Source organism: Carcharhinus amblyrhynchos, chromosome 11, assembly GCF_965287045.1.
Source record: "Carcharhinus amblyrhynchos chromosome 11, sCarAmb.v2.hapA, whole genome shotgun sequence".
Taxonomy (NCBI): Eukaryota; Metazoa; Chordata; class Chondrichthyes; order Carcharhiniformes; family Carcharhinidae; genus Carcharhinus; species Carcharhinus amblyrhynchos.
In genome coordinates, this window is record NC_137334.1 from 94492150 (window position 1) to 94564238 (window position 72089).

Sequence of the window (72089 nt, forward strand, 5' to 3'; positions counted from 1 at the left end):
CATTAAAATTTCTGACACCGTCACCAAACCAGCTGAGAAGAATGGGAGTGAAAAATCCTGGCCACAGGTTTATTGTTAATGGGGCCCGGTGCTCACCTTTGTTCCTGGGTCCCACCCAGCAACGTCAGCCCCCTTCCTACCCACGCTCAGCCCTAAGGCGAAAAATAAGGATGAATGCACACTGTTCCATACTTCAAAATTTTAAAAGTAAAAATGTCAAACTGTCTTTTTGCCTAGCTGTGCTTGAGACTGCCAGATTAATAAAGTCACTTCATATTACACAGTCAATTCCACATTTTTAACACCTTTGATTCAAGCTCTGCAAAAATTGAATTCATCTTTTAATCATGATGCTGTGGTTCTGGATATGAAACAGCACTCTACTCTTCTGCCCAATCCCATCTAACACTGAATTTATCCAACCATTCATCATAGCTAATACAATCCACACCAGACAACATCCTAGTAAACTTCTTCTGCACCCTCTCCAAAGCATCCACATCCTTCTGGTAGTGTGGCGACCAGGATTGTACACATCTGCATTTGCTGATAGGCTCATTTTGCAGAGCGAAATCAGACTCTAATTGGTGAGTCTGAAAGAACGAGGAAGCACTGCTCTGAATTATATGAGAGGTTAACTTGAGGCAAGCATTCGCATGGAATGAAGAGAGGCGACTAATCGGGGAGGAAGAGGCAGAGACTCAACCTCATCACAAACTCTCCCTCCCTCCAAAATGCAACTCTTCCTTTACACAGTCTCTTCCTCCAGCACCCTTACATTCTCCCCACCAAACCCATCCTCTCACATTCTCCCACTCTCACCTCGCTCACTTGGGGTCTTCAAGGCAGTTTACTGCCTCACTCATCGTCTCCTTGTGGTTATGACTTGATTTGGGGTGCCGCACCTCGTATCCCACTTTTGCTAGCCTGCCCTGGGATGAGTCACGAACCTGTTCACCTTTTGCAAAATCAGTAAAACCTCAGTAGCCTCTGCCTCTTCCTCCCTGACCTCTCTTCATTCCATGCAAATGCTGGCATCTAGTTAACTTTTCATACAATTCAGACCAGTGCTTCCTCGTTCTTTCAGACTCACCAATCAGAGTCTGATTTTGCTCTGCAAAATGAGCCTATCAGCAAATGCAGATGTGTCCAATTCTGGTTGCCACACTACCAGAAGGATGTGGATGCTTTGGAGAGGGTACAGAAGAAGTTTACTAGGATGTTGCCTGGTGTGGAGGGGATTAGCTATGAGGAGAGGTTGGATAAATTCAATTTGTTCTCACTGGAATGACGGAGGTTGAGGGGTGGCCTGATAGAGGTTTACAAGATTATGAGAGGCATGGACAGAGTGGATAGTCAGATGCACTTTCCTAGGGTAGAAAAGTCAAGTGCTAGGTAACAGGTTTAAGGTGTGTGGGGAAAAGTTTAGAGGAGATGTGCGAGGCAAGTTTTTTACACGGAGGGTGGTGAATGTCTGGAACTCGCTGCCCGGGAAGGTGGTGGGAGCAGGTACGATAGCGGCATTTAGGGAGCAACTAGACAAATACATGAATAGGATGGGAATGGGAGGATGTGGACTCTGTAAGTGCATATGGTTTTAGTTTAGACAGGCATCATAATCAGTGCAGACTTGGAGGACTGAAGGGCCTGTTCCTGTGCTGTCCTGCTCTTTGTTGAGTAAAGAGAAAGTGAGGGAGATGCACCACTTTAACTGAAGAGCCTGAGGGAAGTCAATTTGTTCAAATAGGAAAGGTAATTTCTGGCGATGATCTTTGTGTCGTCAACGGAGACGGGAGAGGTTCCAGAAGATTGGAGGATTGCGAATGTAGTTCCTATTTTCAAGAAAGGGAACAGAGATAGCCCGGGAAATTACTGACCGGTGAGTCTGACCTCAGTGGTTGGTAAGCTGATGGAGAGGCTTCTGAGGGACAAGATTTACGAGCATTTGGAGAGGTTTGACATGATCAGAAATAGTCAACATGGTTTTGTCAAGGGCAGGTCGTGCCTTACGAGCCTAGTTGAGTTCTTCGAAAATGTGACTGAACACATTGACGAAGGAAGTGCTGTGGACGTGGTGTACATGGACTTCAGCAAGGCGTTTGATAAGGTCCCCCATGCAAGACTTCTTGACAAGGTGAGAGGGCATGGGATCCAAGGGCCTTTGGCCTTGTGGATCCAGAACTGGCTTGCCTGCAGAAGGCAGAGAGTGGTTGTGGATGGGTCTTTTTCGGCATGGAGGTCAGTCACCAGTGGAGTGCCCCAGGGATCTGTTCTAGGACCCTTGCTGTTTGTCATTTTCATAAATGACCTAGATGAGGAAGTGGAGGGGTGGGTAAGTAAGTTCGCTGATGACACGAAGGTCGGTGCTGTTGTGGATGGTCTGGAAGGATGTCAAAAGTTGCAGCAGGACATAAATAGGATGCAGGACTGGGTGGAGAAGTGGCAGATGGACTTCAGCGCGGATAAATGTGTAGTTGTCCATTTTGGCAGAACCAATGGGATGAACGAGTACACTATCAAGGGCAGGAGTCTTAGTAGTGTTGAAGAGCAGAAGGATCTTGGGGTCCGGGTCCACAGGACTCTTAAATCGGCCTCGCAGGTGGAGGATGTGGTCAAGAAGGCGTATGGTGTACTGGCCTCAATCGAGGGATTGAGTTTAGGAATCGGGAGGTAATGCTGCAACTTTATAAGACCCTTGTCAGGCCTCATTTGGAGTATTGTGCGCAGTTCTGGTCGCCTCACTATAGGAAGGACGTAGAAGCACTGAGGCTCATCAGGGGGAGAGAGGGTGCCATTGTCAATGGGGTGCAAGTGACATCCACCCCTGCTAGACTGGCTAAATCTAAGGGTCAGGGACAAAAGGGGGCTGCTGGGAGGAGGAAGGGGGGTGAGGAACGGAGGCCTCAGCCTCTTAATCTGCATAACAGGTTTGAGGTTCTTGCTTCCAGCCTGGAAGAGGACGAGGCAGGTGAGGTTGGTGAGCAAACTGCACACGGTACAGTGAGGCAGCAGGACATAGGCAAAGAGAAGGGGAAAAGGAATGTAGTAGTGATTGGGGATAGTGGGGTGAAGGGTATTGACACTGTCCTTTGTCACAATGACAAAGTGCACAGAAGGGTGTGTTGTCTGCCTGGTGCTCGGGTACAGGATGTCACAGCTGGGCTGCAGAGGAACCTGGAGTGGGAGGGTGAGAACCCGGTCGTTGTAGTACATGTGGGTGCCGGCGACGTAGGCAAAGTGCGGACTGAGGATCTGGGGAGGGAGTATGAAAAGCTGGGAATGGAATTAAAAAGTAGAACCAACAAGGTGGTCATCTCTGGGCTACTGCCTGAACCGAGTGCAGACGGGCGTAGGGTTGACAGGATAAAGGAAGTGAATGGGTGGCTCAGGGATTGGTGTGGGAGGAATGGGTTCGAATTTATGGGGCATTGGCACCAGTATTGGGGTAGGTGGGACTTGTTCGGGCGGGATGGGGTGGGTCTGAACCGTGCTGGGACCAGAGTGTTGGCGAATCGAGTAAAGAGGACTGTAGACAGGGCTTTAAACTAATTAGGGGGGGGAGGGTGCGAGGGTAGGTGACGCTACGAGGTCTAAAGTTAAGGATAGGGTACAGGTAAGGGAAGAGGCCGAGGATGTCCCAATTGGTGGCGTTACGGCAAATAGGGTCCAGGTGAAGGCTGGGATGAAAGCGCTTTATCTGAATGCACGAAGCATTCGGAATAAAGTGGATGAGCTGGTGGCGCAGATCAACACAAATGGATACGATCTGGTGGCCATTACAGAGACGTGGCTGCAAGGTGACAGGGACTGGGAGATGAATGTACAGGGCTATCAAGTGTTTAGGAAGGATAGGCAGGAGGAAAGAGGGGGTGGCGTAGCTCTGCTGATTAAGGATAGTATCAAGGTGGTAGCAAGGGATGATATCGGAGCCAAAGAGCAGAAAGTGGAATCGTTGTGGGTGGAGATTAGGAACAGCAAAGGGAGGAAGACGCTGGTGGGTGTTGTCTATAGGCCCCCGAATAATGATCTGGAGGTGGGGCGGGCTGTTAACGCGCAAATAAGTGCGACGTGCAGGAATGGGACGGCAGTAGTTATGGGAGATTTCAATCTGCATATTGATTGGTCGACCCATGTTGGACGAGGTGGGCTCGAGGAGGAGTTCTTGGAATGCTGCCGGGATAATTTCCTTGAACAGTGTGTGTTGGAGCCGACGAGGGAGCGAGCTATCTTGGATCTGGTGCTATGTAATGAGGCGGGTAGAATTAGGGACCTTGCGGTGAAGGATCCTCTTGGAGAGAGTGATCATTGCATGGTGGAGTTTCTGTTGCAGATGGAGGAGGAGAAAGTGGGTTCCCGGACACGCGTCCTTTGTTTGAATAGAGGGGAGTATGGTAGGATGAGAGAAGAATTGGCGAATGTGGACTGGGGGAGCGCGTTGGAAGGTAGGTCTGCTGAGGAGCAGTGGAGGATCTTTAAGGAGATCTTTCTTGGTGCTCAGCAGAAATTTATTCCGATGGTCAAAAAGGACAGTAGGAGGAGAGGTAATAAGCCGTGGATAACAAAGGAGGTGAAGGAAAGTGTTAAATTAAAAGCGGAGGAATTTAGAGTAGCTAAGAGCAGTGGGCGAGAAGAGGATTGGGAAAGGTTTAAATGTCAACAAAGATTGACAAAGAAGTTGATAAAGGAGGGTAGGAGAAGCTATGAAGCTGGGCTAGCGCTTAATATAAAAAAGGATAGCAAGAGTTTTTATAAATATATAAAAAGGAAGAGGCTGGCTAGGGTGAACGTTGGTCCTTTAGAGGATGAGAAAGGGGAGCTAGTGGTAGGGGATGGGGATATGGCTAAGGTATTGAATAACTTTTTTGTTTCTGTCTTCACGGAGGAGGACGTGAATAATTTGCCGGGTGTTAGCGATGGAAAGGTGGTAGGACTGGAGGGTCTTAATGACATTACTGTTACTAGAGAGGTGGTGCTCAACAGACTGGAGGGGCTGATTGTGGACAAGTCCCCAGGACCGGATGGAATGCATCCGAGGGTTCTGAAAGAAATGGCGGAGGTTATAGTGGATGCCTTGGTGGTTATTTTCCAGACGTCGCTGGATTCCGGGGAAGTGCCGGAAGATTGGAAAACGGCTAATGTTACGCCGTTGTTTAAGAAGGGTGCCAGGCAAAAGGCGGGGAATTATAGGCCGGTTAGTTTAACGTCTGTGGTAGGTAAAATGTTGGAATCCGTCATTAAGGAGGAAATTGCGAGGCATCTTGAAGGGAATTGCTTGATAGGGCAGACGCAACACGGTTTCATTAAAGGGAAGTCGTGTCTGACAAATTTACTGGAGTTCTATGAGGATGTGTCTAGGGCAGTGGATAGAGGAGAGCCGGTGGATGTGGTCTTTCTGGATTTTCAGAAGGCGTTTGACAAGGTACCTCACAAGAGGTTATTGCAGAAGGTCAGGGGACATGGAGTTGGGGGTAGGGTGTTAGCGTGGATAGAGGATTGGTTGTCAAATAGGAGGCAGAGAGTGGGGGTCAATGGGTGCTATTCGGATTGGCGGTTGGTGACTAGTGGGGTGCCCCAGGGGTCGGTGCTGGGGCCTCAGCTATTTACCATTTATATAGATGATCTGGAGGAGGGAACCGAGTGCAGGGTGTCGAAATTTGCTGATGACACCAAGATTGGGGGAAAGGCAAATTGTGCGGAGGGTGTGGAGAGTCTGCAGAAGGATCTAGATAGGCTGGGCGAATGGGCCAGGAAATGGCAAATGGAATTTAATGTTGGCAAGTGTGAGGTGGTCCACTTTGGTAGGAAGAATGGTAGGAAGGACTATTACTTACGTGGCGAAAAACTGCAGCAGGCGACAGTGCAGAGGGACCTCGGGGTCCTTGTGCATGAGTCGCAAAAACCCAGCTTGCAGGTGCAGCAGGTGGTCAGGAAGGCGAATGGGATGCTGGCCTTCATAGCGAGGGGGATTGAATATAAAAGTAGGGAGGTCTTGCTGCAGCTGTATAGGGCATTGGTGAGGCCGCAGCTGGAGTACTGTGTGCAGTTTTGGGCGCCGCACCTGCGCAAGGATATTTTGGCCCTGGAGGGAGTGCAGAGGAGGTTTACTAGGCTGATACCGGAGTTGAGGGGATTGAGCTATGAGGAGAGGCTGAATAAACTAGGCTTGTACTCGTTAGAGTTTAGAAGAATGAGGGGAGATCTCATTGAGACGTATAAGATGATGAATGGGATGGATAGGATAGAGGTGGAGAGACTCTTCCCGCTCAAAAAAGACAGTAGGACTAGGGGGCACAGCCTCAAGATAAAGGGGAGGCGGTTTAGAACGGAGTTGAGGAGGAACTTCTTCACTCAAAGGGTGGTGAATCTCTGGAATTCTCTGCCCGTTGAAGTGGTGGAGGCTGCCTCGCTAAATATTTTTAAGAAGCAGGTTGATGGGTTCTTGATAAGAGAGGGGATTAAGGGTTATGGGGAGAGGGCGGGAAAGTGGAACTGAGCCACGACAGATCAGCCATGATCTTATTGAATGGCGGGGCAGGCTTGAAGGGCTAGATGGCCTACTCCTGCTCCTATTTCTTATGTTCTTATGTTCTTAAGCTATTGAAAGGGTACAGAGGAGATTTACAAGGATGTTGCCTGGACAGGGAGGCATGCCTTATGAAGTTAGGTTGAGGGAGCTGGGACTCTTTTCCCTGGAGAGACGAAGGTTGAGAGGCGACCTGATAGAAGTTTATAAAATGTTGAGAGGAATAGATAGGATGGATTCTCAGAGGCTATTTCCCCGGGTTGAAATGGTTGCTACGAGAGGACACAGATTTAAGGTGTGGGGAGGCAAGTACAGAAGTGATGTTAGGGGTAAGTTTTTCACTCAGAGGGTGGTGAGTGAATGGAATCGGCTGCTGTCAGTGGTGGTGGAGGCGAATTCGCTGGGGTCTTTTAAAAGACTTCTGGATGAGTATATGGAATTTAATGGGATTGGGGGTTATAGATAGGTCTATAGATTGGTAGGTGTTGATGTGACCGGTGCAACTCATGGGCCGAAGGGCCTGTTTGTGCTGTAGTGTTCTATGTTCTATGTAACATTTGATTTATTGCCTGAAGTGTGGCTTATTGAAGCTTTAGTTCCATGTATAGAAGAGGGCAAGGAAAGTTCCCAAACAGACAAAGCATTGGTGAGGGAAACACCTCAATCAGTTGAAGAGACACAGAGTAGAGCAGCCACCTGTGAACAGTGGTGTCCCAAAAGACAAGAAGCCGTCTGGGGACCAATAACACATCCCCACAGTAGACAAACTGGAGAGATCTTTGCCCCTTAGTTACAGCCCAAAAGGAAGTTCAAGTACAGGTGACAGCTCCCAGGGGTCCTGAACAAACATACCCCACACCATAAATAAAGAAATCCAAATCAGTGAGTTGTCACCTGGATTTTGAATTTGGCCAAGCAATGGTTAATAGTTTTACAACAACTTTCCCCAAGCGGTATATTATAAACCTTCTTGTCATGGACAACTGAGTGAAATTTGACCTGCCTCTGGGAACCAGTATGGAAATTTCCTCAAACAGCTTTAAGAATTCGATAGCTGGCATTGTCATCAATCATGACATTCATGTTCTAACAGTGAAAGATATTCACCAGGTCAAAGGTAATTAAAAAATATTAAGATAAAAAGAATGCAATATGACATTGTATTAATGAACTAACTGTGCGCCAACAATTCCATAATGTATACATTTCTTTTATCTTTACCTTCACAAAGAAATCTTGCTAAAAAAATGGAATTTCATCATTTCCTTGATGGGATAGAGATTGTTCATGGCATAGTTATGATGTTGTAGATTTTGTGAAAAAACTGCACTCATTTTTAGAAATGGACAGTGTGGGCCTTAAAATGGCTGCCAAGAGTCACCTGACTTTACAACTGCAATGATGGTTTCACAAAGTTCTGAGTGGAGTAAAACATATTTCCAAACATGAAAGGACATTTGAAATTCAATGAGGCCTCAGACAAACAATACCTTTTCCTCGGGCGTGAACAGCTTCATGGAAGAATTGGGACATTCAAGACAGTTAAAATTAATTGTGGCACAGCGGTTAACACTGTTGCCTCACAGCGCCAGCGACCCAGATTCAATTCCCAGCTTGGGCCACTGTTGTGTGGAGTCTGCATGTTCTCCCTGTGTCTGCATGGGTTTCTCCAGTTTCCTCCCACAGTCCGAAAGACATGCAGGTTAGGTGCATTGGCCATGCTAAATTCTCCATCAGTTTACCTGAACAGGCACTGGAGTGTGGCAACTGGGAGATTTTCACACTAACTTAATTGCAGGGTTAATGTAAGCTGAGTTGTGACTAATAAATAACTAAATTATCTTGGCTAAAAAGCCAATTGGCTTAAGTAAGCCCCAGACATGAGCTAACCAGTTTCTTGGAACACAATTCAGCATTTTATTTCAACATTGTTTGCCTGCCAAAAGTATCAAAAAAGCAGAGCGAGCTGCCTACAGAGACAATCGTCTTGAAACATCTTCTGAGAAATTGAAAATGCTTCTCAACATGGAGTGACAGAGAGGCGCATCCAGAAAACAAACTAGGGCTCTGTTGTAAATAACTGGGCAGTTTGAAGGTGCCAGGTCTACAAAACCTAAGAAAAAAACCTTCTCTCTTCCCTATATCATATTCCCTCTACCAAGCTTCCCTGTGAAAACACCTTCCAGCCATTCAACTGTGGAAGTCATTGCAGCTGTAGAGAAAATCCTACAATCTTCAAAACCTTCACTTCAGGTAACATAACATCTTGACTTCAAAAATACCAGGCCTGAACCAAACAATAGAGGCTAAACTGATTTAATTTTTATAGGCATCATTTTTATCTTAATTAACTGTAACTAACATTTGTGTATGTATGTGTCAGTGACTATCTTTTCTAGAGTAACTTTAAGAGTAAAAGTGTGAAGTAAATTAACCTTTTCGTTATAAGTGAAAAAAGTTAGCTGCCAGGTTAAACTGACTCACTCACTCCAAGGGTGAAATATACACACTTACATACAAATGGGTTCATGGGTGACTTTGGGAGGCTTAAAAGTTGAGCTAGCAGGTCAAAACAGAGACCAGTTAAACCATGAACTGTGCCTATTCTCCTTTCAAACAGGTATATTACTTTGGATACTGTTGATGGGGATAGCCTGTCAAGGGGAGATATCAGCAGCAGCCAGGCTTGTGACACCACAGCTGGTTCTGCTGTGGGACAGGGTCAGGCAAAGAGCAAGCAAGCAGTCGTAATAGGGGATTCGCTAGTTAGAGGCAAAGACAAGCATTTCTGTGGTCGCAATTGAGACTCCAGGATGGTGTGTTGCCTCCCTGGTGCCAGGTTCAAGGATGTCTCTGAGCAATTGCAGAACATTCTTAAGGGGGATGGTGAGCAGCCAGAGGTTGTTGTACATATTGGTACCAACGACATAGATAGGAAAAGGGATGAGGTCCTGAAGTGTGAATATAGAGAGTTAGACAGAAGTCTAAAGTGAAGGACCTCGTAGGTAGTAATTTCAGCACTACAACCGCTGCCACATGCTTGTCAGAATATGAATAGGAGGATTAGACAGATGAATGGGTTGCTTGAGAGGTGGTGCAGGGGGCAGGGATTTAGATTTTTGGACCATTGGGATCTTTTCTGGGGAAGGGCTGACCTGTTCAAGAGGGACAGGTTATACCTGAACTGGAGGGGGACTAACATCCTGGCGGGGAGATTTGCTAGAGCCACTCAGGAGGGTTTAAACTAGTTTGGCCGGGGGGGGGTGGGGGGGGGGTGGTGTGGTGGTGTGGATCCAAAGCAGTAGGGAGACAGAAGAGAAGGTTGAGGACAGCACAGAAGTTAAAGAGAGCATATCAAGTAGTGAAGGCAGTGTCAGTAATCCTAGTACCAGACAGATCCAGCAAAAGCAGAACAGAGAGCAAGGGAAGTCCAGATTAAATTGCATTTATTTCAATGCAAGAGGCCCGATGGGCAAGGCAGATGAACTCAGAGCATGGATGGATGTGTGGGACTGGGATATTATAGCAATTACTGAAACATGGCTAAAGGAGGGACAGGACTGACAGCTCAATGTTCCAGGGTACAGGTACTCTAGGAAAGTTAGAACAGGAGGAAAGAGAGGAGTGAGATTGCACATTTGATTAGGGAAAGCATCATGGCCCTACTGAGAGGGGATACATCCGAGGGTTCAGCCACTGAGTCTGTATGGGTAGAACTAAGAAATAAGATGGGGGAAATCAGTTTGATAGGGTTGTACTATTGGCCCCCAAATAGTCGGCGGGAAATTGAAGAGCAAATGTGTAAGGAGATTACAGATAGCTCCAAGAAAAATAGGGTAGTAACAGTCGAAGATTTTAACTTTCCCAACATTGACTGGAGCAGCCATTGTATTAGAGGGTTGAATGGAGAGAAATTTGTTGAGTGTATTCAGGAGGAATTTCTCATTCAGTATGTAAATGGCTCGGATAGAGAGAGGCAAAACTTGACCTCCTCTTGGGTGGCACAGTAGCACAGTGGTTAGCACTGCTGCTTCATAGCTCCAGGGACCTAGGTTCGATTCCCAGCTCAAGTCACTGTCTGTGTGGAGTTTGCACATTCTCCTTGTGTCTGCGGGGGTTTCCTCCCACAGTCCAAAGATGTGCGGATTAGGTCAATTGGCCATGCCATAAAATTGCTCCTTAGTGTCCTGAGATGTGTAGGTTAGAGGGATTAGTGCGTAAAATATGTAGGGATATGGGGGTAGGGCCTGGGTGGGATTGTGTTCAGTGCAGACTCAATGGGCCGAAGGGCCTCTTTCCGCACTGTAGGGTTCTATGATAAGGAAGGCCAGGTGACAGAAGTGTTAGTGAGGGATCACTTTAGGACCAGTGACCATAATTCTACTGGTTTTAAGATAGCTATGGAGAATGATAGGTTTGGCCCAAAAGCTAAAATTCTAAACTGGGGCAGGCCAATTTTGATGGTATCAGGCAGGAACTTTTAAAAGTTAATTGGGGGAGTCTGTGGGAAGACAAAGGGACGTCTGGTAAGTGGGAGGCTTTCAAAAGTGTGTTAACCTGGGTTCAGGGTAAACACATTCCTCTTAGAGTGAAGGGCAATGTTGGCAGAAGTAGGCAACTCTGGATGACTCGGGATATTGAGGCCCTGCTCAAGAAGAAGAAGGAGGCACCTGATATGCATAGGCAGCTGAGATCAAGTGAATCTCTTGAAGAGTATAGGGGGTGTAGGAGTAGAGTTAAGAGAGAAATCAGGTTGGGCAAAAAGGGGATATGAGATTGTTTTGGCAGATAAAGCAAAGGAGAATCCAAAGAGCTTATACAAAGAGCACTGGGGGCAAAAGAGTAACAAGGGAGAGAGTAGGGCCTCTTAAGGATCAACAAGGTCACCTATGTGTGGATCCACAAGTTTTGGGTGAGATCCTAAATGGATATTTCTCATCAGTATTTACTGTTGAGAAAAGCATGGATCTTAGGGAACTTGGGGAAATAAATAGTGACGTCTTGAGGAGTGTACATATTACAGAAAAGGAGGTGCTGGAAGTCTTAAAGCGCATCAAGGTAGGTAAATCCCCAGGACCTGATGAAGTGTATCGCAGGACCTTGTGGGAGGCTAGGAAGGAAATTGTGGGTCGCCTAGCCGAGATATTTGAATCTGCCTAAAGACTGGAGAGTGTCAAATAGGACGTGAATAGTTTGCCGGATATTAAAGATAGAAGGATGGTAGGAGTTGAGGGCCCGAATGCGATTACTGTCACTAGAAAGGTAGTGCTTGATAGACTAATGGGACTGATGGTGGACAAGTCCCCAGGACCGGATGGAATGCATCCCAGGGTTCTGAAGGAAGTGGCAGAGGTGATAGTAGATGCCTTAGTGATTATTTACCAAACTTCACTGGATTCCGGGGAAGTGCCGGAAGATTGGAAAACGGCTAATGTTACACCATGGTGATGGCTAACACAAGGGGACATCGCTTTAAATTAAGGGCTGGTAATTATAGGACGGATGTCAGAGGTAGGTTCTTTACTCAGAGGGTAGTAAGGTCGTGGAATGCCCTGCCTGCAGCAGTTGTGGACTTGCCAACTTTAAGGGCATTCAAATGGTCAGTGGATAAGTATATGGATAACATTGGAATAGTTTAGGTTAGAGGGTCATTAGATTGGTTCCACTGGTCGGCGCAACATCGAGGGCTGAACGGCCTGTACAGCACTGTTGTGTTCTATGTTCAATAAGCCTGTTCCACCATTCAATAAAATCATGGCTGATCTTTTTGTGGACTCAGCTCCACTTATCCGCCTGCTCACTATACCCTTAATTCCTTTACTGTTCAAAAATGTATCTATTCTTACCTTAAAAACATTCAATGAGGTAACATCAACTGCTTTACTGGGCAGGGAATTCCACAGATTCACAACCCTTTGTGTGAAGAAGTTCCTCCTCAACTCAGTCCCAAATCTGCTCCCCCTTATTTTCAGGCCATGCCCCCTAGTTCTTGTTTCACCAGTGGAAACAACTTCCCTGCTTCTATCTTATCTATTCCCTTCATAATCTTATATGTTTCTTTAAGATCTCCCCTCATTCTTCTGAATTTCAATGAGTATAGCCCCAGTCTACTCAGTCTCTCATCATAAGCCAACCCTCTCAACTCCAGAATCAACCTAGTGAATCTCCTCTGCACCCCCTCCAGTGCCAGTATATCCTTTCTCAAGTAAGGAGACCAATCTGTACACAGTACTCCAGGTGTGGCCTCACCAGCACCTTATACAGCTGTAACATAACCTCGTTGTTTTTAAACTCCAACCCCCTATCAATAAAGGACAAATTCCATTTGCCTTCTTAATTACCTGCTGCACCTGCAGACCAACTCCTTGAGATTCCTGCACAAAGACACCCAGGTGATTTTGAATGATTACCGTGCTGTTGGACTGCCTTTCTTGCCATCAGATTGGGAGGATCTTGTGAAGTCACCACGAGTGGCCCTGCTCCAGTAATTTTGGATGCCTGAAACAGGTTGTCCAAGATTCTGAAGCATATTGAGGTTGGAAGGGTAGGGGGAGAGAGTAGGGGGGTGAAGAGTGGAAGTATTTCTAACACAGGGGAATAATACAGTCAGGAAGTCAGCTAATTATATTATCAGAGCCTAATAATTTACATCCCAGTGCACTTACATACATGGCCCTTGAAATAATGGATGCATTGGTGGTAATCTTCTATAGACTTTGAACAGTTCTTACAGATTGTTGGGTAGCTAATAAGACCATAAGAAATATGGATGTAGGTAGCTAATAAGACCATAAAAAAAGGAGTAGGCCATTCAGCCCTTTGAGCCTGTGCCACCATTCAATGAGATCATAGCTGATCCAGCATGCCTCACGTCCACTTTCCTGACCTTTTCCAGTAACTCTTGACTCCCCAGGCAGCGCGTTCCAGACATTCACCACCCTCTGTGTGAAGGGCCTGCCCCACACCTTAGTTAGGCCACACTTGTAATACAGTGTTCAATTCTGGTCACCACACTACCAGAAGGATGTGGAGGCTTTGGAGAGGGTACAGAAAAGATTTACCAGGATGTTGCCTGGTATGGGGGGCATTGGCTGTGAGGAGAGGTAGGAGGGATTTGGTTTGTTCTCACTGGAGCGACAGGGGTTGGGGGGGGCAGCCTAGTGGAGGTCTGTAGGATTGTGAGAGGCATGGACAGAGTGGATAGTCAGAGGCTTTTTCCTAGGGTGGAAGAGTCAACTACTAGGGGGCACAGGTTGTGAGGGGCAAGATTTAAAGGAGACGTACGAGGCAGATTTTTTACACAGAGAGTGGTGGGTGCCTGGAACTCATTGCCAGGGGAGGTAGTGGAACGGTAGTGACATTTAAGGGGCGTCTTGATAAGTACATGAATAGGATGGGAATAAAGGATATGGTCCCCGGAAGGGAGGCGGTTTTAGTTCAGTCGGGCAGCGTGGTCAGTGCAGGCTTGGAGGGCCGAAGGGCCTGTTCCTGTGCTGTAATTTTCTTTGTTCTTTGTTCCTTACCGATCAAAAATCTCTCTCAGCCTTAAATATACTCAAAGACTCTGGAACTCCTTGCCACAGAGAGCTGTGGGGACAAAGACTCACAACCCTCTGAGAGAAGAAATTCTTCCTCATTTCAGTCTTAAATTGCTGCCTCTTTATCCTGAGACTCTGCCCTCTGGTCCTAGACTCTCCCATGAGGGGAAATACCTTTTCAGCATTTACCTTGTCAATAAACTTAAGAATCCTATATGTTCTACTAAATTCCAATAAATAGAGTTCTGTTTAACATTTCCTCATAAGAAAATCTGTCCATGAGACAGAGGATCAACCACGATCATTTCGGATGGTGGAGCAGGCTTGTAGGTCCGAAGGGCCTACTTCTGTTCCTGCTCCTAATTTCTACATTACGCTGCTATCCCTTAAAAACATATTACGACACTCACCTTCGGCTAAAATGTGGCTACCAGTTTGGAATTATGCTGTTCTTATGGGCAGACTAACAATCTTCCTCCTACTTGCAGGAGGAGGAACAACAAGGAGAGGTCTCAGACCAAGGCCTCCCAGACCTGCCTTTCCTGACCCAGACAAAGGAGGAAGTCTGGAACCGATTTACTCTCAGGGCTGCCGAACAATAGCTGCTGACAAATCAGAAGTGTCATTGCAGGAGGTTGAGTGAACAAAAGCAGGGGCACAAGTGTGCTCCTGACTCAAAAATGAGGCACAGTGTTCATAAGTCCACCACTGGACATATGGAGTTCCACATTAGGCATGACTGGGATGAGGAATGTGAACTCCTTAAATTTTAGATTGTTGTGTTGTCTCATGCTGGTCTTGGTAATCACGAAGCATATACAGCTGGAAAGAACAGATACCAGTTGTTCCTCTCTAAGAAAGATGAGGGATCTTTACAGGATATTTTGTCAGAACATTCACCTGCACCTACCACCAGTGCAGATGTTCTTGGTTAAGTTCTCACTGATATATTCAGGGTCACAAACTGATGAGCACACTTGTGATGACATTGTGTCTTTAAGAAACGTATTTGAGTCAGGTTTCTAAACAGGATATTTTTTAAACAGTCTGTTTTAACATCGATGCCACTTGGTCTGGAACCGTTGCAGCATAATTAGTCCTAATTGCCAAAATGTTTGTTTTAATCTGGAGTAATGTTATTCTGTTATTTTGGTGTTTTCCCCTGGGGTTTTGTAGAGTAGGGATTGACTAAGCGGATTGACAGTAAAATCATGTAACTGGGTAGGGCTAGCTTACACAGAGAAATCAAGCTAAGTTTGCTGCTTGGGATCCTTAGAGAGAGGTTGCTTCCTCTATGTCTCTTTTTCCCTCTGGATTTTGAGACTGGGATATGTCAGGAAATGAGTCTCTTTCCTGAGATTCTGCTGTTTGTTGGGGGGGGGGGGTAAGGGAGCAGGGAAGGTGGATCATCCTCTGGAAGTTGTTGTGTGAGAGTCAGAAGCCAGGATCTGTTCAGTGGGGTTAAAAGGCTGAAAATGAAGTATCCGCATGAGCTTATCTGTTTTGTGCTGATTCTGAAGAGGGATTTCTGCTTATGAGGATACTGCGTATATTGGAACGATAGAGATAGCTAGTGGTCTGTGAGTTAGGAATGAGCAAACCCAAAACATTGCCTCTATTCTCACGCCACAGATGCTGTGAGAGCTGCTGAGATTCTCCAGCATTTTATGTTTGTTTCAGATTCCAGCTTCTGCAGTATTTTGCTTTTATTCGTGCATCTTTTACTTCATTGGTGAATTAGTCTCTGAGCTGCTGTGCCATTATAGTGATGAAGTCATTGTCAATTCTATGCGTTAAAAGGTTGATCTTCTCTGAGCTACAACTTTGATAGCTTTTCAAATGCTCCTTGAGAATCTCATCAAATTCACTGAGATATTCAAGGCAGGTTAAAAAAAAATTACCTCTTTAACTTGACACTGATGACTCATCATGTGCTCTTACAGGAGGCCCCAAGGAAGAGAGCAGTTTGACTTGGCAGCAACATGTCTAAGCATCTTCCTACACTCCTTTAGAGACTGCTGTGTGCTTTGTTTCACGGAGACATGACTCACTCCTGATTCACCGGATTGTGCCCTACAACTGGACGGCTTCTCAGTCCATCGCATGCATCATACAGCAGCCTCGGGCAAGGCCAGGGGAGATAGGGTCTGCTTTCTAATGTAAACATAGCAACATAGAAAATAGGTGCCGGAGTAGGCCATTTGGCCCTTCAAGTCTGCATCACCATTCGATATGATCGTGGTCAATCATGCACTTTCAGTATTCCACTCCTGCTTTTTCTCCATACCCCTTGATCTCCTTAGCCAAGAGGCCATTTCCAGCTCCCTCTTAAACATATCTAATGAACTGGCCCCAACAGCTTTCTGTGGGAGAGAATTCCACAGGTTCACAACTCTCTGAGTGAAGAAATTCTTCCTCATCTCAGTCCTGAATGGCTTACCCCTTATTCTTAGACTGTGACCCCTAGTTCTGGACTTCCCCAACATCGGGAACATTCTTCCTGCATCGAACCTGTCCAGTCCCATCAGGATTTAAATGTTTCTATGAGATCCCCTCTCATTCTTCTAAATTCCAGTGAGTACAAGCCCAGTCAATCCAATCTCTCTTCATATGTCAGTGCTGCCATTCCAGGAATCAGTCTGGTAAACCTTTGCTGGACTCCCTCCTACTATCTCCAGACACTCACCACCCTCTGTGTGAAAAAATTGCTCCTCTGGATACTTTTGTATCTCTCCCCTCTCACCTAAAACCCACTAGTTTTAGACTCTCCTACCTTTGGGAAAAGACAGTGACTATCTACCTTATCTATGCCTCTCATTATTTTATAGACCTCTATAAGGTCACCCTTCAGCCTCCTACACTCCAGAGAAAAAAGTCCCAGTCTATCCAGCCTCACCTTATAACTCAAACCATCAAGTCCTGATAGCATCCTAGTAAATCTTTTCTGCACTCCAGTAAATCTTTTCTGCACTCTATACTGAAATCCTCTTGCTATGAAGGCCAGCATGCAATTAGCTTTCTATACCACCTGCTGTACCTGCAGGCCAACCTTCAGCGATTGTTCCACCATGACACCCAGGTCACGTTGCACTTCCCCTTTTCCTATCCATTTGGATAATAATCTTCCTTTATTTATCCACATTATATTTCATTTGCCAAGTATTTGTCCACTCAGCCAGCCTGTCCATGTCACCCTGCAGCCTCTTACAGCACACACTGCCACCCAGCTTAGTGTTAACAACTCTTGGTGCCCAAATGTAGCAACACTACTCCCCGGATCTAGAATATCTGACACTGATATGGCGTCCCTACTACCTTCCACAGGAGTTCACCTCTGTATTCCTGACGGAGGTTTACATCCCGCCCCATGCGGATGTGAAGACCTCACTGGGAGAAATATACACCACCGCAAATAGCCTTGAGGCTAAACATACTTAGGCCTTGTCCACCATGGGTGGGTACTTCAAGCAGGCCAAGCTCAAGAATGGCTACCAAAATACCACCAACACATCTCCTGTAGGAGGCTCAAACATCAAAGATCACTGCTGCATACACATCAAACATGCCTACCACTCTATCGCCTGCCCACACTTTGGCAAATCAAACCACAAGGCTGTGCTCCTAATCCTGGCTTACAGGTAAAAATTGAAATGGTAGAATCTGATAAAGAAAGCCATGCAATGTTGGTCTGAGGAATCGGATAATCTTCTACAGGACTGCTTCACATCAGTGGACTGGTCAGTATTGAAGAACTCAATGATGAACCTGAACGGGTACATCACTACAATAACAGATTTCATTAGTAAGTATGTAGAAGACTGTGTGCCAAAGAAGTAAATCTGTGTGCTTCTCAACTGGAAACTATGGATAAAAGGGATATTCATTGCTTGCTGAAGTCCAGGTCTGAGATGTACAAGCCAGGCAACCCTGACCTGTACAAAAAATCCAGATACCATTTGCAGAGAACCATCAAAGATCCAAAGAGACAGCACCGGCCCAAACTAGAGTCCCAGGCTAGCCATGCGGCCTCCCACCAACTACGGCAAGGTCTGCAAGGCATAACAGGCTACACGATGAAGGCATGTAGAATCGCCAGCAGTAATCATCCTCCCCGATGAGCTCAATGCATTCTTTGCACGATTTGAGTAAGAGGTCAGCAAGAGCACGCCTTCCATCCCAGAAGCCTCAGCCGAACCAAGGTCACCATCGCAGACATCAGATCAGCCTTCTTGAAAGCCAACCCACTAAAGTGATTGGTCTGGATGAGCATTCAAATCCTGCACGGGCCAGGTCTTGGGCGTATTCATAGATATCTTTAACGTCTTCTTATACCGATCTGAGGTCCCTACCTACTTCAAGAAGAAGACCATCATCTTTGTACCAAAGAAACACCAGGCAGTGTGCCATAATGACTATTGCCCGGTGGCTCTGACATACATCGTGAATTGCTTCAAAAGGTTAGTCATGACATGGATCAATTCCAGCCTCCCAGATTGCCTGGATACACTACAATTCACCTATCGCTGCAACAGATCCACAGCAGACTCCATCTCCCTGGCCTTTGAACAGAGGGGAGTATGGTAGGATGAGAGAGGAATTGGCGAATGTTGACTGGGGGAGTGCATTGGAAGGTAGGTCTGCTGAGGAACAGTGGAGGATCTTTGAGGAGATCTTTCTTGGTGCTCAGCAGAAATTTATTCTGATGGTTAAAAAGGATCGGAGGAGGAGAGGTAATCAGCCGTGGATAACGAAGGAGGTGAAGGCAAGTGTTAAATTAAAAGCGGATGCGTTTAGAGTAGCTAAGAGTAGTGGGCGAGAAGAGGATTGGGAGAGGTTTAAATGTCAACAAAGAATGACAAAGAAATTGATAAAGAAGGGTAGGAGAAACTATGAAGCTGGGCTAGCGCTTAATATAAAAGAGGATAGCAAGAGTTTTTATAAATACATAAAAAGGAAGAGGCTGGCTAGGGTGAACGTTGGACCCTTGGAGGATGAGACGGGGGACTTAGTGGTAGGGGATGGGGAAATGGCTGAGGTCCTGAATAACTTTTTTGTTTCGGTCTTCACGGAGGAGGACGTGAGTAATTTGCTGGGTGTTAGTGATGGAAAGATGGTAGGAGTGGAGGGCCTGAATGACATTGTTGTTACTAGAGAGGTGGTGCTTGACAGACTGGAGGGACTGATTGTGGACAAATCCCCAGGACCGGATGGAATGCATCCAAGGGTTCTGAAGGAAATGGCGGAGGTGATAGTGGATGCCTTGGTGATTATTTTCCAAACGTCGCTGGATTCCGGGCAAGTGCCGGAAGATTGGAAAACGGCTAATGTTACGCCGTTGTTTAAGAAGGGTGGCAGGCAAAAGACGGGGAATTATAGGCCGGTTAGTTTAACGACTGTTGTAGGAAAAATGTTAAAATCCGTGATCAAGGAGAAAATAGCGAGGCATCTTGAGGGGAATTGTTTGATAGAGCATACGCAGCACGGTTTCGTTAAGGGGAAGTCGTGTCTGACGAACTTATTGGAGTTCTATGAGGATGTGTCTAGGGCGGTGGATAGAGGAGAGCCGGTGGATGTGGTCTTTCTTGATTTTCAGAAGGCGTTTGACAAGGTGCCTCACAAGAGGTTATTGCAGAAGGTCAGGGGGCATGGAGTTGGGGGCAGGGTGTTAGCGTGGATAGAGGATTGGCTGTCAAATAGGAGGCAGAGAGTGGGGGTCAATGGGTGCTATTCGGATTGGCGGTTGGTGACTAGTGGAGTGCCCCAGGGGTCGGTGCTGGGGCCTCAGCTATTCACCATTTATATAGATGATCTGGAGGAGGGAACCGAGTGTATGGTGTCGAAATTTGCTGATGACACCAAGATTGGTGGAACGGCAAATTGTGCGGAGGGTGTGGAGAGTCTGCAGAAGGATCTAGATAGGCTGGGCGAGTGGGCCAGGAACTGGCAAATGGAATTTAATGTTGGCAAGTGTGAGGTTGTCCACTTTGGTAGGAATAATGGTAGGAAGGATTATTACTTACGTGGCGAAAAACTGCAGCATGCGACGGTGCAGAGGGACCTCGGGGTCCTTGTGCATGAGTCACAAAAACCCAGCCTGCAGGTGCAGCAGGTGGTCAGGAAGGCGAATGGGATGCTGGCCTTCATAGCGAGGGGGATTGAATATAAAAGTAGGGAGGTCTTGCTGCAGCTGTATAGGGCACTGGTGAGGCCGCAGCTGGAGTACTGTGTGCAGTTTTGGTCGCCGCACTTACGCAAGGATATTTTGGCCTTGGAGGGAGTGCAGAGGAGGTTTACTAGGCTGATTCCGGAGTTGAGGGGGTTGAACTATGAGGAGAGGCTGAATAAACTAGGCTTGTACTCGTTAGAGTTTAGAAGAATGAGGGGAGATCTCATTGAGATGTATAAGATGTTGAATGGGATGGATAGGATAGAGGTGGAGAGGCTCTTCCCGCTTAGAAAGGACAGTAGGGCTAGAGGGCACAGCCTCAAGATAAAGGGGGGGTGGTTTAGAACGGAGTTGAGGAGGAACTTCTTCACTCAAAGGGTGGTGAATCTCTGGAATTCTCTGCCCGTTGAAGTGGTGGAGGCTGCCTCACTCAATATTTTTAAGATGCAGGTTGATAGGTTTTTGATAGGCAAGGGGATTAAGGGTTATGGGGAGAGGGCGGGAATGTGGAACTGAGCCACGACAGATCAGCCATGATCTTATTGAATGGCGGGGCAGGCTCGAGGGGCTAGATGGCCTACTCCTGCTCCTATTTCTTATGTTCTTATGTTCCTACACTCAACCCTGCAACACGTAATAACAAAGACACTTACGTCAGACTCTTAGTTATTGACGACAGCTCAGTCTGTAACAACATTAAAGTTTCAAGTTTATTTATTATTAGTGTAAAAAGTAGGCTCACATTAACACTGCAATGAAGTTACTATGAAAATCCTCTAGTTGCCACACTCCAGTGCCTGTTCGGGTAAATTGAGGGAGAATTTAGCATCGCCAGTGTACCTAACCAGCATGTTTTTCGGACTGCGGGAGGAAACCAGAGAACCTAGAGGAAACCCACGCAGACACGGGGAGAACATGCAAACTTTGCACAGACAGTGACCCAAGCCAAGAATTGAACACAAGTACCTGGCACTGTGAGGTAGCAGTGCTAATCACTGTGCCATTGTACCTGCCCATTATTCCTACAAAACTCATCTCCAAACTCCATGGCTTAGGGCTCAGCTCCTCCCTCTGCAATTAGATCCAAGACTTCCTAACCCACAGGCAGCAAATCAGTAAGGATAGGCAATAACATCTCCTTCATGATTATCCTTGACACAGATGCCCTATGCCATGGTGTGGCGACTAGGGGATTTTCACAGTAACTTCATTGCAGTATTAATGTAAACCTACTTGTGACACTAATAAATAAACTTAAACTTTATGCCGCAAACATTTGCCTGACAACGTGGAAGGCTATCTGTTTATATGTTCCCATGTCAGTGCTTTCCCACAACATTATCCATCATTCGCTAAGACTAATATCCTAGCCCCAACCATCTTCAGCTACTTCATCAATAAGGTGAGAAGTGGAGATGTTTGCGGATGATTGCACAATGTTCAGCACCATTTGTGACTCCTCAGTTATTGAAGCAGTCCATGTCCAAATGCTGGAACTTGGACAATATCCAGCTTGGGCTGACAAATCTATTAATTTATATTTATTGGTGGCACAAGTAGGTATACGTTAACATTGAAATTAAGTTATTGTGAAAATCCTCTAGTCGCTACACAGAGGGAGAATTTAGCATGGCCAATGCATCTAGCCAACATGTCTTTCGAACTGTGGGAAGAAACCAGAACACCCAGAGGAAACCCATGCAGGCACGGGGAGAACGTGCAAACTCTGCACAGACAATGACCCAAGCTGAGAATCGAACCCGGGTCCCTGGTGGTGTGAGGCAGCAGTACTAATCACTGTGCCACCATGCCAAGTAATATTTGTGCCACCTAAGTGCCAAGCAATGACCCAACAAGGGAGAATCTAACCATTACCCCTTGAAATTCAATGGCATTGCCATTACTGAATCCCCATTATCAACATCCTTGGAGGTGACCATTGACCACAAACTGAACTGGACCAGCCATACAAATACCACAGCTACAAGAACACGCTAGAGGCTGGGAACAGTGACAACACTGTACCATCCACAGGATGTACTGCAGGAACTCATCAAGGTTCTTTAGACAGCACCTTCCAAACATATAATTGCTCCAATCAAGAAGGACAAGGCCAGCAAATACTTGGGAACACCACCACATGGAATTTCCTCTGCAAGTCACTCACCATCCTGACCTGGAAATATATCGCCGTTTGCTCACTGTCGCTGGGTCAATTTTTTTCTCTAACAGCACTGTGGGTGTACCTATGCTATGTGAACTGCTTCAGTTCAAGAAGTCAGCTCATCACTGCCTTCTCAAGAGCAATTCGAGATGGGCAATAAATGCTGGCTGAGGTAAATTAATAAAAGATTATTTCACAAACCTCTTTATGATAACACAGGAGTGTAATTGGAAGAAGTATTTCTTTAATGGAAGCCTAGTGTGCAGTATAGAAAATAGGTGAAATTAATCAACAATTTACTTCAAAACCCCAAATCCTGAGGACAAATCTCTGGCTGCATTGCACCTGGTGCAAATCCAACCATGTCAGAAAATATCCATCATTATGAAGTGCTTTGAAAGGCTAGTCATGGCACAAATCAATTACAGCCTCCCGGACTACCACTTGGATCGCCCATCACTGCAACAGGTCCACAGCAGACGCCATCTGCCTGGCTCTGCACTCAACCCTGATGACACCACCATAATGGGTCGGATCTCAAATAATAATGAGACAGAGTGCAGGAAAGAGAGAGAATCTGGTGAACTGGTGCAGCAACAACACTTTCTCCCTCAATGTCAACAAAACAAAGGAGATTGTCATCGACTTCAAGGAGCGTAAAGGAGAACATGCCCCTGTCTACATCAACGGGGACGAAGTAGTAAGAGCCGAGGGCTTTAAGTTTCTGGTGTGCAGATCACCAACAACCTGTCCTGCCACCACCCACCACACCCGCCCCCCCCCACTCCCCCCCACCCCCCGCCCGCCCCCATGCCGACACTATAATTAAGAAAGCCCCACCAACACCTCTACTCTCTCAGAAGACTAAGGAAATTTGGCCTGTCAGCTACGACTCTCACCAACTTTTACAGATGCACCATAGAAAGCATTCTTTCTGGTTGTATCACAGCTTGGTATGGCTCCTGCTCTGCCCAAGACCACAAGGAGTTACAAAAGGTCGTGAATGTAGCCCAAGCCATCACACAAACCGGCCTCCACCCACTGACTCTATCTACACTTCCTGCTGCCTTGGCAAAGCAGCCAGTATAATTACGGACCCCATGCACCCTGGACATTCTCTCTTCCACCTTCTTCCATCGGGAAAAAGACACAAAAGTCTGAGGTCATGTACCAACTGACTCAAGAACAGCTTCTTCCCTGCTGCTGTCACATTTTTGAATGGACTTACCTTGCACGAAGTTGAACTTTCTCTACATCCTAGCTATGACTGTAACACTACATTCTGCACTCTCTCATTTTCTTCTCTATGAACGATATGCTTTGTCTGTACAGCGCACAAGAAACAATATTTTTCACTGGTAATACACATAACAGTAATGAATCAAATCAAATCAAAATATCGGGAGGGTCCTGGAAAGGGTTTGCACCGAATGCCTGGGCCACTCCAACAAATGTAATCAGCAAGAACATGAACTTGATTACCATTCGTTTAAGCAAATTTGTTTTTGTAAAGACATTTTGATGCCGAATCCTCTGGGAATATGCAATTTTCCCACCTGTCAGCATGACGTAGTGCCAGCAAGAATCACAATTGGTCTCTGCAAGGGAAGACCAGAGCTGGTGACTATGCCAGACGCCACTGTAATCCCTGGGCAGTTGAGGACATGTCCCCGTAGCGGTGAGAAATCAGGCCGGTGATCTATGTTCAGGGCGGAGGGGGAAATATCAATGTGGAGGTTCCTGATTCTGTGGTCAGGGAGGAGAGGGGTGTCTTTCACTTTTAACGAGGGTGCCCCAGTCGCTATGAAGCCAGGCTTACTGGTATGTTTAAGCCACACCCCTCTGCAAAACACTCCCCATTGCAAAATAAGACTCAATCCAGGAAGGTCACAGTCAGATCCATGCTGGCATGAATCACACCAGTTTTCTTGTCTATTTTTGGGTAAAATTCTGCCCCATATCTCTTCAGTTGAGGCATGTTAATCAGTCCCTGACAATGAAAAAAAGCAGTGCCACAAACGACTTCCAAATTACAAAATCAGTTGATATGAAAGTTCTGGAGGGAACTGCACTCAGCAAACTACCAATCCAAATTTTACCCTTCTATCACATTCCAGAATGAGTGGAATAACATTCATTGTGACACTTCTGGTTGCAAATTGTCCTTCTGCCCATGACGTATAGTACTTTTGTTCAGCTACCAGAAAACGTGGGATTGAACTAAAAATAATTGAGTCACATCTTGCAGACGTTGTGCACAGTGCCTTTAAATTACTAAATGTATTGCACCACTCTCCCCACCACTTTACAAAATATCTAGCTCTTCTACTTAACAGGATACACATTAGACAGTGCTCTGACTCTACTGCACTATAAAGTTGTGCTCATGCCATTAAACATCGTCGCGGCCATTGAGTTGCCATCTTTGTGCACGCCACATTACGTGGTCAGGAAAACCGCTGTGCAAACTTAGAGACTGGCAAAACAATCTTTCAAAAAGGTATGTAGCTATTATTTTTCAGCTATTCAGTTATTTGAAGACCATAGTACTCTATTTACATAACAACCAGATATCCCACTATGCTGCTTACATGAAAACTATAGAGACTAGTGTATTGGGCCATGTCAGCCATGGTTCAGTTAGTAAATCAGCCTTGTCTCTGATTCAGAAGGTCCTAAGATGAGCGGCAGAACAAAGTGTGCAGAGACACTGAAAGTTTGCAAAGGGATATAGATCATCTAAGTGAGTGGGTGAGGGTTCTGGCAGATGGAGTACAATGTTGATAAATGTGAGCTCATCCATTTTGGCAGGAATAACAGCAAAATGGACTACTATTAGATGGTAAAAAATTGCAACATGTTGCTGTGCAGACGGACCTGGGTATCCTTGTGCAGGAATCACAAGGAGTTGGTTTGCAGGTGCAGCAGGTAATTAAAAATGCAAATGGAATTTTGTCCTTCATTGCTATAGGAATGGAGTTTAAAAAACAGCGGGATTATGTTGCAGTTGTATAAGGTGCTGGTGAGGCCACACCTGGAGTACTGTGTACAGTTTTGGTCTCCTTACCTGAGAAATGATATACTGGCACTGGAGGGGGTGCAGAGGAGATTCACTAGGTTGATTCTGGAGTTGAGAGGGTTGGCTTATGAGGAGAGGCTAATTAGACTGGGGGTATACTCATTAGAATTCAGAAGAATGAGGGGAGATCTTATAGAAACATATAAGATTATGAAGGGAATAGATAAGGTAGAAGCAGGGAAGTTGTTTCCATTGGCGGTTAAAACTAGAACTAGGGGGCATGGCCTCAAAATAAAGGGAAGCAGATTTAGGACTGAGTTGTGGAGGAACGTCTTCACACAAAGGGTTGTGAATTTGTGGAATTCCCTGCCCAGTGAAGCAGTTGAGGCTACCTCATTGAATATTTTTAAGTTAAGAATAGATAGATTTTTGAACAATAAAGGAATTAAGGGTTATGGTGAGCGGGCGGGTAAGTGGAGCTGAGTCCATGAAAAGATCAGCCATGATCTTATTGAATGGCGGAGCAGGCTCGAGGGGCCAGATGGCCGACTCCTGCTCCTAGTTCTTATGTTCTATTCTAGAGACCTGAACACAAAAACCTAGGCTGACATACCAGAACAGTTCTGAGGAAGTGCTGCACTGTTGGACTGCATTGTTAAACTGTTGTTAAACCATGGACCCTGCAGCCCTTTCAGGTGGTTGCAAATGATCCCATGGCACCACATCCAAGGAATGGTGGCATTTTGCCTGGAGTCCTGCTAATATTTATTCATTAATTAACTACACAAAAATAGCTTACCTTAGTCATGCTCACAATGGTGTTTTTGGGAGTGTATGTGTGCAAATTGGCTGCTGTATTTCTTCAACCACAATATTCATTATCCATAAAATGCTTTAGAAAGTCCTGAGGTTGTGAAAAGTGATATAGGAATGAAAGTCTGGTTTCATTTTTCTTTCCTTCCTGTAAAACTCATGTTATTCCGTTTTTAAGTAACTTAATGAGAAAGTATGGTTAAAATTCAATAGGAGTTTTTGAAGATAATGAACCAGGATTTAATGTGGATCTTCAGATGGTTTGTATAATTTTTTAATTCATGTACGCCTGAAACTGTAAATTGCACACTTGGATCTTTATGCTATGAAACATTTATGGATTCAACTTCCTGTGCTGTTGAATGAGAGATTTAATACCAGCAGAGCCTCAAACAGCCATGTGGGCACATCTGCAGTCAGTTTACTGAGATTTGGTAAGAGGTCAGTAATGTTATGCCAACAGATGGTCAATGGAACAATTGTGGATTCCAAGATACTGGTGCAGGAATAGGAAGAAGATTCTTATTTGCTTTTAATATTTCTGGTGGCATTAAGCAGAGGTACAATTCAGGAGAAGGGAAATCTCTGTGGTGTATTATCAAGGGAAGTCTAGGTGAATGTCTTCAGCAGTTGTCAGGGGACTTTTGATTGTTTCCCTTTGTCTAATGATACACAAACATGAAAGGTTGAGGAAAGAAATAAGGAAAGAAGGTTATATAATACCGTTTGCTGCTTGAATTACCTAAGCAGAAAGAACTAGTCTGCAAAGTATACTGAAGCAATGAAGACACATTTTAAATTCAGAAAGCCAAAAATAATAATCTTTTAAGACTGGCACGGGTAGTACTGAAATAGCAACTCTAGATTCCATAGTGCCATTCTCGTTTGCTGCCCCTGAAATGCATCCTGCACAGGAACAGGTTTGTAACATTCATTTGCAGTTGAGATTCAAATATGTTATAAGCTATGCTGGAAGTTCTGCTGCAATGTTTATCAGGTTCAAAATGAACATGTTTTAAATGTCAATATGCCAGGATTAGGTGCCAGTTTCTCCGTCACATTCTTGAAGCGTGGTGGGCTGGGTGGGGGTTGCTAAACATGCTGGTGAGCCTCGCTTCAGAGCACTCGGTCACTGCTTCACAAGGGCTCCCAATCTCACAGTGCACTGGGAGACCCCCTCCCATCCCCCCATAGACATCAGGAACCCACCCTCATCGACAGAATGTGCGCTTACCCCCTTCTCAACACAGATCACTGGCATTGGGGTGCTCCTGATGGGTCTGCTATTGTGACCCCTGATATGACTCCTGATCAAGACCCCTGACATACACTCCATTGGATTCCTGACATTATATACCCCTGTATGACTCCCGCATAGAACCCCTGCCCCCCCACTGTATAGTCCCTCCATAATAGCCCCGTGCACAGCACCTATTCAAGCCTCACCCTCTTGGCACTGCCCTGACACACTGATGGCACTGCCAGGGTGCCTGGTGGCCACTGCTGGGGTGTCTGGTGGCCACTGCTGGGGTCTCTGGTGGACACTGCTGGGTGTCTGGTGGACATTGCTGGGTGTCTGGTGGACACTGCTGGGTGTCTGGTGAACACTGCAAGCATTTCAGGTGGGCACTATCAAATGGTTACTGCCCGATGGGCACCGCACGACCATGTCACCAACCACCTCTGGGCTTCAAAGGTCTCCAAGCCCCTTGGCTTGGCCATCGCACCAGATCTCTGCTCGTGGAGACCAGTAGTGACCTCCTGCCGGAGAGGTGGGAATATTCTGGGAGGTGGGAAAATTGCATGTCAAACTTGCTGATGAGATTGAATTTCAATCAATTTCTTGTAAGTCAGCCTCAAGCACTTTCTGGGCACAATCCGGTGCACCACATTAGAAAGGGGCCAGGACCATCACAAACTCTTAGCTGCAATTGATTTTTAGGCCTGCGCGTTATTTTCCGGCATTCGGTGCGATTGGAGAATTTCTCCCAATATACAAAGCTATGGATCAAGTGCTGGAAAATGGGATTAGAATAGATAGGGTGTTTCTTGGTAGCCGAAGGGCCTCTTTCTGCACTGTAAAAATCTGTGGGGAGTGATCTTACCAGCTCATCCCGCCAGCTGACTGGCGTGACGAGCAAGTAAGATTGCAAGAAGTTCACGCTGGGTTTTTCACTTCTCGTGATGATACCAGTATTGAATTGCTGGTGTGATCAGCCTAAGGTGTTTAGTGAGCCCGGGACGCAATTGTCTGGACTCATTTGCCTTAATGGCCTCACTGGTGGAGGTCCTCACTGGCAAGGATCATCATTGGCCATGCTAAATTCTCCCTCAGTGTACCCAAAGAGGTGCCAGAGTGTGGCGACTAGGGGACTTTTACAGTAACTTCATTGCAGTGTTAATTTAAGCCTACTTGTGACACTAATAAATAACAATAATAGTAACAATAATGGATGATCCCCTGCGACGAGGACCAGATCTGATTGCCTCACCAATGGGACCAAAGGCCATTGAGGCCCCTCCAGGAGGTCAGAGTGGGATGGGTCTTCCAACCTGGGACTCTGGCAGTAGAAGGCTGGCATTCTGGCACTGCTCACCATGCACTCTGGCAGTGCCAAAGGGCAGGGCCAATGGGTAGTAGGTGGGGCCTGAAAAGGTGACAGTGTATGGCGAGTTATGTAGTCTGCAATTGGGCATCGCTGACTGGAAGGGGGTGAATGGGACACTATTGATTGAGGAGGCAGTGGAGAGGCGGTAGCGTGAATGGGGTGGTGACTGACCAGGGAGATGGGTGAATGGTGACGGCAATCACCCTACTGGTGAGAATCAGACAGGCGACGGTGCAGAGGGACCTCGGGGTCCTTGTGCATGAGTCGCAAAAACCCAGCTTGCAGGTGCAGCAGGTGGTCAGGAAGGCGAATGGGATGCTGGCCTTCATAGCGAGGGGGATTGAATATAAAAGTAGGGAGGTCTTGCTGCAGCTGTATAGGGCATTGGTGAGGCCGCAGCTGGAGTACTGTGTGCAGTTTTGGGCGCCGCACCTGCGCAAGGATATTTTGGCCCTGGAGGGAGTGCAGAGGAGGTTTACTAGGCTGATACCGGAGTTGAGGGGATTGAGCTATGAGGAGAGGCTGAATAAACTAGGCTTGTACTCGTTAGAGTTTAGAAGAATGAGGGGAGATCTCATTGAGACGTATAAGATGATGAATGGGATGGATAGGATAGAGGTGGAGAGACTCTTCCCGCTCAAAAAAGACAGTAGGACTAGGGGGCACAGCCTCAAGATAAAGGGGAGGCGGTTTAGAACGGAGTTGAGGAGGAACTTCTTCACTCAAAGGGTGGTGAATCTCTGGAATTCTCTGCCCGTTGAAGTGGTGGAGGCTGCCTCGCTAAATATTTTTAAGAAGCGGGTTGATGGGTTCTTGATAAGAGAGGGGATTAAGGGTTATGGGGAGAGGGCGGGAAAGTGGAACTGAGCCACGACAGATCAGCCATGATCTTATTGAATGGCGGGGCAGGCTCGAAGGGCTAGATGGCCTACTCCTGCTCCTATTTCTTATGTTCTTATGTTCTCTAAGTAGCATAAAAACAAACAACAATAGCAGCCAGGAACAGGCCCTTTGTCCCTCCAAGCCTGCGTCAATATGTGGTTTCCAACCCTCCGTTCGCCTCCTCGTTCAGTGTTTATTAAGATATACCTTGAACATTGTTAATGTGCCTGCTTCCACCACTACCAGTGGGCAGTGTGTTCCAGTCAACCACCACCCTCTGCGTGAAAAGGTTTCCCCACATGTCTCCCCTGAACCTCTCACCTTAAACCTGTGCACTCTTGTAGCTGGCCCTTCAACACTGTGGAAAGTCTCTGACTATCCACTCTAGGGCGGCACGGTAGCACAGTGGTTAGCACCGCTGCTTCACAGCTCCAGGGTCCTGGGTTCGATTCCTGGCTTGGGTCACTGTCTCTGTGGAGTTTGCACATTCTCCTCATGTCTGCGTGGGTTTCCTCCCACAGTCCAAAGATGTGTGGGTTAGGTTCATTGGCTGTGCTAAGAAGTTGTCCTTTAGTGTCTAGGGATAGGAGGGTAGGGCTTGGGTGGGATTGTGTTCGGTGCAGACTCGATAGGCCGGAGGGCCTCTTTCTGCACTGTAGAGTTCTATGATTCTATCTATGCTCTCATGATTTTGTAGACTTTTATCAGGTCGCCCCTCAGTCTCTGTCTTTCCAGTGAAAACAAACCGAGTTTATCCAACTTCTCTTCATACCTAAAACTCTCCTGACCAGGCAACATCCTGGTAAACCTTTGTTTCAGCCTCTCCAAAGCATCCACATCCTCTGGTAGTGTGGCGACCAGATCTGCACACAATATTCCAAATGAGGCCGAAGTAAAGTTTTATACACCTTCAATATAACTTGCCAATGTTTACACTCGATGCCCCGGCCGATGGAGGCAAACATGCTGTAAGCCTTCTTGGTCGCCTTATTCACCTGTGTTGCCACCCTCAAGGATCAGTGGACATGCATGCCCAGATCCCTCTATATGTCCAAAGGAAGTGGGCCTGGAAATAGTAGATCCATTCGTAGTCATTTTCCAAAATTCATTGGACTCTGGAATAGCTCCTACATGTTGGATGTAAGCTAATGTAAGCCCGCTGTTCAAAAATAGAAGTAGAAAGAAAACAGGGAACTATAGATCAGTGAGCATAATGTCAGTACTGGGGAAGTTGCTACAGTCCATGACCAAAGATTGCATAACTCAGCATTTGGCAGGCAATGATATAATCAGATTAAAGGAGAATCATGCTTGACAAAACTATTTGAATTTTTTGAGGATGTAACTAGTAGAGTTTACTGAGGAGAACAAGTGAATGGGGTTTATTCAGACTTTCAGAAGGCTTTTGACGACTCTCACATAGCAGACTACTGTGTAAAGTTAAAGCACATGGGATTGCAGGTAGGATCTTGAGATGGATAAAAGATGGTTAATAGGAAGCAAAGAGTTGGCATAAATGGGTCTTTTCCTGATGGGCAGTCAGAGACTAGTGGGATTCCGCAAGGATCTGTGCTAGGACTCCAACTGTTCACATTATATATTAATGATTTGGAAGAGGGAACTGAATGTATTATCTCCAAATTTGCAGATGATACGAAGTTGAGTGGGAGGGTGAGCGGTGAGGAGGATGCAGAGATACTTCAGTGTGATTTGGACAGACTAAGTGTGTGGGCATATGCAGGTAGATGCAGTAAAGTGTGGAGAAATATGAGGTTATCCACTTTGGTAGCAATAATAGGAAAGATTATAAGAACATAAGAACATAAGAAATAGGAGCAGGACTAGGCCATCTAGCCCTTCGAGCCTGCCCCGCCATTCAATAAGATCATGGCTGATCTGAAGTGGATCAGTTCCACTTTCCCGCTTTCTCCCCATAACCCTTAATTCCCTTGTCTATCAGAAACCTATCTACCCATGACTTAAATATATTCAGCGAGGTAGCCTCCACCACTTCAACGGGCAGAGAATTCCAGAGACTCACCACCCCTTAAGTGAAGAAGTTGCTCCTCAACTCCGAAATTATTACTTGAATGAGTATAAATTGGATGGGTGGATACTCAGCGAGACCTTGGTGTCTTTGTGCATCAGTCGCTGAAAGTAAGCGTGCAGGTACAGCAGGCAGTAAAGAACTCAAATGGTATGTTGGCCTTCATAGCGAGAGGATTTGAGTATAGGAATAGGGGTGTTTTGCTGCAATTGTGTAAGATGTTGGTGAGGCCACACCTGGAGCATTGTGTACAGTTTTGGTGTCCTTATCTGAGGAAGGATGTCCTTGCTATCGAGGGAGTACAGCAAAGGTTTACCAGGCTGATTCCTGGGATGGCAGGTCTGTCATATGAGGAGAGGCTAAGTCGGTTAGGATTATATTCACTGGAGTTTAGAAGAGTGAGTGGGGATCTCATAGAAACTTATAAAATTCAAACAGACTTTGACAAGGCAGACTCACAAAAAATATTCCCAGTGGTGAGGGAATCCAGAAGTGGGGTCATAGTTTAAGGATAAGGAGTAAATGTTTTATGGTGAGGAGAAATTTCTTCACCCAGAGAGTGGTGAATGTGTGGAATTCACTACTGCAGAAAGTAGTTGGGGTCAAAATGTTGTCTGATTTCAAGAAGAAATTAGATATCGCTCTTGGGGCTAAAGGGATCAAGGAATATGGGGGAATGAGGATATTGAATTCAATAATCAGCTATGATCAAAATGAATAGCTGAGCAGGCTTGAAGGGCTGAATGGTCTATTCCTGCTTCTTGTTGCTGTGTTTTGATGTCAATGCTTCTAAAGGGTCTGCCATTTACTGTATAATTCGCACCTGAGTTTGGTCTTCCAAAATGCATCATCTCACATTTGTCTGGATTAAACTCCATGTGCCATTTCTTTGCCCAACTCTGCAACTTATTTATATCCTGCTGTATCGTTTGACAATCCTTGTCACTATTTGCATCTCTGCCAGTTTCTGTGTAATCTACAAACTTACTAATCAGACCACCTACATTTTCCTCCAGATCATTTCTATATATTACAAATAACAGAGGTCCCAGAACTGATCCCTAGCCATGAGACTTTATCTTTTGTACCAGCCTATCAAAAGGGACCTTGTTAATGCCTTAATAAAGTCCATGTAGACAACATCCACCAACTTTCCTTCCTCAATCATTCTTGTCACCTCCTCAAAAAAACTCAATCAAGTTGGTGAAATATGACTTTCCCTCCACAAAATGACTCCATGCTGCTTATCACAAACAAATCCAGTCATTTCCAAATGCAATTAAATTCTTCCTTGCCACCCAAAGACTCCTGGGAAAAATCCCAACTGGCCCCGAAGACTTGTCTACCTTAATGCATTTAAAGACACCCAACATTTCCTCCTTCAATACATTGAGCTGTCCAAGATATTCACATAACCTTCCCTAACCTCAACATTCTGTGTCCTTCTCTTTGGTGAATACCAATGCAAAATACTCATTAAAGATCTCACCCACTTCCTCTGGCTCTATACATAACCTCTCTCCTTTATCCTTGAGTGGGTCTATTCTTTGATTTTTGATTTTTTTTCTCTCACCAACAAAAAGTGCGCAATTCTTTCCCACTTTCATGCTTGTTCGGCACTTAGAACTTTTTCTTGGTAAGATCACCTCCTGTGATTCTACGGGTTTATCATCTAGAGATACAGACTAATGTTCTGGGGATCTGGGGTCAAATCCCACCAAGGTTGATGGTGAAATTTGAATTCAATAAAAATCTGGATTAATGGTGACAATGAAACCATTATCAATTGTCCTAAAAACCCATCTAAGTTCACTCATGCCCTTTGGGGAAGGAATTCTGCCATTCTTACTTGGTCTGGTTGACATGCCTATCATCCCATTCAGTTCAAGGGCAAATAGAGATGGGCAATAAATGTTGGCCCAGTCCATGAATCCCACATCCCATGAATGGATTGAAAAGAAATAGATGTCACTAATTGATCATTTCAGGGAAATATATTGCCATGTGACTGCTCCCATACAGTGAAAGGTTGCTGAACCAAAATGTAAAAAAAAATTGCCCTCGGTGCTGAATGTAAGCCTACTTGTGACACTAATAAATAAACTTAAAACTTAATGAAAAAAAACATTTAATTGAATAGCTAACAGGGTAAGATTAAGAAAAGGTATATAAAACAGTAAAATGACATCAGTTAGACAGAGACTGGAGAAACTTAGGTTGTGCTCATTGGAGCAGAGCAAGTTAAGAGATGCTCAAAATTATGAGCAGCTTTGTTAGAGTGAATAAGGGTAAACTTTTTCCAGCGGCCAATACAGCAGATTTAAAATAACTGGCAAAAGAAATGGTGATAAGCACAATTTTTTAATGCAGCACCTAATTGTGGTCTCAAATGTACTGCCTAAAAGGCAGTGTATACAGATTTAATAGTAACTTTAAAAAGGTATTGCATAAGCCTAATTGTGACACTAATAAACTTAAAGCTTAAATGAAAGGAAACATTCCATTGAATATCCTACAGGATAAGATTGAGAAAAGGTAAATAAAACAGAAATAAAGTGACATCAGTTAGGTGAAGAGACTAGAGAAGCTATGGTTGTTCTCATTAGAGCAGATGTATTGCATATATATTTGATTAATTACATATATATCAGGGTTATTGGAAAAGAGCATGGAGAGTGGGCTTAACAGCTCTTTCAGACACAGGTAAATGATTTCCATTTGCTTTGTATTGTTTAATGATTCTAATCATGACACCATAAGGAGGAGGATGTGGTTAGAATAGATAGGGTATTATGACTGGTGAGGGATGCATAGAGGTAGTTGGAGATGGCATTGTCTATGATCAAATGTGTAATAATGAAAGCAGGGAGGCCATGTGAGATAGCAAGGTTCAGAAGGGTCTGTGAATATAGGTGAGTCAAGTCAATGAAAATGCCAGGACTACATTTCTTTACAATCTATTTGATGTATAGTTCTGTAGCCAAATAGCATCTTTTGAAGGTTTATTCTTGACTGTCTGCACTCAGTTCATCAAATCTATTCAGAGGAACATGTGGAAATGTATCACTTTCTAGAAAGTAGAGACTGTGCTTCAAGGGTAACTTCACTTGAGGTAGAGAGATTCTTCCCACTTAGAGGTAGAGAGATTCTTCCCGCTTAGAAAGGATAGCAGAACTAGAGGGCACAGCCTCAAAATAAGCGGGGGGGTGGGGGGGGCGCAGTTTAGATTGGAGTTGAGGAGGAACTTCTTCACTCAAATGGTGGTGAGTCTCTGGAATTCTCTTCCCGTTGAAGTGGTGGAGGCTACCTCGCTGAATATATTTAAGTCACGGGTAGATAGGTTTCTGATAGACAAGGGAATTAAGGGTTATGGGGAGAAAGCGGGAAAGTGGAACTGATCCACTTCAGATCAGCCATGATCTTGTTGAATGGCGGGGCAGGCTTGAAGGGCTAGATGGCCTACTCCTGCTCCTATTTCTCATGTCCTTATGTCATGTTATGTTCACATTACAAGCAGGATGAATCCCATGTGTTCATGGAATTGCTACAGTGCAAAATGAGGCTATTCGGCCCATTGAGTTTGCAATCCCATCCAGGCCCTATCCTTGTAACCCCATAATCCCCGACACTAAGGGGCAATCCCACCCAGACCTGTTCCCCATAACCCTAAGTATTTACCCTGCTAATCCCTCTAACCTACATATCTTGAGACACTTAGGGGCAATTTGGCACGACCAATCCACCCATCCTGCACATCCTGGGTTGAATGTCACTTGGATTTTGTTTTTTCCATAATCCAGTTTCCTCCCACAGTCCAAAAATGTGCGGGTTAGGTTGACTGGTCATGCTAAATTGCCCCTTAGTGCCCCAGGATGTGTAAATTAGAGGGATTAGCGGGGTAAGTGTGCAGAATTATAGGGATAGGGCCTGGGTGGGATTGTTGGCTATGCAGACTTGATGGGCCGAATGGCCTCCTTCTGCACTGTAGGGTTTCTATGATTCCATGAATTCAGATCTTTAAATTTTAATATTAGCACTGCTCCTGGTGGCCCAATCTGACAGGTTCACCATCACCTCAAACCCACCTCCCACTCACTCACAGGTCTACAAGGGCAGTCCCTGCCTGCTTGTATGGCCCCCTCACCAAAGTATTCCTTTTCTTTTCCTCAACAGGAAGTCACCCTGGTTGCAGGTTAGCACAGGAGTTGCATCTTTATGATTGAGCCACGGTCGAGCAGACTACCAACAATTATAAAATGTGCATTTTTTCTAAATGCAGGAATATTCCGTTCACCTTCTGCTACATAGTCCTGGCAACGTGAACTAACACTAACTCTATGTGATGGTAGTTGTATACTCCACTAAAGCACAAAGCCAGAGGTTTTTGTTCCATTCCTGATCTCACTATATTTGCTTAAGTATTGGATAAATAAGGGCACACTTTGACTTATAATGGGCATGAGGAGACATTAGGATAAGTGACAAATAGCTAGCCAAAGAGGCAGGTTTATCTGCAGCTTATAAAGTAAGAGGGGTTGAGACTTTATGGAGGGAATTCAAGAGCTTAGATCCTCAACATCTTAAGACATGGTTGCCAATCGGAGAGTGTAAGAGTTGGAGATGTGCAAGAGGTCAGAATTTGAACCATACAGAGTTTTTAAAGAATCAAGTGATTATACTATCATAAGAAAAATAGTTTCAGACAATTCAGTGCAAATAAATTTTTAGTATTCATTATATATGGTATAGAAATCTGATATTTTACCTCAAGATTAATCCTACTCCCTGTTCTATTCTTTATTTCAGAAAATGGACGCCCAAAATTTTGAACTTATTGACATCGACTTTGGTGATCTTTTTGAAAACTATACATATAATGATGACTACATGATTAATCCTGTTATGTCACCCTGTACACCCATAGCAAATGGGTCAATGAACATGACAACTGCAATTGTCTATAGTCTGGTTTGTTTCCTGGCTATGTTAGGGAACATGGTTGTAATGGTTGTTGTACTTTACAATCGACGCGCAATATCATCCACAGATACCTATCTGCTTCATCTTGCAATAGCTGATCTGCTTTTTGCTGTCACTTTGCCCTTTTGGGCAGTGGATGCCATATCTGGCTGGGTGTTTGGTGATGCCATGTGTAAGATTATCAGTATGTTACAGGAAATTAACTTTTACAGTGGGATTCTGATACTGGCTTGTATCAGTGTTGATCGCTATCTGTCCATTGCCAACTCTACACGGACCCACAAAGAGAAGAGACCATTTCTACTCAAACTGGTCTGTGCTTCTGTTTGGCTGTTGGCTATTGTTTTGTCTTTACCTGTTCTATACAAGGGTGAATATACATATTCTGGCCAAATCATGTGTTATGAGATACTCGAAGGTAAATTGGCTGAAACATGGAGAGTAACCACCAGGCTTTTGCGGCACTTCATTGGGTTCCTCATCCCACTGGCTATCATGATCTTCTGCTACAGTATGATAATCCAGAAACTGTGTCTCACAAAGGGATTCCGGAAACAGAAAGCCATGAAAGTCATCATAGCAGTGGTGCTGGCTTTTCTCATCTGTTGGCTGCCATACAATATTACTGTGCTCATCGATACACTAATGAGGAGTAAACTCATTGATGAAACTTGTGACATGCGTAATCATATTGACAGAGCTCTGTCTATAACCCAAACATTGGGTATCCTGCACAGCTGCATTAATCCAATCCTGTATGCATTCATTGGGGTGAAATTCAGGAGGAATGTGGTCAAACTTTTCATTAAGAAAGGAATCATTAAGCAAACCATCATGTCAAAGCACAGGAGATCTGTAACCTCCATCACTGAATCTGGACTCATTTCAACGAGCATGTACGTTACTCCTGATAGAAATGTCAGATCAGTCAGTGAGACGGCAGATAAAAAACACGGAAGTACTAATAGTCAAAGTTTCTAAGAACTAAAACATTGAACTGAACAGTAATGTAAATGTTTCAATTCTGAACACAGTAAATCGTTTTGAGATGGTGCAATGAATTAATATCAAACAGAAAATAAGATATATAGATGTTTTTCAGTAATGGTTCAGACCACATTGGTGTCCTGCATTTGATAATAAGGGATAACCATATGATTGGTTGGATAATGTTCTGATTGCTCACACTGAATATTGACCTTGCTTTGCTATAATGACAGCCATACTACTCAGTCACAGAATAACCAAAAGAAACATTTGCTTCACTTACCTTGCATGTAATGGAATTGAATTAACACAATGATGGACATGGAGGTCAATGCTTCATTCACAGAATTCGCAGGGCTGATCTTTTGGTATACAGAGGTTGCCTACGTGATCCTATATTCCAAAGTCTTCTCCTTTTTCAGATGAAAACATTCCAGTAAAATGAGTTCCTCCTTGAGCTGTTCTTTTTTTGAGAAGAACTTGACTTAATTTTACAAAGAACATTCAACCAGAACTCAGTCTGAAACAATTGGTTAATCTAGAAAAGCTTTCAAGAGTGCCATGCCTTTCAGTTTGTAATACTCACACACTCATCATCAGGCCTCAGTGTTTCTTACCTTGGCGCTATCTGTTGACGGTAAGTGATCAGCAAGCAGTAAGAACATAAGAATACAATAAATAGGAGCAGGAGTAGACCATTTGCTGTTGGTTAACATGCAGGTTCAGTCGACAGTTAGGAAGGCAAATGCAGTGTTAGCATTCATGGCGAGAGGGCTAGAATACAAGAGCAGGGATGTATTTCTGAGGCTGTATAAGGCTCTGGTCACACCCCATTTGGAGTATTGTGAGCAGTTTTGGACCCCATCTGTAAGGATGAATGTACTGACCTTGGAGGGAGTCCAAAGGAGGTTCAATGAATGATCCCTGAAATGAAGAGCTTGTAGTATGGGGAACAGTTGAGGAAACTTGGTCAGTACTCATTGGAGTTTAGAAGAATGAGGGGGGGTCTTACTGAAACTTACAGGATACTGCGAGACTCAAATAGAGTGGACGTGGAGAGGATGTTTCCACTAATAGGAAAAACTAGAACTAGAGGGCACAACCTCAGGCTAAAACAGAGATGAGGAGGAATGTCTTCAGTCAGAGAATGGTGAATCTGTGGAAATCTTTGCCGCAGACGGCTGTGGAGGCCAGGTCATTGAATGTCTTTAAGACAGAGTTAGATAGGTTCTTGATTAATAAGGGGATCAAGGATTATGGGGAAAAGGCAGGGGAATGGGGATGAGAAAAAATATCAGCTGTGATTGAATGGTGGAGCAGACTCGATGGGCCGATTGGCCTTATTCTGCTCCTATGTCTTATGGTCTTATTTGGTCCCTTGCACTTGTCTTGTTTTTGATAAGATCATGGCTGATTTGTTTGTGGCCTTAACTCCAATTTCCTCTCCATTCTTCATAATCCTTGACTTCTATGTCAATGAAAAATCTATCTAACTCAGCCTTGAATATATTCAATGATGCAGCCTCCACTGCTCCCTGTGGAAGAGAATTCCAGAGATGTCTAGGAGAAGAAAATCCTCATTAATTGGGAGACTCCTTACTTTTACACTGTAACCATAGTGGACAAACATTTTCTTACCTCAACCTTCCCGATTCTCTTCCAAGAGATGATCTCAATGATGGAAGTCAGAAGCAGAGCTGCACTCTTATTCCCAGATCTTCTGGCACAAAGTCTGGCCAGGGGATGAACTTGTACCTGGCATTCACTGAGGTCAGGCAAATGGCCCAGAGGTGAAAAGCACAGAAGATACTTCCAGTCTGGTTGGTGTACTGCAACTGTCAAATATCCAACAAGGAAAGTCGACTCTGTGGAGTCAAGTACAGGAGGTTAGATGACCTCTTCAATTTGCTCGGACACATCACAGATTCACCAGAATTATATTAAGGGTTGTAAGGTGAAATTGTGAGGACAGGTTGCAATATCTTGGTTTGTACTTTCTTGAGTTAAAAGGAGATCTAATTAAGGTGTTTCAAATGGTAAAGGGATTAAATAGAGTGAATACAGAGAAGCCAATTGGTGGAAGTGTCCAGAACAAAAGAATGTAGTCTTAAAAAATTACAGCCAAGAATTTAGGAATGAAATGAACAATCACATTTTCACACAATAGATCGTTAAATCCTAATAAGGCTGTGGCTGCTGGGGGTCAAGCATATCAAGGGATAGAGAAGGACAAATAACTGGACTTGAGATATAGATTAGCCATATATAACTTAATAATGGAAGAGGCTCGAAAGGCTGAATGGCCAATTCCTGATTTACGCTATGTACAGTATTTGTTATTTTAACATTCTGTGAAGTTTAGATGGAAATATTTGTGTCAAACATCATTGTTCGATTATTTGTTTGTTCAGTATTTTATTTAATAAATTCACTTCGTGGTTATACTTGGAAAAAAAGGTCTACTGGGTGTCTCTTTTGAAGATCAAATGAAAATATTACAGCAATAGAAACATTTCTAAAATAGATTGCCCAATTCATTAATGCAAGACTTTTCCTGAAATTGTTTCCTTGAATTCTATACAGTTAGAAGGGATTCTTTGAGGTAAAAACACTTGTGAACTGAGTTTAAACACCTCCAGTTGGAGGCTAATTGGTGAAGACTATGAATGAAATGTGCCTGAAAGCAGTAAACTGGAGACTTCCATGCTTAGCACTCAAGTACTGACGAGGAGAAATTTTCTTAATGTAATATACTTAGCCACATCTTATGCATTTCCACTAAAACTGTGGAATACATTTTCTGACAGACAACAGCTCATATCGTAATGATTCAGGGCTAAGGGAGGTGGCTCGCAGGCTCTCGGAGGTGGCACTAGAAGTCCTCTTTGAGCAGATCAGAGGTGATTTGTACCTGTCATAGAGGCATAAAATGTGACCTCAGCATGTTTTCCCTGTTTCACAAATTTAATGATTCAACAAGACCAGTCAAGGTCAATGCTGTAAACCTCTAAGATCTAAAGTAAGATCTCATCTCACAAAACATGCTTCTCAATAACTGCACCAGCACCAGCATTACAATGTCACACTGCATCCACCATCAAACTGTGCAGACATTACATTCCTCACATTATTGCATTCTTAGCATGTAATACCTTAGTTTTATCTCTCTCTCACACACACTCACACACACATACAAAAGAATATACTGTACCATCATGACAATGTGATGCATGCTTATGTAACATTAATCTTTGATTAAGGAGAAGGGGAGGGAAGGAGGGGGAGGAAAGGAGGGGGAGGGAAGGAGAGGTCCCTCTGTCCCACATTCAAACAGTATCGGAGCAAAACAAAACTAAAACTTTTCTGTGAAAAAAAAGTTCCCAGGTAGCACCTGACCTGTCAATCACGCTCCACCCAGCAATTTCAGGACACTGCATTTGTTCAGTTTAAAAATAAACAAAATGTCCACTATTTTGCTTCAGTAACACTTAGAGGACACTGGTTACATGCAAAACTGTGCCAAAAAAAGCTTGCAAAGCAGCTGTTTGAAAAACCTGCAAAAAAGCATGAATAAAATACATTTCTTAAAGGCACAATGTCATCATATCTCCCCTTTAGAAAAAAGTGAACTACCAAAATTCAAAGATAGCTTCATTTTTCAAAACCTTCTAGTTTCACACTGCTAGTACCCTACAATTGATGTGCATATATTTCATAAACTCAAAGCATGCAAACAAAACAGTAATATAATTTCAGTCCTTTTCCTTTAATAAAATTTGAGACAAAGCATTGGCAATCATAATCTCTCTTTCTGCCACATGTATAATTTCCAAATTAAATGGTTGCAACAATAGACTTCATCTAAACACTTGCATTTTTATGCTTAAATTTTTCCAAAAATGTCAATGGGTTGTGATCAGTGTGCACAACCGTCTCAGATGAATTACTAGCAACACAAACATTAAAATGTTAAAATGCCAGCACTTTCTCAATGGTTGACTGTTTCTTCTGATCATCATTTAACAGTTTGGGAAAATACCCAATAGGTCATTCTATTTTCTCATCATTGTCTTTTAATAGCAGGCCATCATGGCCCACATCAAGACATCAGAGGAGAACACTGAAACTGTTCCCTGATTTTCATCAGCCATCCCCATGCATGCTGCTGAAAGAAGCTTTTAAAAATTAAACACCGAGGGAAGCATCAGGGGGGAATTTTCATATTTGCGAGTTGGTTATCATGTTTTTAGTGTCCATAAAGAGGGATTATGGAAATAGTGTAATGGTGGATTTGGTGGCTTGAAAGGATCAAGTACAGATGGAAAGAAAGAAACATCGCTTCCTGAGGTGGTTGAGGAGCGTGAGAGAATTGCGAGGCATGGTACACTGGGGAGACAATGCAGACACTACGACAACAGATGAATGAACACCGCTCGACAATCACCAGGCAAGACTGTTTTCTTCCTGTTGGCGAAGACTTCAGCGGTCACGGGCATTCAGCCTCTGATCTTCGGGTAAGCGTTCTCCAAGGAGGTCTTCATGACACATGACAGCTCTGAGCCACTGAGCAGAAACTGATAGCCAAGTTCCGCACACATGAGAACTGCCTCAACCAGGATGGGTTCATGTCACACTATCTGTAACTCCCACAACTTGCCTGGACTTGCAAAATCTCACTAACTTTCCTGTCTGGAAACAATACACATCTTTTCAACCTATGCTTAATGCTCTCTCCACTCACAATGTCTGTATCTTTAAGACTTGATTAGCTGTAAAGACACGCATTCGAATCGTTGTTCATGAAAATTGAGTTTGTGTCTTTATATGCCCTGTTTGTGAACAGAACTCCCACCCAACTGACGAAGGGACAGAGCCCCGAAAGCTAGTAGCGTTTGCTACAAATAACCCTGTTGGACTTTAACCTGGTTTTGTGAGACTCCTTACTGTGTTCACTTCCTGAGAAAAGATGTTGCAATTTTTGAAAAACTTGATGAAACAGCATCTTTCAAGCTGTTTTTTGGTGGGGTTTCATAGCAACAGAGGAAGTTGAAGCAAGGAAGCAAATGTTCCTTTTGCTCACTATTTAACCCAAAATAACCAGGTTCTGTTATGTTTGCAGCAACAAATAATTTATGGAATGATAGCAACAATCATTTTTACTTTCTTTGGGCAGTGCAGTAGCACAACAGTTAGCATTGCTGTCTCACAGTGCCAGGGCCCTGGGTTGAACTCCAGCCTTGGGTGGCTGGCTGTCTGTGTGGAGATTGCATTTCCACACCGTGTCTGTTTGGGTTTTCTCCAGGTGCTCCTGTTTCTTCCCACAAGCCAAAGATATGCAGGTTAGGCGGATTGGTCTTGCTAAATTATCCCTTAGTGTCCAAAGATTTGTAGTTAGGTGGTGCAGACTCAATGGGCCACATGGCCTCTTTCTGCACTGTGGAGGTTCTTTCCAAGTTTAGAGTTCTCCTTTTCAACAAGTATCAAAGGGCTGTCATCGGTTGCCCTCATGTACAATTGTTTATATATGCAAGTTAACATTCATGGGTTAATGAAACATGGGCCTCTCCTCACCTTCTACTCTAACAACAACAACAACTTGCATTTAACATAGTAGATTCAAAAGCACTTCACAGGACTGTTGTTAAACAATGCTGGAACCCAAGCCACACAAGAAGATATGAGAAAAGGTCACCAAAAGTTTTAATGAAAGAGCTAAGTCTTAAAAACAGTTTTCAGGATATAGAATGGCACAGACAAGTGGAGAGGTTTAGCGGGAAGGATTACAGAATTTAAGGCCCAGGCCATCAATATTGCAGTGATTAAAATCTGGTTTACACAAAAGGCCAGAATTGGACGCATACCAACATCTCGGAGAGTTGTGAAGCTGAAGGAAATGACAGAGATTGGGAGGGGTGAGGCTATGGAGGAATTTGGAAACAAGGATCAGAATTTTAAAATGGACATGTTGTCTGATATGGGACCATGTAGGTCATTGAGCACCGGGGTGATGAACAAATGAGGCTTGATACGAGTTATGATATGGACAGCAAAACTTTGGATGAGACAGATGGAATTTAATACAGCTAAAGTTGTGGGATGCATTTTGGCAGAAGGGATAGGGAGAGACAATAACTTTATGGTACAGCTCCGTTGGGTGAGCAGGGACAGAGGCGCCTGGTGGTTAATCACAGAATCATATTCAGTGCAGAAGGAAGCCCATTGAGTCTGCATCGACCATAATCCCACCCAGACCCTATCCCTATAACCCTATGCATTTACACTAGCTAATCTCCCTGAAGCTAGGAGACAATTTAGAATGGCAAATCCATCTAATGTTCCCATGAAGCAATTTCAATTGAACCACTTGCAAGAATGTAGTTTAGAAAGTCTTAATAACTCATATTCTTCAACATTCAAATTACTGAGGATCAGTTGTGACCAAAGCAGTTTCAACCAAAACTAAAATTTCAAGGAACTGTTTTTTCTAGCAGCTGTTTTCCTTATTGGCCAATCTAAGCTTCCTTACGATGTTGACTGCACTCCAGAAATAATTGGCAACAGGAATTTTGATATGTCCTGAGATCTCCTTCCTCCACCATCTCTTCAACCATGCAGTGATCTGCTCCATCCTATTCCTATCCTCACTGGCACGTAGCTCTGGGAGTAATCCAGAGATTACAACCATTGAGGGCATGCATTTCAGTAGGCTACCTAGATCCCTAAATTCCTGATGCAGGATGTCATCCCACTTTCTATCTCTGATTTGTTTTGATTTGATTTATTATTGTCACATGAATTAACATACAATGAAAAGTATTGTTTCTTGCACACTTTACAGACAAAACATACCGTTCATAGAGAAGGAAAGGAGAGAGTGCAGAATGTAGTGTTACAGTCATAGCTAGGGTGTAGAGAAAGATCAACTTAATGCAAAGTAGGTCCATTCAAAGGTCTGACAGCAGCAGGGAAGAAGCTGTTCTTAAGTCGGCCGGTCCACGCCCTGAGACATTTGTTTCTTTTTCCCAAAGGAAGAAGGTGGAAGAGAAAATATCCAGAATGCATGGGGTCCTTAATTATGCTGGTTGTTTTGCTGAGGCAGCAGGAAGTGTAGACAGAGTCAATGGATGGGAGGCTGGTTTGTGTGGTGGATTGGGCTACGTTCACTAACTTTTGTAGTTCCTTGCGGCCTTCAGCAGAGCAGGAGTCATACCAAGCTTTTATACAGCCAGAAAGAATGCTTTCTGTGGTGCATCTGTAAAAGTTGGTGAGAGCCATAGCTGACATGCCAAATTTCCTTAGTCTTCTGAGAAAGTAGAGGCATTTCTTAACTACAGTGTCGGCATGGGGGGACGAGGACAGGCTGTTGGTGATCTGGACACCTAAAAACTTGAAGCTCTCAACCCTTTCTACTTCAACCCCATTGATGTAGACAGGGGCATGTTCTCTTTTACACTTCCTGAAGTCGATGACAATCTCCTTTGTTTTGTTGAGACTGAGGGAGAGATTATTGTTGCCGCACCAGTTCACCAGATTCTCTATCTCTTTCCTGTACTTTGTCTCATCATTGTTTGAGATCCGACCCAATATGGTGGTGTCGTCAGCAAACTTGAAAATCGAATTGGAGGGGAATTTGGCCACACAGTCAGAGGTGTATAAGGAGTATAGTAGGGGGCTGAGAACACAGCCTTGTGGGGCACTGGTGTTGAGGATGATCGTGGAGGAGGTGTTGTTGTTCCTATCCTTACTGATAGTGGTCTGTGAGTTAGGAAGTTCGAGATCCAGTCTCAGAGAGAGGTGCCGAGGCCCAGGCCATGGAGTTTGGAGGTGAGTTTCATGGAAATAATAGTGTTGAAGGCTGAACTATAGTCAATAAATAGGTGTCTGACATAGGTGTCCTTGTTATCTAGGTGTTCCAAAGTTGTGTGCACAGCCAGGAAGATGACATCTGCTGTGGACTCGTTGTGGCGATAGGTGAACTGTCGTGGATTCAGGTAGCCCAAGAGGCTGGAATTGATTCGCGCTGTGACCAACCTATCGAAGCACTTCATAATGATGGATGTCAGAACCACTAGCCAATAGGCATTAAGGCACGCTGCTTGGTTTTTCTTAGACAGAAGGGCAGTTTTTTCACATAGAGGATGGTGAGTGTCTGGAACAAGCTGCCAGAGGAAGTAGTAGACGTGGGTACAATCTTGTCTTTTAAAAAGCGTTTAGACAGTTATAAGGGTACAAAGAGTAAAGTGCTTTAAACTTATTTTAAACAGGTTTTTAACAGGTAAAATCTTAGCTCTCTCTCTCTGCTCCAGCAAACAATGGAAGGCTTCACCGTGTGGCCCCTTGATAATTAAAGCAGGCTGGTCCACAAATGCCTTTTCACCACACCCTCAGAATTCTTAAAGCAGTAAATACAATAAATAAATGCTTTAAACAGTTCTACAAAGAGAAAAGTGCTTTAAACTTATTTTAAACAGGTTTTTAACAGGTAAAATCTTAGCTCTCTCTCTCTGCTCCAGCAAACAATGGAAGGCTTCACCGTGATAGAGGATAGAGGATTGGTTGTCAAATAGGAGGCAGAGAGTGGGGGTCAATGGGTGCTATTCGGATTGGCGGTTGGTGACTAGTGGGGTGCCCCAGGGGTCGGTGCTGGGGCCTCAGCTATTTACCATTTATATAGATGATCTGGAGGAGGGAACCGAGTGCAGGGTGTCGAAATTTGCTGATGACACCAAGATTGGGGGAAAGGCAAATTGTGCGGAGGGTGTGGAGAGTCTGCAGAAGGATCTAGATAGGCTGGGTGAATGGGCCAGGAAATGGCAAATGGAATTTAATGTTGGCAAGTGTGAGGTGGTCCACTTTGGTAGGAAGAATGGTAGGAAGGACTATTACTTACGTGGCGAAAAACTGCAGCAGGCGATGGTGCAGAGGGACCTCGGGGTCCTTGTGCATGAGTCGCAAAAACCCAGCTTGCAGGTGCAGCAGGTGGTCAGGAAGGCGAATGGGATGCTGGCCTTCATAGCGAGGGGGATTGAATATAAAAGTAGGGAGGTCTTGCTGCAGCTGTATAGGGCATTGGTGAGGCCGCAGCTGGAGTACTGTGTGCAGTTATGGGCGCCGCACCTGCGCAAGGATATTTTAGCCCTGGAGGGAGTGCAGAGGAGGTTTACTAGGCTGATACCGGAGTTGAGGGGATTGAGCTATGAGGAGAGGCTGAATAAACTGGGCTTGTACTCGTTAGAGTTTAGAAGAATGAGGGGAGATCTCATTGAGACGTATAAGATGATGAATGGGATGGATAGGATAGAGGTGGAGAGAGTCTTCCCGCTCAAAAAAGACAGTAGGACTAGGGGGCACAGCCTCAAGATAAAAGGGGGGCGGTTTAGAACGGAGTTGAGGAGGAACTTCTTCACTCAAAGGGTGGTGAATCTCTGGAATTCTCTGCCCGTTGAAGTGGTGGAGGCTGCCTCGCTAAATATTTTTAAGAAGCGGGTTGATGGGTTCTTGATAAGAGAGGGGATTAAGGGTTATGGGGAGAGGCGGGAAAGTGGAACTGAGCCACGACAGATCAGCCATGATCTTATTGAATGGCGGGGCAGGCTCGAAGGGCTAGATGGCCTACTCCTGCTATCCTATTTCTTATGTTCTTAAGGGTAAGATGGGTATAGAGGGATATGAGCCAAATGTGGGCAATCAGGACTAGTTTAGGGGTTTTAAAAAAATGGGTGGCATGGACAAGTTGGGCCGAAGGGCCTGTTTCCATGCTGTAAACCTCTATGACTCTAGGCACCAGGATGGTGGTCGTTTTCTTGAAGCAGATAGGGACCTCAGGTTGTTGTAAAGAGATGTTGGAGATGTCTGTGAATACCCCCTCCAGCTGATCCATGCAGGGTTTGAGTGCACTTCTGGGTACACCATTCAGGCCATTTCTTTCCGTGGGTTGCCCTTCGAGAAGGCTGCTCTGACATCTGCATCTGGGGCAACCCCAGATATAGGTTCATCGAGGGCTTCCAGGGTGGAGGGCGTGCTCTCGCTGACCTCTTGCTCAAAACAGGCATAGAATTCATTGAGCTCATCAGGGAGGGGTGCGTTGGAGCCAGTGATTTTACATGCCTTCATCTTGTAGCCTGCTGTGTCTTGCAGACCTTGCCATAGTCGGCAGGCATTGGTATGGCTAGCCTGGGACTCTCGCTTGGCCCGAAATTGTCGTTTGGCATTTTTGATGAATCATGGACTATGTGACTATTGTGAACTAAGACCTCTGTCTGTTCACCCTCCCCCTTCAGAATGCCTTTCAGCTGTTTATTGAGATCCCTCACCATGGCATCAGGGAGGCAACACACCATTCTGGAGTCACATCTGCAGCTGCAAAAAGGCCTGTCTACACCCCTCACTATTAGATCTCCTTTCACTGTTGCTCCTCTCCTCTTTTTGCAGCTGAGCCACCCACAGTGCTGTGAACTTGGCTCTGGCTGCAGTTCCCCAGAGGAACCATCTCTCACCATATTCCAACACAGAAAAATGGTTCTTGAGTGAGATGCACTCTGTGGTCTTCCTAACTCCCTTCTTCTGACTGGTGGCCCCTGTAATGACTTCAATCAGGCCAGTGAGGTTGGCCTATTGGAATATGAACTCCCTGATTAAGGAATCAATTGATGGGCCAATCAGGGAGTCTTTTCCTTGTACTTAACCGGAAGTGACAGTATCTCTGGCACTCCTGAATGCAGACAGATTGCACTCTATTTACTGCTATTGGAATTGTAAATAAATGGATTTTGGTGAAGGGACTTCTCCCTCTGAAGACTTATTACAGTCACCCATTCCGTCTCTGACTGCACTTCCTTAAACAATGGGGTCAGAATGTCTAAAAATATGCTCTTCACGTAACTCTCAGCCTTGCAGATGCGCCTCAGTGCTTCCAGCAGATGCTCAAGCTCCAAAACTCGGAGTTCAAGTTGGTCAAACCAGTGGCACTTCCTGCACACGTGGTCATCCAAACCGCAAGGTGTGTTTAAGAAATTCCACTTGCAGCAGGCGGTATAACACACAGGACTGAGCTCCCAGCCATAACTTTAGCTTAAAGACTCAAACATTAAATTTATGCCTAGTAGAAATTTACTTTTTTTTAAAGCTACTCATGTAGCTTTAAAGTGGAGGAAACAATTTATCCATTACCTACTGAGTGTGTGGGGAATGTTCTGCTCGGCCCCACTGTGCTGTTGCAGCTCAGCAGCTGTAGCTGTAACTTAATTCTTATTATCTACATTCCTCAGTCATTTATATCTTTTAATTTTATTCACAAAATCATTCCCCTTTTTTTCCAAAATCCCAATCATGTTTAGGTGCCACGAACTGACAGTTAACTGCTACTGGCAGGCAAGTTCTGTTACCAGAATTTCTAAGGTTCTAATGTTAAGATGAGTTGCTAAACTCGACTTCAGTTTTAACAGATTTCACTTACTAGCGCTTCCCACTGTCTCCAAAATTCCCAATAAAGTCACTCTCCAGCCGTCTGTTTGTAATATCTATAAATGATTTGGTAGAAAATATAACTGGATTGATTAGTAAGTTTAGCGATGACACAAAGGTGAGATCATGTTGCACCTGTACAAAACTCTGGTGCGGCCGCACTTGGAGTATTGCGTACAGTTCTGGTTGTCGCACTGTAGGAAGGATGTGGAGGCATTGGAAAGGGTGCAGAGGAGGTTTACTAGGATGTTGCCTGGTATGGTGGGAAGGTCTTACGAGGAAAGGCTGAGGGACTTGAGGCTGTTTTCATTAGAGAGAACGTTAAGACGTGACTTAATAGAGGCATATAAGATGATCAGAGGATTAGATAGAGTGGACAGTAAGAACCTTTTTCCTTGGATGGAGATGGCTAGTGTGAGGGGATATAGCTTTAAATTGAGGGGTGATAGATATAGGACAGATGTCAAAGGAAGGTTCTTTACTCAGGGAGTAGTAAGAGCATGGAATGCATTGCCTGCAGCAGAAGTGGACTCACCAACATTAAAGGCATTTAAACGGTCATTGGATAAACACATGGATGATATTGGAATAGTGTTGGTTAGATGGGCTTCAGATCAGTTTCACAGTTCGGTGCAACATCGAGGGCCGCATGACCTGTACTGCACTGGAATGTTCTATGAATGAGGTGGGAATAAAGAGATATGGTCTCCTGAAGCGTAGGGGTTTAGTTAAGTCCGGCAGCACGCTCGATACTGGCTTGGAGGGCCAAAGGACCTGTTCCTGTGCTGTAATATTCTTTGTTCTTATTAGACAATGAACCTTTGCTTGTTTCTGCTCCTTCTCCCACTCCTTGCGCTCTTACATCGCTGCCATTCCCAATGCTGCTTTTCCCGCTTTTTACGCTCCCCGCACGCTATCAGCAGTTTCCAGGCTCCCCCGTTCCCGCCCAGGATTGAGGCTCGCGCCGTCAGCAGTTTCCAGGCACCCCAGCTCCCTTTCAGGGTTGAAGCTCACGCCGTCAGCAGTTTCCAGGCACCCCCGCTCCCACCCAGGCTTGAGGCTCGCGCCGTCAGCAGTTTCCAGGCACCCCCGCTCCCACCCAGGCTTGAGGCTCGCGCCGTCAGCAGTTTCCAGGCATCCCCGCTCCCGCCCAGGATTGGGGCTCGCGTGCGTGGACGGGCCATGGTCTGAATTTGAGTTCAACCGCCATTCCCGCGGCTGATTCCAACGTCCCAGGAATAATGTCAGTTTCTGATTAAGCCCTTTGTGTAGACAACGGACACGCCAATTTATAGAGGGAATGGTTAGGAATGATATTTTTCAACTGACCAGAGGATATAAGCAAAGAATGAACATAACTCAGGAATGTGTTAAGAGACTTATTTTCATCTTGGCCTGGTCTGATTTCAGTCCTTGTCCATTTTTCTAGCTCCTGGATCTTCAGTCTTTTTCTTATTAGATGTAGGCGTGGCTGGAATTTATTGTCCATCCCTAATTTCCCTTAAACTCTGGCTTGCTAGGGAACTGGAGTCACACAGCAAGGATGACAGATTTCCTTCCCAAAAAACAAATGAGTTTTTATCACAATTGACAATAGTTTCATGGTCATCTTTCCAGACTTCTGTTGAATTCAAATTTAGAATACCTAGCCTGAGAGCATTTCCTGGATCGCTGGATTACCAATGACAATACCATGAGCCGCTGCCTGCCCAGTGAGCCTGAAATATGTACGTTATGATGCGGTGTCTCTAGTTCATTACAATTTTGCAACTTTCAGAAAGATTAGAGAGGATGCAGAAGTATTTATGACAATATTTCTAAGGATGAGGAACTTGAGTACATTTGAAAACTGGTGAAAAGAAAGCTAAGAGGAGTGGATAGAGGTAAACATCATCCTTCTCATTTAGATTGATGACGTTGGTAATAATGACACTTTAATCTCGGAAAGATGAGAGTTCTTTGTTTAATCTGCCTTGTACTAAAGAAGGGTCCGGTTTTACTTTGTTCTGTTACACATCATATCAGTTTCGTACAGTCATGAAAAACATTCACACATAACAACTGGTTCCTAGCTCTTTATAGATATTTCCTGGTAGTACAATGATATATAATGGTACACAAAATCACGAGGGGCCTGGATTGAGTAGATAGGGAGAAACTGTCCCCGCTTCTCAAAGAGTTAAGAATGAAAGAACACAGATTTAAAATAACTGGCAAAAGAAGCAAAAATGATATAACCAATAAGTGGTTAAGAACTGGGACACACAGCCTCAGTGTGTGGTGGAAGCAGATTCAACCAAAGTATTCAAAACAGAATTAGACTCTTATCTGAAAAGGAAGAACGCGCAGAGTTATGGAGAGAAGGTGGCGAAATGATACCAGATGAATTGCTCATTCAGAGAGCTGGTGCAGACAAGATGGACCAAATGATCTCCTACTACAACAATTCTATGATTACAGAGTCACAGAGTCTTACAGCACAAAAAGAAGCCAATCGTGTCTGTGCCACATATCAAGTACCTACCTATTATAATCCCAGTCTCTAATACTTGGTCCATAGTCTTGCATGCTAAAGCGTTTCAAGTGTTTCTTCAATGTTGTGAGGGTTTCCGTTCTCTATCACCCTTTCTGGCAGTGAGTTCCAGATTTCCATCACCACTGGGAGAAAAAGCTGTTCCTCAAATCCCCTCTAAATCTCCTGCCCCTTACCTTAAATCTATTCCCCGTGGTTAGTGACTCTTCTCCTCAGGGACAGGTTCTTTCATAATTTCTCTATGACCCTCATAATTTTGTGCATCTCGATCAGGTCCTCTCTCAGACTTCTGTGCTCTATGGAAAACAACCCCACCCTGTGGAAAACAATTCCAGCCTAGGATCAGATGTAGGATCTGAATATTCAAGGAATGTGTCTTATCAAAAGGACAGGCAGATAGCTAGAGGAGGAGATTGTCTTGTTTGTAAGAAACAAAATTAAATCATTCGGGTCAGACAGTGTAGAATCTGTGTGGGTAGAGTTGAGGAATTACAGCGGGAAAAAGACCCTGACAGGAGTTATGTACAGGTCCCCAAGCAAAGTCAGAATGTCGGACAGAAAATAAATCAGGAGATGGAAAAGGCATGTAAGAAAGGCAATATTACAGTAATCTTGGGGGATTTCAATATGCAAGTGAACTAGGAAAATCATGGTGGTAGCGGATTAATAAGATAAAGCAGATACAGAATTTGTGGAATGTCTATGGGATGGTTTTTTTGGAGCTGTTTGTGCTAGAGCCCAGGAGCAAACAAGCATTTCTGAATCTGGTGATGTGTAATGATCTGGGAACATAAAGTGAAGGAACCCCTAGGAGGCAATGATCACAATATGATAGAATTCACCTTGCAGTGTGAGAGGGAAATGCAGGAATTGGATAATAACGGTGTTACAATTGAGTGAAGTAAATTATAAGGCCATGAGGGAGGAGCTCGCCAGATTTGGATTGGAAAAGGTGTCGAGCAGGAACGACTGTGAAACAACAGTGGCAGGAATTCTTGGGGATAATTCAGAAGGCACAACATAAATTAATTCCAAGGAAGAGGATATATTTTAAGGGGAGGACAAGGTAATGATGGCTGACAAGGGAAGTCAGAGATAGCATCAAAGCAAAGGAAAGTGCATGGTGCAAGGCGAGGAATAGTGGAAAGCCAGAGGATTTAAAAGCAAGCAGAGGACAACTAAAAAGAATAAGGATGGAATAGACGAGCAGTAGATCATCAGAAGAAATAACTGAGAGAGAGCTGCAGATGGAGGGCAGTAAGATTAAGAGGAAGAGCAGACAGGGAATAGTTGTGAACATAGCAGAACTGGTGGTCTGAAGTGCATTTGATTCAATGCAAGGAGTATGACAGGTAAGACAGATGAACTTAGTGCTTGGATCAGCACTTGGAACTATGATATTGTTGCTATTACAGAGACTTGGTAGAAAGAGGGACAGGATTGGCAGCTAAACATTTGAGGATTTAGATGCGTTAGGCAGGATAGAGGGGGATGTAAAAGGGATAAGAACATAAGAACTAGGAGCAGGAGTAGGCCATCTGGCCCTTCGAGCCTGCTCTGCCACTCAATAAGATCATGGCTGATCTTTTTGTGGACTCAGCTCCACTTACCCGCCCGCTCACCATAACCTTTAATTCCTTTACTGTTCAAAAATTTATCTATCCTTCTCTTGAAAACATTCAATGAAGTAGCCTCAACTGGGCAGGGAATTACACAGATTCACAACGCTTTGTGTAAGGATGTCCCTCCTCAACTCAGTCCTAAATCTGCTTCCCCTTATTTTGAGGCTATGCCTCCTAGTTCTAGTTTCACCTGCCAGTGGACACAGCTTCCCTGCTTCTATCTTATCCATTCCCTTCATAATCTTATATGTTTCCATAAGATCTCCCCTCATTCTTCTGAATTCCAGTGAGTGTAGCCCCAGTCTACTCTGTCTCTCCTCATAAGCCAACCCTCTCAATTCCAGAATCAACCTGGTGAATCTCTTCTGCACCCCCTCCAGTGCCAGTATATCCTTTCTCAAATAAGAGACCAAAACTGTACACAGTGCTTCAGGTGTGGCTTCACCAGCACCTTATACAACTGCTGGTGTATAAGCAGTTTTTAAACTCCATCCCTCTAGCAATGAAGGACAAAATGTAGAAGGATGGATTAGTAAATTTGCTGACGACACCAAAGTTGAAGGAGTTGTAGACAGTGAGGATGGAATTTACAGTTTGCAGAGGGACACAGATAAGCTGCAGAGCTGGGCCGAGAGGTGGCAGATGGAGTTTAATACGGAAAAGTGTGAGGTGATTCACTTTGGTAAGAGTATCAGGAGTACAGAATATAGGGCTAATGGAAGGATTCTTAGTAGTGTTGACGAGCAGAGAGATCTCGGGGTACATGTACATAGCTCCCTGAAAGTTGGCACCCAGGTTGATAAGGTTGTTAAGAAGGCGTACGGTGAGTTAGCTTTTATTGGTAGAGGGATTGAATTTCGGAGTCGTGAGGTCATGTACAACCCTACAAAACTCTGGTGCGGCCGCACTTGGAGCATTGCGTACAGTTCTGGTCGCCGCATTATAAGAAAGATGTGGAGGCATTGGAAAGGGTGCAGAGGAGGTTTACCAGGATGTTGCCTGGTATGGTGGGAAGGTCTTATGAGGAAAGGCTGAGGGACTTGAGGTTATTTTCATTGGAGAGAAGAAGGTTACAAGGTGACCTGATTGAGGCATACAAGATGATCAAAAGATTGGATAGGGTGATCAGTGAGAGCCTTTTACCTCGGATGGTGATGGCTAACACAAGGGGACATAGCTTTAAATTAAGGCGTGGTAATTATAGGACGGATGTCAGAGGTAGGTTCTTTACTCAGAGTAAGGTCGTGGAATGCCCTGCCTGCAGCAGTTGTGGACTCGCTAACTTTAAGGGCGTTCAAATGGTCAGTGGATAGGCATATGGATAACATTGGAATAGTTTAGGTTAGAGGGTCATTAGATTGGTTCCACTGGTCGGCGCAACATCGAGGGCCGAAGGGCCTGTACTGCGCTGTAATGTTCTATGTTCTAAAATTTCATTTGCCTTCTTAATTATCTGCTGCACCTGCAAACCAACTCCTTGTGATTCTTGCACAAGGACACCCAGGTCCCTCTGCACAACAGCATGCTGCAATTTTTTACCATTTAAATAATAGTCCATTTTGCTGTTATTCCTACCAAAATGGATGACCTCACATTTACAAACATTGTATCCATCTGCCAGACCCTCACCCACTCACTTAGATTATCTATATTCCTTTGCAAACTTTCAGCGTCCTCTGCACTCTTTGCTGTGCCACCCATCTTAGTGTCATCTGCAAATTCTGAAACACTACACTTGGTCCCCAACTCCAAATCACCTATGTAAATTGTAAACAATTGCTGTCCCAACACTGATCCCTGAGGCACACCACTAGTCACTGATTACCAATTAGGAAAACACCCATTTACCTCAACTCTTTGCTTTCTGTTACTTAACCGATCCTCTATCTATGCTAATACGTTACCCGTAACACCGTGTATCTTTATCTTATGTAGCAGTCTTTGGTGACGCACCTTGTCAGATGCCTTCTGGAAATCCAGATACAGCAGGTCCACATGTTTCCCAGTGTCCACTTGACGACTTAATAAATGTTTATAATGTGATGAGGGGGGTAGATAGAGTGGACATGCAGAGACTATTTCCTCGGGTGGATGTAGCTGTTACTAGGAGGCATAACTATAAGGTTCATGGTGGGAGATGTAGGAGGAATGTCCGAGGTAGATTCTTTACTCAGAGAGTGGTTGGGGTGTGGAATGCACAGCCTGCTGTGATAGTGGAATTGGATATTTTAGGAACTTTCAAGCGGTTATTGGATAGGCACATGGAGCGCACCAGAATGATATGGAGTGGGATAGCTTGACCTTGGTTTCGGACATAGCTCGGTACAACATTGAGGGCCAAAGAGCTTGTACTGTGCTATACTGTTCTATGTTACATGTTCTTTGGAGTGTGGGAGGAAACTGGAGCACCCAGGGGAAACCCACGCAGACACAGGGAGAATGTGCTGACCCTGCACAGACAGTGACCCGAGCTGAAAGTGGCAATGCAGTTGGAGAAGGTAGTCAAGAAGGCACACGGCATGCTTGCCTTCACCGGACGGGGTATTGAGTTTAAAAATTGGCAAGTCATGTTGCAGCTTTATAGAACCTGAGTTAAAGTGCACTTGGAATATAGTATTAAATTCTGGTTGACGTACTACCAGAAGGATGTGGAGACTTTGGAGAGGGTACAGAAAAGACCCACCAGGATGTTGCCTAGCATGAAGGACATTAGATTGAGGAGAGGTTGGAGAAACTTGGTTTGTTCTCAAAGGAATGACGGAGGTTGATGGGCAATCTAATTGAAGTCTTCAAGATTATGAGAGGCATGGACAGAATGGATAGTCAGAAGCTTTTTCCCAGGGTGGAAGTGTTAATTACTGGAGGGCATAAGTTTAAGGGGCAAGGTTTAAAGGAGATGTACGAGGCAGTTTTTTACACAGAGGATGGTGGCTGCCTGAAACTTGCTGCTGGGGGAGGTAGTGGAAGCGGATACGATAGTGACTTTTAAGGGGCATCTGGACAAGTACATGAATAGAATGGGAATAGAGACATATGATCCCTGGAAGGGTAGGGGGTTTTAGTTAAGTCGGGCAGCATGTTCGGTGCAGGCTTGGAGGGCTGAAGGACCTGTTCATGTGCTGTAATTTTCCTTTTTTTCACTCAGGCTGAATGAATTTGGTCAGGGGCCGCTCTTGGCCACTGCTCCATCTGCTGGCAGAATTGATTTGTAAAGAGGATGAAGGATCTGCCCTTCTCAAAGCAATTAAGAGAATTCTGGGAAGGACAGAGAGAGATAGTTGAATCTGCCATTCCCAGATTTAAAGTGAAAAGCACACAAGGATGTTTAAGATGCTTTTAGAAGCCTGGAAGATCAGTTCATTTTAATCCAAAGCCACTATTACTACATGTTTGTGATGCTTCATCTTATAGAGTGAGGCTGAAGTTTCATATATTATGTCTTTGTTTAAAGAGTGACCAATGCATTTTGCTTCGTGTACTCTGACTTGTGCTGAATTTAATTATGCTCAGATTGAAGAAAAAGTGGGAGTGTCAATCATGTATACAAATAAAGAATACATTATCATTGTCTCTTTATATGCCTAAAATGCCATAGCAATGATTACATGTAAATTTTGCTGGTCTGTTCGAAGGTGACACATTTTTAGTCATAATAGATGCACACTCAAAGTGGCCCGGATTTGTTATCTTGAAATCTACCACATCTGAACAAAGCATTGAAAAACTTGACACAATTTTTGCAAGATTTGGTAAACCAGTTAGTGATAATGGTTCACAGTTTATTTCAAAGAGTTTCACATCTCTCATTATGGAAAGACATCCCCCTTTAGTGCGACATTGTGTAAGGTGCAGCAAGCCACAATGATGCATGAGACCCTCAGAGAAGAAAAAATAGAGACTGACTGACCTGTCTCAACATTAAAAACATACCCTCAAAATGCCAAATATCTGCTCATTCAATGAGCGTATTTAAGAATAAACAGTTTGCTATCACAGAGTCAGGGATGTTTATAGTATGGAGACAGGCCCTTCAGCCCAACTTGTCTATGCCATCCCTTTTTTAAAACCCCTAAGCGAATCCCAATTGCTCACATTTGGCCCATATCCCTCTAAACCCATCTTATCCATGTAACTATCAAAATGCTTTTTAAAAGTCAAAATTGTACCCGCCTCTACTACTACCTCTGGCAGCTTGTTCCAGACACTCACGACCCTCTGTATGAAAAAATTCCCCTCTGGACCCTTTTGTATCTCTCCCCTCTTACCTTAAACCTATGCCCTCTAGTTTTAGACTCCTCTACCTTTGGGAAAAGATATTGACTATCTAGCTGATCTGCGCCCCACATTATTTTATAGACCTCTATAAGATCACCTTTATTTTCCAAACGACTCTGGATTCCGGGGAAGTGCCGGAAGATTGGAAAACGGCTAATGTTACGCCGTTGTTTAAGAAGGATGGCAGGCAAAAGGCAGGGAATTATAGGCCGGTTAGTTTAACGTCTGTTGTAGGTAAAATGTTAGAATCCGTGATCAAGGAGAAAATAGTGAGGCATCTTGAGGAAAATTGTTTGATAGAGCAGATGCAGCACAGTTTCGTTAAGGGCAAGTCGTGTCTGAGGAATTGGAGTTCTACGAGGATGTGTCGAGGGCGGTGGATCGAGGAGAGCCGGTGGATGTGGTGTTTCTTGATTTTCAGAAGGCGTTTGATAAGGTGCTGCACAAGAGGTTATTACAGAAGGTCAGGGGGCATGGAGTTGCAGGTAGGGTGTTAGCGTGGATAGGGGATTGACTGTCAAATAGGAGGCAGAGAGTGGGTGTCAATGGGTGCTGTTCGGATTGGCGGTTGGTGACTAGTGGAGTGGCCCAGGGATCGGTGCTGGGGCCTGAGCTATTTACCATTTATATAGATGATCTGGAGGAGGGAACCAAGTGTATGGTGTCGAAATTTGTTGATGACACCAAGATTGGTGGAACGGCAAATTGTGCGGAGGGTGTGGAAAGTCTGCAGAAGGATCTAGATAGGCTGGGCAAATGGGCCAGGAACTGGCAAATGGAATTTAATGTTGGCAAGTGTGAAGTTGTCCACTTTGGTAGGAATAATGGTAGGAAGGACTATGACTTACCTGGCGAAAAACTGCAGCATGCGACGGTGCAGAGGGACCTCGGGGTCCTTGTGCATGAGTCACAAAAACCCAGCCTGCAGGTGCAGCAGGTGGTCAGGAAGGCGAATGGGATGCTGGCCTTCATAGCGAAGGGGATTGAATATAAAAGTAGGGAGGTCTTGCTGCAACTGTACAGGGCACTGGTGAGGCCGCAGCTGGAGTACTGTGTGCAGTTTTGGTCGCCGCACTTACGCAAGGATATTTTGGCCTTGGAGGGAGTGCAGAGGAGGTTTACTAGGCTGATACCGGAGTTGAGGGGGTTGAACTATGAGGAGAGGCTGAATAAACTAGGCTTGTACTCGTTAGAGTTTAGAAGAATGAGGGGAGATCTCATTGAGACATATAAGACGATGAATGGGATGGATAGGATAGAGGTGGAGAGATTCTTCCCACTCAGAAAGGACTAGAGGGCACAGCCTCAAGATAAAGGGGGGGCGGTTTAGAACGGAGTTGAGGAGGAACTTCTTCACTCAAAGGGTGGTGAATTTCTGGAATTCTCTGCCCGTTGAAGTGGTGGAGGCTACCTCGCTAAATATATTTAAGACGCGGGTTGATAGGTTTTTGATAGGCGAGGGGATTAAGGGTTATGGGGAGAGGGCGGGAAGGTGGAACTGAGCCACGACAGATCAGCCATGATCTTATTGAATGGCGGGGCAGGCTCGAAGGGCTAGATGGCCTACTCCTGCTCCTATTTCTTATGTTCTTATGTTCTTAAGCCTCCTACACTCCAGGGAAAAAGCCCCAATCTATCCAGCCTCTCCTTGTAACTCAAACCACAAGTCCGGAAGCATCCTAGTAATGTCTGCATTCTCAGCAAGGATCACTGGGAACGCAGACAGGTCAACGCCAGAAACAATACAGCTCAGGGCAAGTCCCAACAGAAGGACTTCAGTCCATATTTGGCAGATAGTTTGTATATTCCTTTGTTTCGTCTGGACTCTCTGATGCCTAGATTTCCCACCCCAACCTTATTTGGACGGGGCTGTTTGGAAAATGCGGACCTGGCCATGGCACCTCGGGTGTATCTAGCTTCCTCCAAATATGGAATTTGCAACATCATTGGGTGCTGCAACTGCCATCCAGTAACCTCATTGGTTGGAAGCCGGAGAATCCTCTGGAAGGGCATGAGAAGGGGATAAGAAGGGACATCTGGATGCCACTCCTAGCAAAGACGTAACTCAACTAGCAGTGATGAAGACCATAGATAAGACTCGGTGACAACCCAGAGATGGATGGAAGGGGGTGTATGAGAATCACCTTTGCAGACAAGAACCCTGAGATGGCAAAGGCTCAGAGAATTGGACCCACAGCTCAGTCAAGTTCATTGGCACAGGTCATATTAGAATCTAATGAAAATAGTGTTAAGATAGTTTGGGAAAAGTAACTGTGTGCTAATATTTTTTGAATGTATTAATAAAATTGGATGGAACCGCAAACCGAGTCTTCTCCTTCTGTTCATCTCGTAAATAAGGATAACTGTATGCAGTGTCTGAGATGTCCAAAATGGTTGAAGTGCCTAATTTTTCTAGGCAACAGTATTGAACCAAATAGTTTGTGGAATAATTTGCACCGTTTGTCCGTAGGTTTAACACTACAGCCCAGCTTACAATTTAGTCATAGAGCCATAGAGTCATAGAGGTTTACAGCATGGAAGTGGGCCTTTCGGTCCAACTTGTCCATGCCACCCTTTTTTTTAAACCCCTAAACTAATCCCAATTGCCCGCATTTGGCCCATATCCCTCTATAACCATCTTACCCATGTAACTGTCTGAATGCTTTTTAAAAGACAAAATTGTACCTGCCTCTACTACTACCGCTGACAGTTTGTTCCACTCACCACCCTCTGCGAGAAGAAATTGCCCCTCTGGACACATTTGTGTCTCTCCCTCTCACCTTAAACCTATGCCCTCTAGTTTTAGATACCCCTACTTTTGGGAAAAGATATTGACTATCTAGCTGATCTAAGCCCCTCGTTATTTTATTGACCTCTATAAGATCACCCCTTGGCCTTATACGCTCCAGTGAAAAAAGTCCCAGTCTGTCCAGCCTCTCCTATCTCAAAGCATCAAGTCCTAGTAGCATCCTAGTAAATCTCTTCTGCACTCTTCCTAGTTTAATAATATCCTTTCTATAATAGGGTGACCAGAACTGTACACAGTATCCCAAGTGTGGCCTTAACAATGTCTTGTACAACTTCAACATGACGTCCCAACTCCTGTATTCAAAGTTCTGACCAATGAAATCAAGCATACCGAATGCCTTCTTCACCACTCTGTCCACCTGTGACTCCACATTCAAGGAGCTATGAACATGTACCCCTAGATCTCTTTGTTCTATAACTCTCCCCAACACCCTACCATTAACTGAGTAAGTCCTGCTCTGGTTCGATCGATCAAAATGCATCACCTCGCATTTGTCTAAATTAAACTCCATCTGCCATTCGTCAGCCCACTGGCCTAATTGATCAAGATTCTGTTGCAGTTCAAGATAACTTTCTTCACTGTCCACTATGCCACCAATCTTGGTGTCATCTGCAAACTTGTTAACTATGCCTCCTAAATTCTCATACAAATCATTATATAAATGACAATTAACAACGGATCCAGCACCAACTGAGGGACACCAATGGTCACAGATCTCCAGTTTGGAAAACAGCCCTCTATAACCACCCTCTGTCTTCTGTCAGCAAGCCAATTTTGTGTCCATTTGGCTACCTCATCCTGGATCCCGTGAGATTGAACCTTATGTAACAACCTACCATGCGGTACCTTGATACCTTTCCTCTGAAGCACTTTGTGGCTGTTGAATGAGTGTTATCAACCATGTCTTTTGCAGGTAGCCTTTGTCACTGATGAGACAACCCTGGATACACTGAGGACCTTGAAGATTTTCCCATTGTGCCGCAAAATGTATGAGTTGTGGGAACTTACATAAGAACATAAGAAATAGGAGCAGGAGCAGGAGTCAGCCATCTAGCCCTTCAAGCCTGCCCTGCCATTCAATAAGATCATGGCTGATCTGCAGTGGATCAGTTCCACTTTCTCCCCATAACCCTTAATTCCCTTGTCTATCAGAAATCTATCTACCCGTGACTTAAATATATTCAGCGAGGTAGCCTCCACCACTTCAACGGGCAGAGAATTCCAGAGATTCACCACCCTTTGAGTGAAGAAGTTCCTCCTCAACTCTGTTCTAAACTGCACCCCCCCCCCTTATTTTGAGGCTATGCCCTGTAGTTCTGCTATCCTTTCTAAGTAGGAAGAATCTCTCTACCTCTACCCTATCCATCCCCTTCATTATCTTGTAAGTCTCTATAAGATCCCTCCTCAGCCTTCTAAACTCTAACGAGTGCAGATCCAGCCTATTCAATCTCTCTTCATAAACTAACCCTCTCATCTCCGGTATTAGCCTGGTGAACTTTCTCTGTACTCCCTTCAAGGCCAGTATATCCTTTTGCAAATGCGGGGACCAAAACTGCACACAGTACTCCAGCTGCGGCCTCACCAGTGCCCTGTACAGTTGCAGCAAGACCTCCCTGCTTTTATATTCTATTCCCTTCGCTATAAAGGCCAACATGCCATTCGCCTTCTTGATCACCTGCTGCACTTGCAGACTGGGTTTTTGTGATTCGTGCACAAGGACCCCCAGGTCCCTCTGCACTGTAGCATGCTGCAGCTTTTCGCCCTTTAAATAATAATCCCTCCTACTATTATTTCTACCGAAGTGGATAACCTCATATTTGCTAACATTATACTCTGTCTGCCAGGTCCTCACCCACTCACTCAGCCTATCCAGATCTCTCTGCAGATTTTCCACGCCTTCCACGCAATTCGCTTTTCCACTCATCTTCGTGTCATCAGCAAATTTTGTTACCCTACACTCAGCCCCCTCTTCCAGATCATCTATGTAAATGGTAAACAGTTGAGGCCCCAGCACCGATCTCTGCAGCACTCCACTAGTCACCAACTGCCAACCGGAAAAGCACCCACTCATACCGACTCTCTGCTTCCTGCTAGACAACCAATCCTCAATCCACGCTAACACCTTACCCCCAACTCCATGCACCCTAACCTTTTGCAGCAACCTTTTGTGAGGCACCTTATCAAACGCCTTCTGGAAATCTAAAATCACCACATCCACCAGTTCTCTCTGTCTACTGCAGGGTATCTACTTCCAGGATATCTTGCACTTGCAGTATTTGCTTCTGGTAGTTACAGACCAGCTACACATTAAGAGAGTGGAACTCTTTCCTGTTAATGACTTTCACTGGCCGTTCTTGGAGAGTTCAGTTGATGGCATCTTCTGCCTGTGGTAAAAGTTAATGTTTATTCATTGATGTCATAATTAAACTTACATTAACACTGCAATGTTTGGAGTCTGGAAGACCCTTCATCAAAGCTGAGAGCAAAAAAAAGACAAGATTTATATTATGAGGCCTCCAGTGGAGCCCTGGAATGAACCACTCACAAAAAATTCAGAGTGGAAGATATTTTGGCCCCTGCCATGTCAACTTCTCTTGAAAAATATTGCAAAGGTGAGACACCATATTCCTAGGTGTGCAAGTGTCTCCATGATACTGTCTCATACTCATCTAGAGGTGTCACGCACATACCTGATGAAGGAGCCTTGATTCACCTGATGAAGGAACAATGCTCCCAAAGTCTGTGCTACACTCACCTGATGAAGGAGCAACACTCCAAAAGCTCATGCTTTGGCCTCTTTCCTGCTCTTCATCTTTTCATCAACAACTGTCAGTGTGACATCGGCCACAAACTTTCTCTGCTCCTCTCAACCACTCTAACTTGTCTCCTTCTGAACCTACTGCGCTTTGCGCTCTCAGGTCCAACCCTGACTTTGTCATCAAACTCACCGGCAAGGGTGACGCTATAGTTGCCTAGCGTACGAACCTTTACTTTGCTGAGCACCATCTCTTGGATGCTTCTTTCTATCTCCCTTTGCGCCATGAACCCACCATGGAACATCAAGCCATTGTTTCCATAACTGTCAATGACCTCATCCTCTCCAGAGATCTTACCTCCACAGCTTCCAACATCAAAATCTTCCAACCCCTCACAGCCCACTTCTACCTCCTTCCCGAAATCCACAAACAGGACTGCCCTGGTAGGCCTATCATGTCAGCCTGTTCCTGCCTCATTGAACTCATTCCTTCGTATCTTGACTCCATTCTCTCTTTTGTTCAGTCCCTTCCCACCTACATCCGTGATTCCTCCAATGTCCTATGCCATTATCAACAACTTCCAGTTCTAAATCGCCTCCTCCTCACCATGCATATCCAATTTCTCTACACCTCCATTCGCCATCAGGTTGGCCTCAAAGCTCTTTGCTTCTTCCTCAGACAGAGCTCTGAACAATCCCCTTCCACCACCACACTCCTTCATCTGGCTGAATTTGTTCTCTCACTCAACAATTTCTCCTTTAACTCAGGTCCTTTCCTCCAAATAAAAGGTGTGGCTATAGGCACCCCCATGGGCCCCAGTAATGTTTGTCACTTTATGGATTATGTGGAGCATTCCCTGTTCCAGTCCTACTTCGGCCCCCGCCCACAACTCCTTCATTGGTGTATCAACAACTATTTCAGTACCGCTTCATCCTCTCATCTGGACCTGGAAATATTTATCAATTTCACTTCCAATTTCCATCCCTCTTTCACCTTCACATGGTCCATTTCTGACACTTCTCTTCCCTTCCTTGACCTCTCTGTCTCCATACTAGTGGACAGTGAGACTGTCCACCAGTATCCAGTATAAGCCCACTGATTCCCACAACTACCTTGACTATAGCTCTTCACACTCCACACTCTGTAAGGACTCTATCCCAATCTCTCAGGTCCTTCGTCTCAGCTGCATCTGTTCCGATGATGCCACTTTCCAAAATAGTGCTGCCGATATGTTTTCCTTCTTCCTCAATCGTGGTTTTCCACCCACTGTGGTTGAAAGGACTCTCAACCGTGTCTGACATACGCCCTGGGCCACTGCTCTCACCCCCTTCCCTTCCTCCCAGAACCAGGATAGGGTCTCCCTTCACCTTACTTTTCAGCCCACTAGCCTCTGCATTCAAAAGATCATCCACTGCTGTTTCTGCCAACTCCAGCATGGTGCCACTCAACACATCTTCCCCTCACTCCCCTTGTCAGCATCCCACAAGGATCGTTCTCTCTGGGACACCCTGGTCTACTGCTCCATCACATCTAACACCTCACCCCCTGCCCACAGCACCTTCCCATTCAATCATAGAAGCGCAACACCTGCCCTTTTACCTCCTCCCTGCTCACCGCCCCAGGACCCAAACACTCCTTTCAGGTGAAGCAGCGCTTCACACACACCTACTTCAATCTGCTCTATTGCATTCGCTGCCTCCAGCGCAGTCCATTTTACATCGGAGAGACCAAACTCAAACTGCTTTATTGAACACCTTCGGTCCACCCACAAGCAGAATCCAGACCTTCCTGTTGTTTGTTACTTCAACACACCTCCCGGTTTTCCTGTCCACAAGTCCATTCTTGGCCTTCTGCAATGCTGCAGTGAATCCCAATGCAAACTGGAGGAACAGCACCTCATCTTCCTATTGGGCACTTCGCAGCCTTCTGGACTGAACATTGGGTTCAACAACTTCAGAGCATGAACTCTCCCCTCCACCTTCACCCCATTCCCATTTATTTTATTTCTTCTCATCTCTTTCATCCATTTTTATCACTTTTCATTCTTACTTCTATTTTTTCACTTCTGAAATCTCGCTCTCCATCTTGTCCCTAACCTGTCCTCCACCCTTCAGGGCCAACTGCCACATTCCTCAGATAGTCCCCTAACAATCTGTACCTTTGTTCTGCCATTCACATATTCTGATCATCTCGTGGACACTTTTAAAGTTTAGTTTTTTTTAGTGTTACAAGTAGGCTTACATTGCAATGAAGTTACTATGAAAATCCCCTAGTTGCCACATCTGGCACCTGTTCAGGTACACTGAGGGAGAATTTAGCATGGCCAATGTGCCTAACCAACACATGTTTTGGACTTATCATCTTACTTAGCCTTCATCATCACTTTTTACATTTCTTTTGTCCAATTCCAGAGCTCCCAACCCCTGTAGTGTGAATCTTGTCAGATTTTGTTTGCTTTCAGCTCTGACAAAGAGTCATTCAGACTTGAAGTGTTGGCTCTATTCTCCCTCCACAGATGCTGTCAGACCTGCTGAGATTCTCCTGAATTTTCTATTTTTGTTTCAGATTCCAGCATCTGCAGTATTTTGCATTTGTAAGCCTGCAATGGTCACTTTCCAGTTAGTAATTAGAGTGTTATTGTGGAGCCAATAGGTTACTTCCATCCCTTTGTAATTTATGCTATCATCTATGCTGTCCACAATGCCACCTAAATTTGGGTTATCAGCAAATTTAGATATATGACATAGGAACGTAGGAGTTAGAAGAAGGCAAAATCAGCCCTGCAAGTCTGCTCCACCATTTAATTAGATCATGGCTGATCTGTCCTTGGTCTCCATATCGCCTTTAACTTTTTTTATTAGAAATGATTTTTTATGCTATTTTTCCAAGTTGTTAATAAATTATATATACAAATGAGGTCATAATACAGATTCAAGTTGGAGCAGCTGAGAGTGCAGCACAATGAGAGGTAAATGAGCTTACCTTGCGGTCACATTGAAATGGTGCTTACCAGGTGCACGTCACTTACATCCGGTTGTGAATCACACCAGTCCAGTTACCTATTGCCGTGGCCATTTGGCCTGGAATGGATATGTGAGTCTGCCTTGTTAATGAATATTCATGATGTTCAGGGCAATGCAAATATGATACCTGACATTGTGCAGTGGGCTACCTGCATCACCATGAAAGCCATGAATGGATTATTGCAAATTTGAGTTGATTTGATTTATTATTGTCACATATATTAGTGTACAGTGAAAAGTATTGTTTCTTGCGTGCTATACAGACAAAGCATAGCATTCATAGAGAAGGAAAGGAGACAGTGCAAAAAGTAGTGTTACAGTCATAGCTAGGATACAGAGAAAGTTCAACTTAATGCGAGATAGGTCCACTCAGAAGTCCGATGGCAGCAGGAAAGAAGCTGTTCTTAAGTTAGTTGATACATGACCTCAGACTTTTGTATCTTTTTCCCGATTTAAGAAAGTGGAAGAGAAAATGTCTGGGCTGCGTGAGGTCCTTGATTATGCTGGCTGCTTTTCTGAGGAAGCAGGAAGTGTAGACAGTCAATGGTAGTCAATTTATTTTGTGTTCTTATGGATTCGAAGAAGAACTGTGTGTCTAATGTTTGCTGAAATTTCCAAAAGATAAATGAAGATCAGCATATGTCATAACCAGCAAACATTACAGTCAGAAAGTGTTGCTCTCCCACAATATGTCAGAAACAGAGGTGAGGGGATGAATTACACAAGAATTGCACTTCCTGCTCATATTTACCTCAGACACACAGAGGATGTCAGTTCCCATGATCTCAGAAGCAATTTCCCAACAGAGCTGTGGGTGTGCCTACGTGACAGGGATTGCAGTTTCACAAGGGCAATTAAGGAAGGGCAATAAAGGATGGCCTAGCCAGTGATGACCACACGCCATAAATGAATTAAAAAATTGGTCCATTCTGTTTGTATTACTGCTATTCAGTTGATAATACAAATCTGAATAATTTAATGTTATTCACGAAGGCCCTGCCCCCTCAATCTTGCCGCTCACCTGAGGTATGGAAATCCTCAGGTTAAATCACCAACATTCAGCTCTTCCCCTCAAAGTGGTCTTATGGTTTATAGACCTCCCAGCAGCCTGCTGGAGACAGAGGAGCTGATGTATAGTCACTCTGAAAAGGTGTGAAAAAAGTAGGGTGATTATGGTGGGTGATTTTAACTTTCCCCATATTGACTGGGAATCCCTTACAGCCAGGGGCCCAGATTTGTTAGATGTGTCTAGGAGGGCTTTTTGATACAGTATGTTGACAGCCCAACCAGGGAAAGGACCACTGCGGAATGAGCTGGGCCAGGTGACTGATGTTTCAGTGGAGGGGCTTTCGGGTTAACGACCATAACTCCATAAGATTTCGGGTAGTCATGAATAAGGACAAGAGTGGCCCTCGGCTGAGGATACTTAATTAGGGGAGAGCCAAATACACCAAATTAGACAGGAACTGGAGAATGTGGGTTGGGAATGGTTATTTGAGGTCAAATCTACATCTGGTAGGTGGGAACTCAGAAAGGCTACTTGATTGAAGAACAGGACATGCACGTGCCTGAGAAAATGAAGGATAGAAACGGCAGGATTTAGGAATCCTGGATGACACTGTCAACACCCTTGGGGTTACCATTGACCAGAAACTCAACAGGACTCACCACATAAACACAATGGCTACAAGAGCATGTTAGAGGCTAGGAATACTGCAACGAATAACTCACCTCCTGACTCCCCAAAGCCTGTCCACCAGCTACAAGGCATAAGTTGGGAGTGTGATGGAATATTCCCCGATTGCCTGGATGGGTGCAGTTCCAACAACACTCAAGAAGCTTGATGCCATCCAGGACAAAGCAGCCCGCTTGATTGGCATCACATCTACAAACATTCAATCCCTCCATTACTGACGCTCAGTAGCAGCAGTGTGTACTATCTACAAGATGCTCTGCGGCAACTCACCAAAGATCCTTAGACCTTCTAAACCATGACCATTTCCATCCAGAAGAACAAGGGCAGCAGATACATGGGAACACCATCACCTGCAAGTTCCCCTCCAGTTCACTCACTATCCTGACTTGGAAATATATCACCCTTCCTTCACAATTGCTGGGTCAAAATTCTGGAATTTCATCCCTAATGGCATTGTGGGTCAACCCACAGCACGTGGGCTGCAACCATTCAAGAAGGCAGCTCACCACCACCTTCTCAAGGGCAACTTGGGATGGGCAATAAATGCTGGCCAGCCAGTCACGCCCACGTCTACAAAAAACGCCAGGGCATTGAGTACAAGAGGTGGGAATTCATGTTCATGAATCCCTACAGTACAGAAGGAAGCCATTCAGCCCATCAGGTCTGCACCAACAACAATCCCAACCAGGCCCTATCCTTGCAATGCCCATCGTGTTCCCTGTAACCCCAAGCATTTACCCCATTAATCCCTCTAACCTACATATCTTGGACACTAAAGGGCAATTTAGCCTGGCCAATCCACCTAACCTGCACATCTTTGGACAATGGGAACAAACTGGAGCACTCGGAGGAAATCCACGCAGACACAGGAGAATATGTAAACTCCACACAGAGTCACTCCAGGCCTGAATTGAACCTGGCTCCCTGACGCTGTGAAGCAGCACTGTGCTACTGTGCTGACCGGTGTTTCAGCTATATAAAATCTTGGTTAGGCCGCATTTGGAGTATTGCATACATATTGCCTACATTGTTTTCACTGGAAAGTTGGAGGCTGAGGGGAGACCTGATAGAGGTCTACAAAATTATGAGAGGCACAGGCAGGGTAGATAGTCTGAGGTTTTTTTCCAAGGATGAAAGTGTCAGTTAGAAGGGGGCACATGTTCAAAGTGAGAAAAGGAAAGTTTAAGGGAGATGTGCAGGGGATGTTTTTCATGCAGAGAGTGGTGGTGCCTGGAATGCACTGCCAGAGGATGTAGTGGAAGCAGGCACATTAGTAATATCCAAGATACATCAAGGTAGGTATATGAATAGGGAGAAATAGAGAGGTACACGGACCGACTAAGGGCAGAAGGTTTGCTTTTGTTCAGCTAGGGCATCATGATGGGGTGGGCTTGGACGGCCGAAAGGCTTGTTCCTGTGCTCTACTTTCTTTTGTTCTTTCTTCTGGGGTCATCCTAGTGAACCTCCTCTAAACTGCTCCACTGAAATAATATCTTTTCTCAAATCAGGTAACCAAAACTGCTCTCAGCGCTCCAGATTGGGGTGATGGGGGATGGGGGGGGTGGGGGCGGGGGGGGGGGGGGGGCACGGGGTAGGGGGTGGAAGGGGGCATTCTCACCTTGTACAGTTGCAGCAAGACTTGCCTACTTTTATACTCCAAAATAGAAATATGGGCCAAGATTCCATTCGCCTTTCTGATAACCTACTGCACCTGCATGCTAGCTTTCTGTGTTTCATACACAAGTTCCTCCAAGTATCTTTGTGTTGTAGATTTCTGCAGTTTTCACTGTTTAAATAATTTTTGATATTTTGTTGTGCATTCCTTGCAGAACAGATTCCATTAACACAAGATGACTTTAAATCATTAACTTCACAACCTACGATTGAAATTCTATAAAGCCATCTCTCAACCCTTGAACCAACAAATTAGATGTCATAGAGCTTTACAGCATGGAAACAGGCCCTTTGGCCCAATTTATCCACGCCACCCTTTTTTTTAAACCCCTAAGTTAATCCCGGTTGCCCACATTTGGCCCATATCCCTCTATACCCATCTTATCCGTGTAATTATCTAAATGCTTTTTAAAAGATAACATTTTACCCGCCTCTACTACTACCTCTGGCAGCTTGTTCCAGACACTCACCAGCCTCTGTGTGAAAAAATTGCCCCTCTGGACACTGTTGTATCTCTTCCCTCTCACCTTAAACCTATGCCCTCTAGTTTTAGACTCCCCTATCTGTGGGAAAAGATATTGACTATCTAGCTTGTCTATGCCCCTCATTATTTTATAAACCTCTACAAGATCACCCCTCAGCCTCCTGTGCTCCAGAGAAAAAAGTACCAGTCTATTCAGCCTCTCCTTATAACTCAATTCATCAAGTCCCAGTAACATCCTAGTTTTCTGCACTCTTTCTAGTTTAATAATATCCTTTCTATAATAGGGTCACCAGAACTGTACACAGTATTCCAAGTGTGGCCTTACCAATGTCTTGTACAACTTCAACAGGATGTTCCAACTCTTGTATTCAATGTTCCGACTGATGAAACCAAGCATCCTGAATGCCTTCTTCACCACTCTGTGACTCCCCTTTCAAGGAGCTATGAACATGTACCCCTACATCTCTTTGTTCTGTAACTCTCCCCAGTGCCCTACCATTAACTGAGTAAGTCCTGCCCTGGTTCAATCTACCAAAATGCACCACCTCGCATTTGTCTAAATTAAACTCCATCTGCCATTCTTCAGCCCACTGGCCCAATTGATCAAGATCCCATTGCAATTGGAGATAACTTTCTTCACTGTCCACTATGCCACTAATCTTGGTGTCATCTGCAAACTAACTAATCATGCCCCCTATATTTTCATCCAAATCATTAATATAAATGACAAATAACAGTGGACCCAGCACTGATCCCTGAGGCACACCATTAGTCACAGGCTTCCAGTTTGAAAAACAACTCTCTACAACCAGCTTCTTCTGTCAAGAAGCCAATTTTGTATCCATTTAGACACCTCACCCTGGATCCCGTGAGATTTAACCTTATGCAACAAACTACCATGCAGCACCTTGTCAAAGACCTTGCTAAAGTCCATGTAGACAACACCAACTGCACTGCCCTCATCTACCTTCTTGGTTACTCTCTGGGAAATGGCAGGAAAGCAGCTACAACAGAACATTATTTTCAAATAGCTGACAAAATTTCTGCATTCAATCTTGTGCCTGGGAGTGTTTGATGGAGGACAGTATTGAGGGATCATTACTCTGTAATCCCATTCTGTAAGTGGAAGTGTTTCATGGGGGACAGGGTGGAGGAAGCTTTACTCTGTATCCAATCTCATGCTGTACCTGTCCTGGGAGTGTTGATAGGATAGTAAAGAGAGAGCTTTACAAAGGAAGTCCATTGCTACATTACATGTTTGTGTAATAGTGAGGTTTACTGGAGAGGTATGGAACAGAACACGGTGATGATACAATAGCTTGTGCAATGCTTTGCAATGCTAACATTGATTTTCAGGATTGTGGTCAGTATTGGGCAAAATTTACAGACCTATAGGATTGCTAATGCATTGCAAATTTTGAAACAGATTAAGTAGATGGGTCTTCCCATTCCAGCGAATTACTACAAAGCAAATATGTGTGGTTTTTGCTTTTTCCATTTGCTGCCATTCCCCTCTTCTTTACTATGAAAGACTTTAAGTCTTACTGGAAATGGAGCCACAGACAAACTAGAGATGTGAAATCACTGGTACTGGCAGTTGCTTGAGTATGGATTCACAGACAGTGAATCGCAAATTTGTTATGGCACAGAAGGAGGCCATTTGAATTATTTTGTCTGCACTAGGTCTCCACAAAAGCATCATGGCTTAGTGCTATTCCCCTGGCTTTTCCCCATATCCCTGTGCATTGCTTCCATTTAAATAATCATCTAATGCCCTCTTGAATTCCCCTATTGAACTTGTCTTCACCACACTTCTAGACAGTGCATTCTAGACTCAAACCACTCATTATGTGGAAACATTTTACTCACATTTGCTTTATTGCAGAGTTGGATAGCGTAATTGTAGATTGGGAGGTAGGAAGTTAGAATTTGGTGTTTGTAAAATTGTAAAATGCTAGCAGATAGCATTGTGTGGTCCCATTAAAAGGTGATGCTTTTTCTGTGCTTAGAAATTTAAAATGCAAGT

The 72089-nt window shown here is 44.6% G+C and overlaps 1 protein-coding gene across 1 annotated transcript; it reads left to right on the forward strand.

Annotated features, from left to right (window-relative positions):
• The first annotated feature begins 24804 nt into the window (after window positions 1-24804).
• On the forward strand, window positions 24805-40019 carry LOC145349791 (C-X-C chemokine receptor type 2-like). The gene is made up of 2 exons (XM_080198335.1): window positions 24805-24891; window positions 36568-40019. Exon 2 carries the CDS (start codon window positions 36571-36573, stop codon window positions 37720-37722), a length of 1152 nt encoding a protein of 383 aa, XP_080054461.1. The 5' UTR covers window positions 24805-24891; window positions 36568-36570; the 3' UTR covers window positions 37723-40019.
• Window positions 40020-72089: the final 32070 nt, after the last annotated feature.

Coding starts and splice junctions, on each gene's coding strand:
- LOC145349791 (XM_080198335.1), top strand. CDS start 36,571: ATGGACGCCCAAAATTTTGAACTTATTGACATCGACTTTGGTGATCTT.